We start from the raw sequence: 72,089 nt of genomic DNA on the forward strand, positions 1-72,089 counted from the left end.
TACAAATTTTACGGTTACCAGTGCCTGCTTGCAGTTGTATTAATAATTAGGTTTTCTTTAAAAGTCTGTACCTCCGGAACCCTCTGGGAGATTTTGCTCATCTTGGACTCTAAAACTTAATTATAATATCTTCTATTTCTTTTTATAAATTAGTGTCATATTTCTTTTGTGATGTGTGGCTTTCTTATGACATTGTTTGGAACTGTTAAATGCTTTAATCTAGTTCCTTTATCAAGCCTCGCTGCTCGAAACCATAACTACCCAGGGTTGAGCCTATGATGCAGATGAGAATGACTGGACCCAAGACAGTTTTTGCGAGTGTAATTCCATGGAAAGGCCGCACAGTCATACCATATAATACACCAAAATCCTCACAACCTGGACCACACCTGTAAGAAAAAACATCAAAACAGGTGATTTAAATAAGGACTGCTGGTCCAGTAAATGCAAAAAGGGTGAAAGGACGGACAAATAACCTTTAAAATAGTTCTTGCTAGACTAAAGACAGCACAAAAACTAAAACATCCAACAAATTTGTCTTTAGTTGGTCTGTATGGCAAGAATTACAGCAGGCAACAAACTTATCCCAGCGTCCAGCATAACAGTTTTCATAGAAGAGCGCATGGCTACTAGAATGACATCCACTACTTCAGGAGGGAGATGGAAAGTAATCAACTGTCACTACTCAATCTCCACACGTAGAGGAGTAGATTGCTCAGGTCCAGTTGCAGTACCCACACAGCTGCTGCAACAGAAGATCCTCCTAATGAGGCAGCCTGATCGCTCTGGTTCAATCCAGATCCACTAGAATGGCTTGGACCTGGTCGTTCCGGAGTGTCTTCAAAACTCACAACAGGAGAACCAGCGGTGGGAAGGCATTCAAGAGTCCTGTGCTCCACTCTAGTTGGAATGCAGATCAGCGAGACAACCTTCTTGGGAACTCCAGTGTGCGAAAGCGCTTATATTACTCTTTCTTGGCGGTGGCAAACAGATCAAGCCAGGGTTCTCCCCACTGCTAGAAGACACTGTGCCCCACCTCTGGGTGCAGATGCTATTTGTGATCTGCTAGGTGTCACAGGCTAAGTTTGTCTGCCCAGTCGTTCAAAGATGGTTCTCGAGTAGAGAGATGCCCTGTTGACTCAGTCAGTTCCACAGAAACCGAGCCTCCTGGCACAAGCTCCAGAACCTCACTCCGTTGAAGAGAGTCTCCTCTGGAGATTAGAATCCTCTGATCTCCTCTTATTCTCCAGCTCTCCCAGATGGCCTCCCCAACTCAACAGTGACACATTTGCCACAACCATACGTTCTGGGTGGTGTAGAGAGATGGGTCTGCCGTTGGTCCAATTGCGGCCAATTGGCCACCTCTGCAGGTTTTTTCCAGTCTCCTCTGAAACCTGGATGAAATCTGACTGGCTCCCTTGGTGCTGAGCCCAATGACTTTAGATCCCACCGCAGAGCCTGCATGAGCCAGCAAGTAGGACGTAGGAGGCCAAGAAGTCTCAGAGCAACTTTCACTGAGACCCAGGACAGAGGTTGAAATATCAGGGTCATAACCCAAATGTCTCGAAGTCGTTGAACCAGAGGGATGGCTCAAAACTGCACCATGTTCAGGTTGTCTCCAATAAACTGAAGCTTCTGTGAAGAAGTGGAATGGGACTTCACAAGGTGATCGAGAGCCCCAAAGATGTTGAGAGGTCCTCCATAATCAGGAGGTTGTCAACGACTGACTTTGGCAAGCCCCTATTCTACATCCAGTCATTGACGTAGGGGAAAGACTGATATCCCCAAAGGAGTGCTGCAATCACAACCATCACTTTTGTGAACATCCAAGGGGCACTGGTGAAGTCAAAAAGGAGCACAGAGAACTGGAAATGCTCTTAGCCTACCTTGAACCAGAGGGTATCGGCTATGGAATGGCAGGACGGGAATTTGAAAATGCAGGTCCAGAGCTAAAATCCAGTCTGCAGGATTCACAGCAAATAGGAACTGGGCCAATGTGCCCATTTTTAATTTGTCCTTTTTCAGGAAGAAATTGATCGGATGGTGATCCAAAATAAGAAAGGCCTTCATTCTTCTTGAACACCAGGAAATAAGTAAATTCAGTCCCTATTTCTAATGCTGGGACCCTCTCTATTGCTCCTCTGTCCAAAAGAGCCCTGACCTCCTGCCGCAATATGGACAAATGATCCTCCAACAGCTCCACCTATGTAGAGGGATTATGCAGAGGTTTCGAAATGAATGGTAGGACATATCCTTGCAGGCCTATTTAAAGGACCCATCTGTTGGATGTGATGTCTTGCCTCCCATGAAGGAAACACTATATCCTGCCTCCAGTTGTGTGGCCATATGCTGCTGAGGGCAATTTTAAACAGTCTGGTACCAGTAGCAGAAGGGATGGGGGAGCTGGCAGTTGGCTGCCCCTGGGAGCCTAGTCATTGTCTGCCAGTCTCAAAAGGACTGGAGGCCTGTTGCTGTGAAGGTGGGTCTTGGTATCTTTGCGCTGGTCCCCTTACAAAGCCTCAAAAGGGGCAGAACTGTTGGGGTCACAGCTGCTCTGGTGCAGAAAGGCTGAAGGATTGCGCTATGGCTGGGAGTTACAGGGTCTACATTTTCGGCAGCCTCTTTGATCACAGTAGCCAAAGAAGCCAATTTCTCTGTGGAGGGCAGGGTAAACCCAATATCCAGGGAGGTTTTCTAGCCCAGTGGGATTCTGAAAGTGCATAAAAAGATTGTACCGATTAGCAATAATGGGATGAATCACCCCAGCGATCTCCAGGATCAGAGTGTTGACTGTGTTCGGAGTCTGAGACAAAAGGAATGTGAAGGGTCCTAGATAGTGGCAATGTTCTGTCTGAGTCAGAACGAGTCTTGCCCAGCTGTGCCAAAGGTTGTGGAGGGCACAACATAGGTCAAGGTTGTGTCAGGTTTGTTTCAGAGTCCGATAAGACAATGGGTTGTTCCTCCAGTGTCAACGGTGTCAGTGTTGATGCAGCAGGGACAGGCATGGATTTTGGCGCCAGATTTGAAGTCGGGTGGATGTCAGCCCCAGAGTTGGGATGAACCCCACAGAAGAATCAAGATGCACAGAAGGCGCTGAGAACTGATCTGCTGATGGTAGCCAAAATGAGGCCTCCTCGGATCCTTCGGTCCCAAGAGCAAGTCAGAGTGAGCCGGAATGGTGCAGAAAAATGTGCAACACTGCTTCATTAAAAGCCTCAGTGGGAATTCGGATTACACCAGTATGAGCTGTGAAATCAGTTCCTCAGTAGAAGACTAGGACCAAGACCAGGAGGCACCTTCACATCCTTGAGACTTCTCTGGACAAGAGTGGTGGGACGAGGGACAGTCAGCTTTGACTTCTTGAGTTTCTTTTTTGAGGTGGAGTTAACCTGACGACATGAAGTGTGAAGAGGACCCTTAGCCTTTAGCCGTAACGACCATGAGAACGGAAGCGGGTCCGAGTCCTCACATGGGAACAGCCCTTACGGGCCGTTCAACGGTGCTTGTGACGTAGAGCTTGGTTTCTCGGTCCCAGATCACTTTTGGATTCATTCGGGCACAGTACCAGCAGGACTTGAGTCACGAGAAGACCCTAGACACCAGAGAAATACCTGTTGGGATCTGTCACAGACATCTGCTTATGACAGTTCTTACAAGGTTTAACTTCTGTAGCCTTTGGAGGGGACATGTTGCCTTGCACATTGTAGGAAAAGTTTTAAGAAAATTTGTAAAAGGATGAGAAAAAGGTAAAAGGAGTGACCGCCAGATCTCCATTCAAAGGTGAAGAAAAAAAAAACTGACAGCGTGCAGGAGAGGTGCATATATTTGGCTCTGGTGTCACTTCCAGGGAGTGACGAGGCTGATGCAGAGTCACACAAAGCCACCTGCTGGTACGCAAGAGCAATGCTGAGAAATATCTCCAGATCAAGTCTGGTGTCCAGGGGTATTCACAAAATGAGGAATCTGTGGTTAGAAGTAGCCATCAGCAATTACCACTGTCAACACCCCCAAAGACACATTTTTGCATTAACATATTGCAAGTTTGTGACCAACCACCAGATGTCAGAAATATGCAAAGCATGTGAACCAACAACGATTCTAGCTACATTACATGGATCCTGATAACCGGAACCAGTGGCTGTAAAAGAAAGGATTGCACCAGCTGGTCTGGTACAGCCCACATCTTATACTTTCAAGTAACTGAAAAATAATGGACAGGCTCCTCAAGCTCATAGCAGACAAAAATGAGGATTTGGAGGCCCGCTCCAGAAGGAACGTCCGCATCCTAGGCCTGGCCGAGACGACCAACACGGGCCGCATGGAGGACTTTATAGAGCGGCTCCTTACAGACCTGTTTGGGAGAGATTCCTTCTCTGCTCACCCGACAGTAGAAAGAGCGCATAGAACCCGGACCACGCGCCCACCTCCTGGTGCACAACCACGCCGGGTGATAGTCCGATTCCTCAACTATCGGGACCGGGACACTGTCCTACGCCTCGACCGGGAGAAGAAGCAGGCCCAATATGAAAACACCACTCTTGCCTTCTACCTGGACTTTACACGCACCGAGGAAAACAACACTTCTTCCAATATCCACAGCAAGCAGAAGATTACCTCAAACATTGCCTCCGGATGTCCCCCACGGAGTCAGCTGCTCGCTCACGCTCCAGGTCCCAATCACCGACGACGGCTCCGGACTGATAACGTGCTTATCACCTGCATCATAATTACTTGCTTTAACTGGCCCTCTACCGCCAATTGATAAGAACCAGTGATTTATTGCATCTGAAATGACTGATTAATGGTCCGTCTGGCCACTCATCTCCCTCCCACGCATGCTGCTAGTCTGACAAAGGCTTGGTGGCAAGTGGGTGGGATAAAGGAGGGGAGAGGACAGGTTGTGGGCCCCTAGGGTTTATCCCTGTGAGGGCGATCCCCCATATTTCTTATACTAAGCCTTGTTAGTTTTGTCTTTCGTTTAGGTCTGTTCAGGGTGGGTAATGATGCCCAACGAGTTGGGCATGTCGGTGTGGGAGGGGGGAGGCTGTCCCAGCCCTGAAATGTTATATTCAGCTCAGCACACCAGCCTTTGCAACACAGGAATCACACTAACCTTTTTGAGAGGGGGAAATACCGGACGCTGTAAATAACAATAACAAAATGCTTATATTATCATGGAACGTCCGAGGTTTGAATAACCCACGGAAGAAGAGGAAGGTTATAGGGTATTTAGAGAGACACCACATTAACATAGCCCTATTACAGGAAATTCACCTGGACCCTGTGACCAAGCCCCAGTTTGCTACACGATGGGCTTCACATCGTTGCTTCTCGTCATACTCTACATATTCCAGAGGGGTCCCTATCCTCATTAGACGTGGTGTGCCTTTTGTGATGGGTGGGTCTGAGACTGATTTGCAGGGGAGATACTGTTTGGTCTGGGGGCGTTTAGCCTCGCACAACGTTACAATTGCTAATTATTACGGCCCAAACGTCGACGATCCACAAGCCCTAATTATGTTGTGGAGCAAGATCCAGACTCTTACTTAATCTGGGGAGGGGACTTTAATACGACTGTGTGTCCACAGATGGACAGATCCCAGGCCACTCCATTACACTACAAGGCTACACAGAGGCTATTAACAGACCTGGTGAACAACAATTATCTCCTTGACACATGGCGATACAAACACCCTACACAGAGAGAGGGCACACATTACTCTGCAGTCCACTCACCATGGTCCAGGTTGGACAACCTCTTCATCTCCATGGGTATGGCACATTGGATAGAAGCAGTGAGACACCTGGCCCGCACATACTCAGACCACTCTCCCGTTCAATTAGTACTGCAGCCCCCGGCGGACAAATCCCCCTACGCTAGATGGCGTCTAAACTCCATGCACCTCCTTGACATGGTCTTTAGGACTGAGCTCGAGCAAGAAATTCAAGATTTCTTTGCGCGTAACGCAGAGTCTGTGCCTAGCCTCACAACGGTATGGGAGGCTTTTAAGTTCATGGTTAGGGGATGGTGTATTTCTAAAGGAGAGGGAATACTCAAGGACATTCAGAGAACTTCACCGGCTGGAAAAGGATATTAAAACACTTGAGAGGGACCTTGCCTCTGCGGGGGGGGGAGGAGGGGGGGGGGAAGAGAGGAGACCCGTGCCAAATTACGAGGCAAGTTGACAGAGTACACAGATACTGCGGAACAAGAATGTAAATTTCGGGGGGGGAAGTATCATATAGCCAGAGTATATATATATGGGGAGGGAGACCGCTCGGGGAAGGTCCTGGCAAATTTGGTGTGCCTACCCAAGTTCTCCAATTATATAGCTGAGATTCAACACTCAAATGGCGAGACTCATAGAAACCTTGCAGAGCAATCGCAGACATTTGTGGAATACTATAAAACACTATACACCTCCCAGAGGGGCCAACCACTCGATCTCCCAAATTACTTTGAGGACACGGCCCTGGCCTGGCTTGGGAACACTCAGCGAGAATTCTTGAGTGTTGAGTTGGGGGTAGATGAAATCACTGAGGCTATAATGCAGATGAAATACGGGCGCACGCCAGGGTCGTACGGACTCCCTATAGAATTTTACAAGACCTATGTGCAGCAATTGGCCCCCATATTGAAAGAGATTTTTTACGAAGCAAGAGAAGGTCACCTCCTGAAAACCATGAGAGAGGCACAGATAGTCTGCCTACTAAAACCTGACAAGTCCCTACTCCACTGCGAGTGTTACCGGCCCCTCTCACTGTTAAACTGCGACACAAAGATACCAGCCAAGGTACTATCTAACCGTCCCAACCTCCCGATGGAGAGACTGGTCCTGCCGGAGCAGGCTGGGTTCATTCCGAACCGTTCAACATCACACAATCTTAGGACACTATTAGCAGTCTTGCAGGACATAGACCCTAATTGTTCGGCAGTGGCTGTGTTTCTTGATGCCACCAAGGAATTTGACTCGGTTGAGTGGGACTATCTGACTGGCACTTTAGGGTATATGGAGATGCCCCCAGCTTTTCTAGGCTGGGTGGAGCGGTTATACAGGCAGCCGCTCACCACTGTATTGTTAAATGGAGCCCGATCCGATAATTTTGTCATCTCCAGAGGCACGTGAAAAGGCTGCCCCCTGTCTCCTATTTTGTTTGCCTTAGCGATAGAGCCTTTAGCTGCAAAGATCCAGCAACATCACAAAGAAAGGGCATTAGTATACCCCTCTCGACAGCTGATAATCTTGCTCTATGCAGACAATATTACATTAAACATTAAAAAGCCCTAAGAAAATCTTAACCCTGTTTTACAAGAAATAACCAAATTCTGCACCATTTCTGGGATACAGATCAACTGAGCCAAGTCTGCGATCTTTCCCTTAACAGATTTGACTATACCACATCACCTAGACTACCCCCTGATCTGGAAGAGCGATGAAGTTAAATACCTGGGAATACGCATAACCAGGGATAAAGAAGCTCTCATGCGCAATAATTATGGGACTACGATAGACAAAGTGACGGATACCATTACTCTATGGCTAAATCTGCCCCTCTCGATGGCAGGGAGGATCTCGCTGGTTAAGATGGTCCTCTTACCAAAATTCTTATACCTATTTATTATTATTCCATATAATCCTGGGAGGTTCTTCTTTAAAACATTAAAAACACAAATCACCAGACTTATTTGGGGAGGGAGACAGGCACATCTATAGCTTACAACGTTGATGCTACCCTACAGCCGGGGGGGTTTGATGTCCCCAATTTTGAATACTATTACTATCGTTCCCAAGAGCACTTTGCAGCCTACTGGTTTCATCCGCCTCCATTTATGCCGCACTTGGCTGTGGAAGATGGTTATACGTCCCCTGTCCCACCCTCGGGATACCTGTTCAAGGCAGGAAAGTATCATGAGCGTGACCCGTCCACGGTCGACTGCAGTAATACAGCTTGGCAAAAGATCGCTGCTCGACTAGAAGCCCCAATGATGTATTCCCCTAGAATGCTCTTGATACGTCATCCCTTATTACAGCTCACTTATGAAGGGATATGCTGGCGACTGCTAGACAGTCTCCAATACACTACTCGGGGGGACCTTTATATAGGAGGCAACTTCCGTTCCAGGGAGCAATTATTTGGCACGCATAACCCCACCACTATGGACCTATGCATGTATACAAGACTCCGGCAGAGCGTGAAAGCTGCCACTCCATCATTCCCTTCGGTGCCACCTACCTTACCACCGCTGCACGCGCTCTTGCAACCTAGACCTCCCAAACATGTCACCTCACTGCTGTACAAACACACGCAAAACGCAACATCTCCCCACACTCCACTTGCCTGGGCAGAATGGGATAGGGATCTAGTGACACCACTCACGGATGAGCAGTGGGAATTTAGAAGCAAACAGACAAAAACACTTACGGCTAGCAGTCGGTTGCGACTCATGCATTATAAATTCCTACAAAGGCTATACTATACACCCGCTAAACTCCACAAATTCAAATTACGGGAGGACGATAGATGTACAAGATGTGAAAGTGAAGGGGCAGACTTTCTTCATTTAGCATGGCAGTGCCCACAAATATTGGTTTATTGGTCGCAGGTGTTCGAAGGTATGTCACACATGATAGGAATACAACTGCAGCCGACCCCATTGGTGGCACTGCTGGGCTGCACCCAGAATATAGTCACTGTACATAAAAAGTACCTTGCACTAGGCTTCCTCATAGCAAAACGTGGAATAGCCTGTAAATGACGAGGCCGCGCTCCTAAGTTCAAGGACTGGATACAAGATTTGACCACTTGGCAGGAGCAATTGTTATGTCACGCTGAGCTCCTTCCTCTGTCGTCGAGAACAAAGGACATATGGGGCCCTCTGACCGCATATCTCCTATCACAGAAGGCTGACGCAGATGCGGAACAAGAGGAGGAAGTGGACAGGGCGGAAGCTATGGAGCTAACCATCACGCCCTCTCTCCCCTCTCCGCCTTGTAATGAAGGCCCTGAGCCCTGAAAGTTGATAGAGGTGGAGTGGTGAGAGATCCAGATTGGGTGGGGAGGAGAAGTATTTGTACATATGGGGGCAATGCTCACCCGGTTACTTCCTGAATGGGTTTACTGCTTCATTAGCACTCGAGGACATATTCCTCGGACCTCAGATCCGAGTTATGAGGCCGTCCACGTTTCAACATTCTCCTGGTTTTGCATTTGCTGAAACTGTGCAAGTGTATAGGGCTGGGCAAGGGGGGGGGTATTCTTTTATGTGTTTTCGTATTGTATTTGTTATTACTTCTGAAATAACTGTATGAAACAACTTGAGAATTTAATGACTGCAACACAATAATTCTATGATGTACAATGTGAAATTACAATAAAGGTTTTTGAAACTTAAAAAAAAAAAAAAAAAAGTAACTGAAAAATAACGTTATCCAATGCAAAGTCAATTATCCTATTGCAGGATGGCACACAGGACTTCTCTGGCTACAGGGTCAGCATGGCAGTAGACTCAAAATATATCCTTGTATTGAGCTAACCTGATGTTAGTCTATGCCAAATACAACAGGGAGATGTGAAATTTGTGCGCATTCTAACAATTTCATCACTAAAAAAATGTCTACCATAAGGACAAATTGCAGTTTTGTTAGTCTTTTCTTTCGTCTGTGTTCAGTGGGGAGACAGCTGAGTTGCCTAGATATTTTCTCTTTCCAAATGCAACTACACTTAGGAGAGCCGGGGCAGTAAGTTTCTGCAGAAGGCTGTGACATATACTAACATGTAATTCCCTATTCCTTACCTGTGTTTCCAAGACACAGGTATGCCACACATCTAGGGCAAGGCATACCTTTGAGATGGGTTCTACTGCTTCCAAACCAACAATCCTATTTCTTGGCCATTGACACTGTTATGCTGCAGGTCCAGTGGAACATAAGAGTGAGCTTAAAACCCTACAGTGATTCATCGAGTTTAGTGAAAAGGTGGAGGAAGTGGGGAGGAGCAGACCTTTTAACCCACAAGTTAGGTGGTATAAAACATAATTAATTTTTGCCTACATGCACACTTTTCAAAGGGAGTGCAATTTAAGCTAAAGAACCATGAAGGAACCCTTCTGCAGAGAAAAGGCACAGAGAACTGAAAATTATGGGCCATGAGCAGAGAAGGGGGGTAGTTGGATGGACAGGGTGATAGGCTATGGGCAAAGAAAGGGGAACAGTGAAAAGCTCACATGAAGAGGCACGATTCACACCAGTTGGCAAGGAAGCGGATTAGAAAATGATAACCTGCAGCAAGGTCCAAGCTGATAGGTGATAAACAAGAAATGGGGTGGAGGCTGTGTAAGAGGACTGTTGCAAGGACCCATGAGACAAAACCTCCACAACCACTATTAACAGGAAAAGATGGGCAGTGCTGGAGTGCAGGTACGAAGGTGTGGAGCAGAGACAAGAACTGTGTCTTGAGGATAATGAAAGCTGCAATGGGGACTAAGACTGTAAAAACAAAAGGTATACACAGGTATCTACAAACTCTGTGGGGAGGAAGCAACTGTCACAATTACATAGTGTGTGAAACGGAGGAGAGGCAAGCACAAGCTAAGACAATGGGAGTACTAAAAACACGAGTAAGCAGTGAATATAATGCCCAACTAATCGTTGCGTGGTAACAGCAGTCTTAACAGTCAGACATAAGGAAAACTAGGGAGGCTGAGTGAGTAGTAAATATACTATGAGAGGCAGGATAAGGAGAAAATATACCATGGGTAAAATACAGGAAGCGGTAATCTACCTTTTAATTTTCGAAAAACATGGTAGCCCATCTAAGGCAGGAATTCCTCTTCAATGGTCACCATTGTAAAGATGACAGCAAATAACAAGTAAACCCTGAAATAAATCAAACAAGCAACTACACCATTTAATTTATTAACTTTTATTTATCTAGCTCATAAATAACACTTCCAAAAAAAGAGGATTCTCTGGGTGTCCGATCTCATACCCGGGGCTTGCATAAGGAAATTATCAGCCTGTAGCAAGTTAGGCACTTTGAAGTAGTACTTCGGCTAACCACTGGACTTGTACACTTCACTCAGAAATTCAAAGCAAAATTATTTGTAAATTACAATTACATAAAGAAGTCAACCGAACTGTCTTCAAACACTTAAAGATTTGCTGTCAAATGACCACTATGAACCACAGAGTTCACTGTAATTAACAGCTTGAAGACCCACGGTTTACTGAGGATTCAAATTTTGGCATATAGTTTTCATTTTGTACTCCTTCCTTAAGGTTTTTTTCTATTTGGCTCTCATCTTTGCTCCTTTTATGAAACCAGCCACACTAACGGGGCATGTGAATTAAAAGGCAAAATGTCTGAAGATGTGACAAGTTCGTGTTCTAATCACAAGGCCGTACTGAGACATTTTGCAACAATAAAGCCATGGGAGTGAACTGCACACAGGAAAAAGGTCATAATAAATGGGCAGATATACTATCTTTTTTTTTTTACAATATCTCCTAGCAGATAACGAATTTTAGAATGGCGTACATATAGAGTCTATTTGATCAATTCATACTTTCTCCCTTATTTCATCGATTGCAAAGCTGCGTAATCAATACAAGAGTCTCTCACTAGAGGGGCGTTTATTTAATTCTGTTTGTAAAATGTATAATAAATCAAGAGATTTAAGTTACAAGAAAGAAAAAGAGAGCAACAGCCTGGTTACCAGAAGATGAAGAAGCACACTTAGTTACTTCTGGAACCACATCTTAAGGCTTTGTGGGCTCAATTTAATTTCTTTAAAGGAAAAATAAAACCATTTCAGGAATAAGACTGAAAACCCATTGGCAATTCACATACTCTCAAACGCCACTGATATTAAATTGAATACGTTTGCTTCAGATGGTTAATGACTTAAGATGGCATTTTAGGTTAACATTTCAAAACCACTTTTACAAGTCACACCCAGGTTCCAGTGAAGTGGATTTAAATGCAAAATATAGAACATATATAACATAAATGTTCTTTCAGCCATTCCATTTGTCTTCAGAGGCAACGCCTGATAAAAAAAAGCAGAAACCAGGATGAAAATTATCTTCTACTGTAGAAGGATCCAATCAGCCAAGTATGTTTTTCAAAACCACACCACTGACAGAAAGCAGAGCGTCCACTTCACTGATGCAATGGCCATTCATTGGCGACACGTGGCCTTCAAAAGAATCCTGCTCCAAGAAATTGAGACGGAAAATATCCAGTTCTCTCATTTGCCTATCCTCTGGACTACCCAGTCCTGCTGACATAGAGGGCAACGATTGTTCTGTTTCACCCAAAGGGACATGCAGCAGTTGTGGAACGAATGATTACATTCTCCCCAGACCACTAGAAGAGAAAAGAAAAAAACTCATTACGAACATTGCTTTGCAAAATATCCGCTACAAAATGCATCACTGAGTATTCTAGACAATGCAATAATATTGGCTTTTTTCCACAACTGTTACTATGCATTTTGCACTTCCGTTCCCCTTCCTCCAAAACGTTCTGCAATCAAATTAGAATGAGGGTACAAGCAAAATGTTAAATCTGCTGGGTTTCCTATCTGTGATCCAAATCAGAGTCTCTTCTATAATCATATTGCTCAAAGGCCACTCTTATTATTTACGTTTTACGAGTTTTGAGAAAAAGCTCAAAATTTGCAGGCTGGCATTTTTTTAAATGAATGTTATCCTATGATAATTACTGCGGCAAATACCACTGCACCATTTATTTGCTTTCTGTGCAATGCGAAAGTCTAACCAGTGTTGGCCACCCTAAGTGTACCTTTCCATCGATAACTTGGCCCCCAGCCACTGAAATTAGGCCACGGCATACATTCCTTTAGCTCTGCTGGTTACTAATAACTGTAAGTAATGTGATTGCCAAAGGTTTATCTCCAGGTTAAAACCCCAAAGACCAGACCATGGGTGTAGATTTAAAATGTAGAAAGCCCTAAAACGTTCCTGTCAGAGGCTAAAGCCACGCCACCACACTGTATGACAAGGCTAACTTTACTGCTTAGCAACAATCATTTTATCCCAAGATACAGTGTCACTTCAAGAAACAGTAAACATGTTAGTTACTGATCTGTAAGAATGTTCTTTCATGTTGGCATCTGTTATAGATTCAGTGCAAATAGAGGTTGAACTCTATATATTTTTTCTTTTTAGAAATAAAATAGTTGGTGCCAATTCAGACGTGTCAGTAGCCAAACTCTCCCATGAAGTCGATTGAAAATAAATAATAAACCATATAATACTGTAGGCTAAGAGCTACGTTTTAATCGCTCCAGTTTGCGTGCCTCGCCTTGGATAGCTTAAGTTATAATACACAATCTGCCCTTAATTGACAAGTTCTCCATTTATTTTTTTTGTCTCTTGGGACGGGCTGTTGAAAAGGATCCACTTCCTCCCCATACTGCTGTAGTAAGGAAAATGTTACCTGCCCTGTAAGCATTTGTTCATAGCTAGTAATGCTATTGATTAGCATGCTCTGCATACTCCTGCCATATAGTGTTGGGTTTGGATGTTTGCAAGATGCAATTGGTATCGAAAAGAAGACCAGGAACAGACGAAAGCATCAAAAGTTGCTTCATTCCTTAAGCTCCGGTCAGGAACGCCCAAACCGGACGGTGAAAAAAAAAAACAATCTAACATGGAGTCGGTGCCCATGCGTAATGCCAGCCTTAGAGGAGTCACTGTATACCTTATGACTCCAAAGACTTCTTCAAACAAAAACTTGCAAATGTCGTAGCCCAACACTAAATAAAAAGTATTACGAAGAGCATGTGTATCTACAGCAACACATTCTGAAAACATTTCTTTAATAAAAAAAATTTAAGGGAAGAAAGGTGGCGCCAATCTCAACCAGAGATTCAGTGGCCCTCTCCATGCTGATCTATAAATGACAACATTGGGCCCAGGATATGGCCTAAAACCTCGGAGGTGGAGGACGATACTTCATTTTAATGCTACTCACCTGAGAGTAGATCGGTTTAAAAAGCGGTCAACAGCTAGCTAGAAAATCTGGCTTCATTAGTAACAATGATAGGAGCCTTCCTTGCTTCAAAAACTTCCACCAGAAAGATTGAATCGGTTGGGATCTGTCATAGCCACATGCTCTTTCGCTCACGCTAGAGTATTGCTAAAATTCTGTACAAAATCACTTTCAGTGGTAATTTACATTGTACTGCAGCATAGAGGGGGCTTGAGGAGTGATAGAAGGTAGCCTTGCTTACAGCTCTCCTTTGTTCTTAGCGGCATGACCTCTAATCGGCCCTGAAAGCATCAGCGACACACGCCAGCATGCGAAGAATAAGCATGTTTGCAGACTATCAGGCCAGGTATTATACATCTTTTTATAAGATTTGGTGCATTTTTCCTCTGAGTTAGCGCATAGGATTTTAAAACGGATGGGAGGTTTCTTACAGTGTGCAAGCTAAAAAATACAAAACAAATTTTCAGCTAAGTGTTACTGAGGTTATAGCTTCTACTTTTGGGCCTAGGAAAAATTTCAGGGAGCAGATATTGAGTTGTTGCTAGTCCCGCCTCTATATTATCTTTTAACCTACATTTCAGGAAAAAATATTTTAAACAAATCCATGTTAAAGAAAGAATGGCCAATAACGGAGAAAGGACATCCCTCCCAAGTGAAACATGTATCCCCTGTAAATTGGTGCTCTTGGAATGAATATGCTACTTACCAGTATGCATCTGTTCTTGGCATGTAGGGCTGCTGACATTCATATCTGTGCATAGATCGCCGCCTAGTGTTGGGTCCGGATGTTTGCACGTTGTTGTCCTGGAAGAGTCTTCGAAGTATCCTGAGATAGGTGACTCCTCCCCTGGACCACAGTGCGCATGGGCATCCTCTCCATCCTCAGATTGTTTTTCGCCATTGTGGCAGTGACGGAGTAGATACAGAAAGTGATGACCATGCTTACAGTAATTCTGAGAGCTGCAGCTGCTATAGGCGCCGGGGAGGAGGGTGGGCGATATGAATGTCAGCAGCCCTACATGCCAAGAACAGATGCAGACTGGTAAGTAGCATACTCAGTTCGAGGCATGTGGGCTGCTGAATTCATATCTGTGCATAGAATATATAGCAGTACCCTCTATTAGCGGCGGCCACCAGTGCCAGCTGCAGCGGTCTGAAAAAGTGTTTTGAGAACAGCCTGTCCTACAGCTGCCTGCTGTTTTGATTGCACATCTACACAATAGTGTTTGGTAAATGTATGTGTAGTGGACCAGGTGGCTGCTTTACATATATCATGCAAAGGAATGTTTCCCAGGAAAGCCATGGAGGCCCCTAACTTACGTGTTGAGTGGGCTCGTGGGGGAATCGTTAATGTGCGTTTAGCTTTTTGATAGCAAATTTGAATACATTTAACGATCCATCTGGCTATACCTGCTTTGGAGATGGCGTTACCTTTGTGGTGTGGGGCAAAGGCAACGAAAAGTTGTTTTGTTTTCCTGAAGACTTTAGTCCTGTCTATATAGTACATGAGGGTTCTCTTTACATCCAGTGTATGGAGTGCTCTTTCTGCGACAGTTTCTGGGTTTTGAAAGAAAACAGGCAGTTCAATAGTTTGATTAATGTGGAACTGCGATATCACCTTGGGCATGAATTTGGGGTTGGTACGTAGTACGACCCTGTTGGCGTGAACCTGTATGAATGGCTCTTGAACGGTTAGTGCCTGGAGTTCACTAACTCTTCTTAACGAAGTGATTGCTACTAGGAAAGCTACTTTCCAGGTGAGGAATTGAATCTCGCATGAGTGTAGAGGTTCGAAGGGTGGACCCATCAGGCGTGTGAGGACCAAGTTGAGGTTCCACATTGGAGCTGGTGGGTGGCTTGGAGGAATTACTCGTTTGAGTCCTTCCAAGAATGCTTTGATGGCAGGCACTCTGAATAAAGAGAGGTGCTGCCTGTTCTGGAGATAGGCTGATATTGCGGTCAAATGGACACGTATTGAGGTGTATGCCAGATTGCATCGGTATAGGTGTAAGACGTAACAAATTATGTTTTGGATGGATGCGTCTAGCGGGTTAATGTCATTGTTATTGCAATAAATTACGAACCTTTTCCATTTGGCTGGATAGCAAGCTCTGGTAGTGGGTCTTCTAGCTTCCTTAATGATGTCCATACAGTCAGGTGGCAGGTTCAGGTAGCCAAACTCTAGGACTTCAGGAGCTAGATTGCCAGGTTCAGCTGTTGCGGATCTGGGTGCTGAATCTCTCCATGGTTCTGCGTCAAATGCGCGGGTTTGATCCGCAGCCTTTGATGCGGCACCACGGAAAGTTCGAGAAAGGTGGTGTACCATGGTTGGCGTGCCCATGTTGGAGCAACGAGGACGAGTGTTAGTGAGTGTTGTCTGAGTTTGCGTGCCACCAGCGGTATCAATGGTGCTGGGGGAAAAGCGTACGCAAATCTGCCGGACCAGTTCATCCATATCGCATTGCCCTGCGACTGTGGATGTGGGAACCTGGCGGCAAAGCTTTGGCATTTTGCGTTTTCGCTTGTGGCGAATAGGTCTATCTCTGGATGACCCCACTGCTGGAAGTACGGTTGGAGTACTGATGGGTGTAACTCCCACTCGTGCATCTGGTGGCTGTGTCTGCTGAGCAGATCCGCCATCTGGTTGTCCTTGCCGGGGAGGTGTTCCGCCATGAGGAACATGTTCCTCTGAATGGCCCACTTCCACTTCCACATGCTCTGAGCCAGATGAGACAACTGTGGAGAGTGTGTTCCTCCCTGCTTTTGTATGTAGTACATGGCGGCCATGTTGTCTGTCCGGATTAACACGACCTTGTTGCACAAGTGTACTTTGAATGCTTTCATTGCTAGGAAGATTGCCATCAGTTCTAGAAGGTTGATGTGCATCTTCTTTTGTTGTGTTGTCCATAGTCCCTGCACTGTGTAATTGAGTACATGAGCTCCCCATCCCTGGAGAGACGCGTCCGCTGTCAGTATTATTTGTGGAACAGGCTCTTGGAACGGTCGGCCCTTGCAAAGGTTTTGTGGATTCCACCAATGCAGAGAGTTGTATGCCCGACCGCTCACCAACACTAGGTCTTTTAGTTGCCCGTGAGCCTGATTCCATTGACGTGCTAAGCACTCCTGAAGCGGGCGCATATGTAGTCTCGCGTGTGGGACTATGAAGATGCAGGAGGCCATCATGCCTATCAACTGCATGAACACTCGCGCAGGAAGGGAGTGTTGGGGTTTGAACTTGGAAATCAGCATTTGCATGCTGTTGATCCTCACTAAATTTGGCTGAGCTGTGGCTGCCAGAGTGTCTATGGTCGCACCTAGGTACTGTTGTACGTGTGCGGGTTGGAGATGTGATTTTGGGTAATTTAGTGAGAACCCCAGACTGTGAAGAAGGTGAATGGTGCGGGACATGTGGCTGGCACATTGCTGGGCTGACTTTGCCTGAACAAGCCAGTCGTCCAGGTAAGGGTAGACGTGAATGTGTTGCCTCCGTAGATGTGCAGCCACAGTAGCTAGGCACTTTGTGAAAACTCTGGGTGCTGTAGGGAAGAACCTTGAATTGGTAGTGCTGCCCTTGAACAGTGAACCTGAGATATTTTCTGTGTGAAGGGTGAATGGGTATGTGGTAATATGCATCTTTGAGGTCTAGCGTGGCCAGGAAGTCTCCCTGTTTGAGCAGCGGGAGGACTTGTTGTAGGGTGAGCATGTGGAAATGCTCTGAGAGAATGTAGCGGTTGAGGGGTCTCAGGTCTAGGATAGGTCTGAGTGACCCGTCCTTTTTTGGTATCAAGAAGTACAGGGAGTACACCCCCGTGCCTTGCTCGTGGATGGGTACGACCTCTATTGCGCCTTTTTCCAGCATACTTAGCACTTCCTGCTGTAATAGCGCTAAGTGCTCTGAGGACATAGGACGGTGTTTTGGCGGTATTGTGGGTGGAGTGGAGGTTAATTCTAGGCAGTAACCGTGTTTGATAATATCTTGGACCCACCTGTCCGTGGTGATGGTGTTCCACGTGGACAGGAACCTTTGTAGCCTTCCCCCGACAGGTGTTATGTGGTCGGGAGGAAGGGAGAGGGCGTCACTGTTTGTTCTTGGGGGAGGACCTGGTATTGCCGTATCCGCGTCCTCTGCCCTTTGTGCTGGAGCCACGATACCCACCCCGGGTGTTTTTATCATAGGTACTTTGTGTGTTGCCCTTGTTGTAGGTTTGCTGTGACCCCTGTCCTCTGCCTGCTCCTCTATTTCCGGGGCGACGAAAGGAGCCACTCCGAAAGGTCTGCGTTTGGAGAGCCCCCATGGACTTTGCAGGGTCTGTGTCCATTTTTTTTTTTTCTAGGGTGGTGTTAACTTCTGGCCTGAATAAGTAGTCGGGGTTGACCGGCTGATTGAGGATGTTATTTTGAACCTCAGGTTTGAATCCGGAGATTCGTAACCAGGCGTGTCGTCGTACCATGACGCTGGTGTTTATTGCTCTGGCAGCTGTATCTGCGGCATCCAGTGCACACTTAATGGATGCGTTCGTGAGGAGTTGTCCCTCCCTGATGAGGATCTCTGCTCCCTCTTTGTATTGGTCAGGGAGATGTTGGAGTAGGGTTTCTAATGTGTCATAGTGTGCGCGATCGTAGCGAGCTAGGAGCGCCTGGGTATTGGCAATACGCCATATGTTAGCTGCCTGGGCTGCAACCCGTTTGCCGGAGGTCTTTAGCACCTTGGACTCTTTGTCCGGGGGAGGAGCATCCCCAGTTGTCTGCGAGTGCGCCCGTTTGCGAGCATTTGCGACTACGATGGAATCCAGAGGCAACTGGCCTCTAATGTACATAGGGTCCCCAGGCGCCGACCTATATTTTTGTCGATCCTGGGGTTTATTACTCTTGCCCTGGTGGGTTCTTTGAAAATGTCCTTTGCTGGTTTGAGGACACCTTTCAACATGGGTAGAATTTTGATATTCCTTTCGGAGGATGCGAAAGTATCCATTAGAAAATCGTCCTCGATTGTGTCAGAGTGGAGTTGCACACCATGATTTGCCGCAGCACGTTCAATTAGGGCGTTGAATGCGGCAGTGTCCTCTGTGGGAGACGTTTTTGCGCCATATAGCTGCGTGTCCTGTGTATCCATAGGTGCACCTGTGTCTACAGGGTCATCCCAAGCCTGGTCAGGGTCCTGTTGGCCTTCAGGGTCCATCTCTCTGGGGTAGGGGACGTCGTCACCCATATAGTCCTCCAAAACGTCGGTTTCGGAGTGTGTAGGAGAGAAGGACTGTGGATCTGGGTAGGAGGTATGGAGACGTTCGTAAAGAACTGGTTCCGAATCCGCTGGCAGCTTTTTCTTTAGCGGGATCCGGTAGGAGTCCAAAGCGTGTTCGGAAGATATTCTCCGCTTGTGGAGCATAATTCTGCCGGTGTCGGCATCGATGATGTGGAACGGTGACGTCTCCGTAGGAGAGCGTTCGGCAGGTGTGATCCTAGTTTGGGTGACACGTGTTCTTATTTCAAACATTTTGGGCGCCGTGGATGGCGGCAGGCCAAAAGTGATATGGGGTGGTGCTGGAGAAGCTTTTTGAGCTTTTTTCGGCTCGGGGCCCGACGTGTCCTGGAGGGCTGCCTTTTCTTTGATGCGTTGCAAGGACGCTGCAACTTGTCGCACCGACGGTTCTTTGGCGCCGAGCGGTTCTGTAGAGGCAGGCGTGGGCTTCTTCGGCGCCACGGGGTCATCGAGTCGAGGAGAGGTAGTAGCCGTCGACGGCGTCGATGATTGGGCCTTAGGTGCTGCTTTCGAAGTGGTGTGCGGCGCAGCTGCCATTTTGACCTTTGTGGCCGGAGCCGATTGTTTCGGTGCCGGGTGCCGAGGCGGTTTGGCGGTACCGATGGCCTTTTTCCGTGTGTCGGCGCCGACGTCGGCTGCTGCGAGTTCGGCACCGAAGTCCCGTTTGGTGCGGTCGGTGCCGACGGGTTTTGCTGGCGTCGAAGGTGTAGTGGGCTTCGATCCGACCAGTGTCACTTTCAGTTTCGGTTTCTGTGGAACCGACACGACTTTTGGTTTCGGTTTCGAGGAAGGGAAAACAGTCGTTTTGGGTACTAATGGCTGTCGCTGAATGTCCGAGGCCGGGCCCGAGGGCAGGGCCGAAGAACTGCGGGATAGGTCTTGGGTAAGGCCTGAAGGCGATCCCTCGACCGGAGCCATAGACTGACGCACTGGGATATCCTCCGTCTGTACGGGTAGGCCTTGCTCTTCACCGGAGCTACTTTCTTCGTCCCCTAAGGCCTCATCGTAGTCTCCTACCTCGGTGTCGTCTTCATCCCTGTGAAAGAGTTGTTCTTCGATGTCTTCCGATCCGAAATCGTGTTCGGAAGCGGGGCTGGAGGGTAGGTTCTCCACGCCTTCCACATCTTCGTCCTCGGCGCTGAAGATGTTGGTCAGGGCCGGTGCCGCTTGCTGCGCTTCAAGTCTCGCTGCTCGTCGATTCCGGAGAGTCTTTTTGGATCGGAATCGGGCACAGGCCATACATGTGGATTCGTCGTGATCCGGTGAAAGGCATTTGTTGCACACCGGGTGGACGTCGACATGGGGATATTTCGCATTGCAAACAGGACACCGCTTGAATGGTGTCCTCGATTCCATCGTCAATGGTGTCAATGGTCGATGCGAAAAGTTGTTTTTGAAGTTAGTAAACTAACAAGTAACTGTCGATACCGATCGGGAACAGTACCGACGCGAACTAAAGGCCTTTTGGCCTGAAAAAAGTTTTCCCTAACTTGAGTCAAGATAAGCACATCCGAACCCAATGGCGGAAAAAAACAATCTGAGGATGGAGAGGATGCCCATGCGCACTGTGGTCCAGGGGAGGAGTCACCTATCTCAGGATACTTTGAAGACTCTTCCAGGACAACAACGTGCAAACATCCGGACCCAACACTAGGCGGCGATCTATGCACAGATATTAATTCAGCAGCCCACATGCCTCGAACACAATTTTACATGTCCTTGCTAGCAGACAGTCTTACTCCTTCCCCAATCATGATGACTTACCCATCGGACTCACCGTGATATATCCTCAATTACTATATCAGCTGGACTATCCTCTCCCCGATAAAGATTTAGAAATGTTCACCTACAAGTAAATATTTCCAATGCGATTTAGGAAGGGGTACAGGCCCCAAATACTAAAATTGTTTGGATAATCTTCACAACATAACTGCAATAGCTTCGGTAATGAGTAGCATGATATTGCTTCAATGTAACCTACAGGGTATTCTGGAAACACTGTAATCTGTGAATAACCAACAACAGTCTTCACACTTACAGGGAGAAAGAAATGAACTGCATACAATTAACAACACATTCCTAATGGTTAGGAATGACGAGGGAGATAAGACAGTTTTGAAAACAAAAGAAGTAGCTGTTATTTATATATAAGATGTAATTTAACATGTAATGAGTGAAATAATATGTGAGGTCACAAGCAGTGCATGACCGAGTGCAAGTTATAGTTCGTTCACTAATCTTTAAACGTCAGTTCTTATCTCATTTCAACACCTAATTATAACATCACTTTAACTTTGGATTTAAGTGAATTTCTGTGATTTTTAGGTCTCGCCTGACCCAGCGCATGCGCTGGTCTGGCGAGACTTATTGAGAGGGCTCCAAAAAGTGCTACCAGGCCAGCCTAGAGCTACAGTGCACGTGCGCAGGCGCGCGCGCCGCTTTTACCGCAATTACTTTCACTTTCGCGTCCGCTTTGATGTTTGATAGCTATCGCGATCACTTTCGCAGCCGCAGGGCCGCTTGGCATAGCCAATAGGTCTCGCTTTTGGGACCTTATAAGAGTTTAGTTATGCAACTGTTGCATGGCTAAACACTTATAAGGTCCCAAAGGCGAGACCTATTGGCTATGCCAATGCTTGTTGTTAATCCTATTCTAACTTAAACCCCCACCCCACCCCACCCGTCCAACCTGCACCCAACCCCCATTGGGAACGGCCTGCATTCAGGCCCTGCACCTAACCCACAAGAGAACATCCAACCTCGCTGTGAATGGCCCTGTGCCCAACCCACTGCAGGGGTAGGTTACAGAGCCTGGCGTATGAACAGACTCGGCATCAACTACACGGAGGACACCCGACGGCCCCTCAACTCCCAACCATCTGCTGTGCACAGCCTTCAGCAGGGTGCAGTGGTGCGTTGGCTCTGCACCCAATACACTGCAGACAGCCAAACCCCATGCCTTGCACAAAGGTGCTTGGCCGCAGGGTCTGGTCTATGACCAGTAGAACCCCGCAATTTTAATGTTTTTTTGGTACCGAGGTATACAAGCAACCCCCCTCCTGCGCCCTCATCCCCTGCCCCGTTAATTGTCCTTGTGGGTCAAGATGTTCCCAACCCGGCTATTTATTTGGCCTTATGTTTTCTTTTTCAGAACTAAAAACAAAACATAATACACCAAAGGCAAGAATACAAGAAGGACACTACTTAGCGTTGTAATGCAATTAATATATTCGTTACATATTATTGAAGCATTTTTCTGTGTATATTGTGATCTAGTGCTCACAGAAAAGTGAAAGAAATGTGCAGTGGTAAGTGAAATCTTAAAATAAGTGAATTGGTTACAACTAATTTCCTAAAAGGAGTAAATCGGGATGCCAATCCGGAGCTCCGGGGTCTGTGGTAGAACGCGCTGGATCCAGCCCCTTGTTCTCAAATTTCCTGAAGTTCCTTCAAAATACTAGGTGCTCACACACCTTGTCCTGATGATGATCTCAATTCTACGAGATCGAAATGCCGTCGACCACAGATCAACTTGACTCCTTTATTATATAAAAAATGCTGAAAGGAGTCTAGCATCTTGTTGTTTTGAATGCATTTTTCTACGATTTCCCTTACCACTGAAGCATTTCTTTCACTTATCTGAAAGCACTAGATCATGATATACACAGAAATATGTTTCAAAATATGCAATGAATAAATTAATTGCATTACAACGCTAAGTAGTATCCTGCTTGTAAACTAGCCTTTGGTGTATTATGTTTTGGCTGGTCTTCAAAATTGCTTAAGACCTTCGGTGTTTTTTTAACACTTTTGAGACTATTTGGCCTCGGTGCGCCACTATTGTTTTCCTAACAGTTTATTACCCCAGGTTCTTGAAAATTGTGAGGTTCCCTTGCTTCATAATATATATTAAATTCGACATGGGCATCAAGTTGGGTTTAATGCCACGACCATCTTGATACCTTACAGCACCCAACTAGGAAGTCCCATTCAGAAGTTAACCGGGCAGAGGGGTCAGCCAGTAACTCTGTGTTAGCCAATTGGGCTACTAGCCCTTCACAGCAAATCAACAATTTAGAAGTTTTGCTGTTAAGACATATATAAAAATACATGTGCTACTTAATATACAGCTCTCTGCCTTAGGGTTCGCTAGGCCTTCCTTTGGGGAGACTTGCATATATTGTTAGGAAGTGTGGGTTTTCCCATTAGTTTGAATGGAAAAGCCGAACTAGCAGTGTTAGCACTCCCCTTCCAGTCTGCAGTGGCAGGCTGGGAGCCATTTTGTATATTGCCACACACAGGGTGGCACAAGCACTGCTGTAGCCCTGGGTGGACAAAGTCTGGGTGCCATACACTAGGGACTTATAAGTAAGTTAGTCCTAGACAATTGGGGACATCCAATTCAACATACACTTTGCAATGGTTTAAGAACACTGGCACTGAGTTCTGATTAGCAGGCCTCAGTGTACTCTCAGAATCGATAAAACAGCAGCATCAGACCAAAATGTGGGGGTGGACATGCAAAAAGAGGCATTTCCCTACACCTTACTAAGAAAGTGGGCACCCAAGTTGATGGTGGTTGAGGGGGACTTGAAAAAAACAAAGAACTCAAAGCCAGTCGAAAGGTTATAGAAAAGCCTGCTCCTAAGGATATAAGAATCAAACTTAAAATAAGAACTAAAACAAAAAAATGGCAGTGAAATTAACCAATAACAGGCAAACTGTTAGCTTGAAGGTGCCAGCTGATAAATCAGCCAATAATGCCAAATAAGGAAAGATTTACCAGAAAGCTCTTGCTTCAGCTATACAGTCAGGGCAGACAAATAGCTTGCCAAATTGAAATCTATAAATCAGCAGCAAATATTAATGCAATTTATCATACTCTGTATCTTAAAGGGATATCAAACATGTAGTACAAGAGAAATATGATTGTCACTATGTGGACTATCCGAGTGGACTATCCGCACTGCGCAGCAAATGTTCAAAGTCCTTTATTGAAAAGATTAAATTACTTCAGAATGAGGTTTCTAGTTTACCATTATTCACTGCAGATAATCTATTATTGTGGTATGAAATTTTAACTGGTTCCTTGCACAGCTAATTCCAGCTTATAAGCTCCAGGTTTACCACTGAGGCTAATCAAGTGGATTCTTTTGAAAATCAATTTGATTAGTTTTAGTGCCATCAACCCAAACTGCAATGGCAAAGGTATCAAAGAATGTATCGAAAGAATAGATCATCTGAAAAATGTATTACATTTTAATTGCCAACGAAGAGGCCTGAAGAGCAACAACCACAGCCATTTGCTTCCTGTAAGGTAAGGAGCTTAGTAACTATCATGGATTCAGCTCTCTCCATGATACCACAGATCAACCAACTAAGTAACTCTACATTTCGCTCCCTGAGGACGCATCATGACTCACCTTGGTCTACCACAGAAGGTGCAGAAACCTACCTTGCTCATTCAGTGACGCCTAAGCTATGTCTATGGATTATACCATGAAGGATCAATATCAACTATGAGATGACTCCAAGGAACTCAATGTTTCAACAACGCAACATTTGCATCCACATTTCACCAGCTCTAAAGGCTCTGCATGGTTTACATTTTCAGATCTACCTTCAAACTACTGTCGATAATGCACAAGCCAATAAACAGGGAGAACTAAATAGCCTGTTACAGGCCTGGGGAGGATCTGTCCCGCCAGGCATTAAGACCATTGTACCCCATAAGGCATGCTAAAATGGTAAAGAACCAGTGACGGCTTGACACTCAGGATTATTCTCCCACTTCTTGTTTGGCATTCCCCTAGAAGAAGCCAAATCACTTGTGACGGTTTGGAGCACAGAGAAATTGTGACCTTATTTCAACAACCTAATCAAAAGAACTAGAAGTGTCTTTAGAAATTGTTGGTAAATCCAGATCAAACTGATAGCCAGCAGTTACCTCGATCACAGTTACAAGGTGGGCTCTTCATTTCTTTGGGTGGTGGGTTTGGGATATGCTCCAAGAAAGGTGCTAGATCCGATGGGACCGAACAAAGGGCAGCCTACGTACACACAACCATGCGCCGGTATGCCTTTGCTGCCAAATACCTTTGCAGAAGATGCGGAGACCAGAACTAGAGTATCTCTGGCTGAGCTGGGGCAGGGACAGCGCAGTCTCTTTAGACACACAGTGGGGATTGCACACTACCAGGAGTCATGCAGCCCCACACAACTGAAGCAGGTCCTGCCTGTCACAGACTAAAAGAAAGGTACAGTGCAAGAGTGTGGCACTGTAGGTAAAACAGTGAGCTACCAAAAACCTAATCACAATTTGATTTGGACAGGGGGAATCCAGAGTGGTGTTGGGATATATATACGCCACCACCACCCCCTACCCATGGGCTTCATCTTATTTTTGTGCAAGATCTTGAAATTGGACAAATACCGGTTGGCTCTCTTATTCAGTTATTGTTACCTTGATAACGGTGTTCCATATTTATAACCTCTACATTTGTAGGTACAGTACTGCATTGTGTGTAAAAAGTTAAGCACTTTTGCTTCCTCCGTAAATGGAGTGGCTGGACAATTATTTATTGCCTGCCAGTATGTGTCTCATTAAGTTCAGAGTTTCTACCCATACCACCCAAGTATTTTTTTTTCCCCAATTTTTTTTTCTGTTTGATTATTTAAAATCATACAATATATAAAAGCAACAACAATCCATATTAAATAAAATTGCATTTAAGGATAAAAACGTGTTATTCATTTTTTGGGTTGGAGAGTCCACATTTTAAAAAGGTAACAAATCATCATATCGCTGATATAAAATTCCACTTATAAATTGTAATTTCTCTTTTCCCAATACCTGGATAGTGCAAATCTTATTGTGCAATTTCACTATCATACATGTCCCATTTGTACTCTTCAATTATTGTTCACTGCAGTTTTGCTGACGTCAAATCTCCAGAATCCAATTTCTTTTTTATCACTAATCTAAATTTTGCAAAAGCAGAGTTCAAAACTATGTCAGTTGATTTAAGACATCTTAAAAGTGCTCGTCTACAAGACCAAATTTCGCGAGTCTGAAAATGCCTCTTAAGTGTTGATCTTCCTTCCTTCAACTCAAGGCATTTACAAAGCAAATGGATAATATTTTCTAGTCCTTATTGGCATAATCGCCAAAGCATTGGTTCTGCTGTGGCAGCCATGGCATTGCGTGAGATGATCCTGGGAGAAGGCCAAATCGTGCTTTAAAAAAATATTTTTTTGTTTTGAGAACCAAGGGGTTCCTAAATGGGTTTGTGGCTTGGCCGTTTTGTAATCGTTCATAAGTATCCATGCATGCAATCTTTTTGCAAGGGATTCTTTGTCTTTCTGCATCGATAGTTGTTTTGTTATTTTTTTTATAGTCTTTTTAAAAGATTCTGTTGTTATAGGCATATCCCAAATAGCTGAGTACTCATCTAAAGCAGCTCGTAAATTCTTCCAAAATTGAGATTTCAGATTTGTTTGTATTTCTTGCCATAACAGTTTGCACATTTGGTTAATGGCATCGATTTTTATTATTTTACGCACTTTACGAATTGGCCTTTCCTAGTAATGAGTTGGTTAGAAGGTTTTAGTCAGAGCATTGTTTATGGTTTTAGAGTCCTTTCCACACAGTGCTTCACTACTGTATGTTATACTTGGCAGTAATTTTGCTTTTATCACTTTTAAAAGTTGGAGATAGCTAGGTCCCCCAAAAGACTTCTGCAAGGTTCGAAATGCAGTCAATAAGATATTACTTCCCCTTTTCAGATCAATCTTGCGTGGTTGGTATGATCCTTTATCATCGAAAAATACACTCCGGTACTTGTATGTTTTTATTTGCACTAATTGACAATTTTGGAGGAATAATTTATGCTTGTACTTTGTCAATGTCTTATTAGTAACTTCCATTACATTGGTCTTGGTGTCATTTATTAACATGCCATTTGCCAAGGAATAATTTGGTATACTATGTATAAGACGTTGCAACCCAATCTTTGTTTGGCTTAATAGGATAACATCATCCGCATATAATACATTTTATATGTGTCTTCGGCTAATTTAGAAGAATAAGCATTCACCTCATCAATGGCTTGTGTTAGGTCTGATAAAAACAGGTTAAAAAGCAATGGGGCAAGAACGCACCCTTGTTTTACATCCAAGGAGATTTTCTTGATGAGCATAAGCCATTGCCTAATCGTACTCTAACCCAGGTGTTAGAATATAATAGTTGAATTGGTTTTAGAAGGAAAGATGGGATTCCTAGCTTCTTCAACTTTTCCCAATGTATTTGCCTGTGCACACAGTCAAAGGCGGATTTAAACCGGAGTAAACCTTAGATTTGTTGACTTAGCTATCCTGAGGGATAGCTGTTAAAGTAGTGTATTTCGTGCTCAGGGTTGGGCTTATTGGTACGGTTAATCCTCAGGACACCAGTGGTAAAAGGCTCTCATTGTTACAGTTTGAGCTCAGTACCTTCTGATTGCCATCGTGTCACAACGTACCTGGAGCCGCCGTAACGGAGGACGAGGGTGAAGACTTATTCCCCCCTTACGTCTCTCCTCTCGTGTATCTCTCCTCCACACAGGATCCCAGCAGAAGTAACCACGCCATCTCGGTTGCCTACACTGACTTCCGGGGTTACAACGGCCAAAGCATAACACTGTCACGTGGGCCTATCAGTAGCGAGGAATATGGCCTGGCTGTCTTGATAGGCCGCCCGGCTGCCAACGAAAAGAGAGAGTAATTGGATTCCAGAGACGGACTGGGCGCTCAACTCGCCGAGACAGGAAGACGACGTCGAAAGAAGGGAGAAACCGGACACATCCCTGAGCGAATATCGGCGTGTGGAAGCCAATTCCCCAAAAGCATCAGCAGACAGGGAACCGTGCCCGATCTCGTCCTGCGACAAAGACCACCACATTCTAGGAGGAACATGACTGTCCGAGGTATGTGCACAGCTACGGGGCATTTTGTTAAGGAATCCCTGAGGGGTGGAAAGGTCCTCTGAGAGTAAGGGAGGGGGCGGTCATTAGCTCCTGATAGGCGAAGGGAAGCCCAAAGGTTGGGACTACCCTCGAGTGGGGCGCCCACGTAAAGCAGGGAAGGGACACTGAGGACTAGGTTAGCCCCTCACTCCCTTCTCCCTGAATAAACCGAGACGTGGAGACCGTCCTCACTTCTTTTCGTCTTTTTTTTTTTCCCATTTACCCCCCCCCCTTCTTCTAGGACCAAGAGGTGTCACAAGAAGAAGAAAGAGCCCATACAGAAGGTCCCTTGTCTGAAGCAAGTCAAGTGAACCAACTGAAACCCCAGAAACATGACGTGAAGTGACTTAATATCCAGAAATAAAAACACTCAAAGCACACCCAAGCATCCTGTTGTTTCTCACACTGCCACATGTGGTGTCAGAAGTGGGATCATTCTCCATAGAACAAAGAAATGGAGAACCTCATCCAACACGTAATACGTGGACAGGAAAAGCTAGAGTGGGCAGTGGAGAGACCACTGACTTCCGCCCAGGCGGACAGAGAACTTCTCAAAGATTCCCTGACCCAACAGTTAGACTGTATACAGAAAGTAGCTGTGAACCAGCTCATCTAACCTCCCAAGTACGACCGGGGTCACAAACAGGAAATCCTAATGTTGTTTTGCAGAAGTAAGTTCCGGGTGAGTATCCCCATGCGTTCTTGTTGAACTTCGAAAGGGCAGCGAGGGATTCTGGTTGGCCAGAGCAGAAATGGAATTTCTTTTTCGCACCTTACTTGTAGGCGAGGCTCAGGCCGCATATCAGGTCGCCAACGCCACAGGCAACACCCCCTGTTACGAGATTAAGGACATCATTCTGGTATGGATCAGGAGGGAACGAGGTTCTCCCGGAGATAATCCAAAAACCCTATACTTCAAACTCAAGGCTGCGGCGGATAAATGGTTAAAACCACAAGAGAACAACAAGGAAGAGATCATGTCCCTTATATACCTTGAGCAGTTCCTGGAGGCTCTTCCCTTTTCCACAAATGGAAAAGGGGCTTATGTGGTTTAGCCAAAACTGAAAGAAAATTACTATTACTTTCACAAGACATTATTGTGGTATGCAAAAGAATGACTGTATTCAATAATATTTGATGAATTCCCTTAACATATCTAGCACCAAGCTGCATTTAAAATTCCATTTGAAAGTGTTTAACACCCATTCCATATGGGGATCTGACATGGTTGACCAACCAATGAAAGGTTTTATTGCTCTGATGTGGCTACTATTGGAATCTTGGAGCATTTAACCTTGCAATTCACATTAGTATTGAAAAGCGTTTGCGCCAAGTAGCGGCAATCTCGCACAGTGAGAAACTTATACTTTTACGAGCATACAAAGATTTAAGGAGTTATTGTTCTTTCGACTCACAATGTGATTTTCTTAAATCACAACTAAGTAAAAAGAATAAGTGTTGTGACTGAAATCTTAGATGCTATGTATATTTGTTAATTTTAATTGCGCTCACTGTGCTTATTGGAAATATGTTTAATTTGTATCTTTTAACAATTTCTCATTAAACAAATAAATAACAGACCTCCCTGTACATCGAAAAGAGCAATTTGTCGGGCCTTTTGTAGCAACTTGGCACCCTGAAGCTGCTGACTTACCACACCTTGCGAAAGCACTGGCACTGCACAAGGCACGGATGAAGAGGACCCCATACAAACTCGGAGTCTGTGCTGACAGCAATCTACAACTTTCTAAGCGGAAGTGGTCATCCTACCAGAAGGCCCATCATCTCAGACAATAGGAGAGAAAAACAAGTATTGGCAAATCCAATAGCTTTCGCCTATGCGAGAGCTATTGGCTTTGCCAATGTCTATTAGCCATGTTGTACAGCAGCGTGGAGTACAGTGGCGTGGCATGGCACTAAGGCACGGTGCGGAGAAACGTAGATTGGAGTGGCGTAGAGTAGAGTTGCATAGAGTTCAGTGAAGTAGTGTTGAGTGGCTTAGAGTGGGGTAGATTAGAGTGGCACAGAGTGGAGTGTCATGGTGTGGTGCTGAGTGGCATAGTGTAAGGGTAGGGTGGGGTAGAGTAGAGTGGCATTGAGCGGAGCGGGGTAGAGTGGCACTGTGGGAAGTGGTGTAGAACTGAGTGGAGCGGCATGGCACAGAGCACAGTGGAGTAGATTGGACTGATGAAGAGTGCAGTAGCATGGAGTAGAGTAAAGTGTAGTGGTGTAGAATAGAGTGGCATGGCATATAGTGCGCTAGTGTAGAGTCCGGTGGTACAGAGTAGAGTGTCGAAGTAGAATGGTGTTAAGTAGAGCGCAGTGGTGAAGAGTGACAAAGTAGAATGGTGCTAAGTATAGGAGAATAGTGCTAAGCAGAGGGCAGTGGCGTAGAGCAGAGGGCAGTGGCGTAGAGGGCAGTGGCGCAGAGCAGAGGACAGTGGCGCAGAGCAGAGGACAGTGGCGCAGAGCAGAGGACAGTGGCACAGAGCAGAGGACAGTGGCAGAGGGCAGTGGCACAGAGCAGAGGGCAGTGGCACAGAGCAGAGGGCAGTGGCACAGAGCAGAGGGCAGTAGAGTAGTGTAAAGTGCAGTGGCATAGAGTGCAGTGGAGTAGAAGAGAGGGGTGCACTGTGAAGTAGAGTGGCGTAGAGTGGCATAGAGTAGAGTGGTGTAGAGTACAGTGGCGTATAGTGGTGCAGAGTAGAGTGGCGTAGAATTCAGTGGCATAGAGTGCAGGGTAGGGAGTTGGAGATAAAGAAGCAACATAGAAGGGTGATGGGTGGGAGGGAATAGAAGCAACAAGGATGGGAGATGGACCGAACAATAAAGCACTTATATTGAGTGCTTGAACACAAAGAAAAAAGTAGCTCCAAAAACTAGAGAAGGGGAAGGACGCAAGTACTTGGCCATGCTCCAGGGGAGAGCCAAAAACAAGAAATAACAGGGCGACCACAAAAGGGAGCAAAGCAAATGAGTGGGACGCTGAAGTTAATCATTGGTAAGCTAAGGCTGGCTGTAAGCCCACTGTATGCAAACAACATGTCTCATGCTGTCGAGGCGAAACCTAAAAAAGAAAAGACTGGCTTGCAGGGGCTGGTTCAAGGTTGCTCAGCATCCTCTTGGGAGCTCGAGACAGTTGGAGGAAGGACGTATTGATCTGGGTGTCCTTTTCGCTATCCCCAGCGGCTTGAAACACAAAGGGTAAGAAACTTTTGGGGGAGGGGGGATACTATAGAATTTCTTGTATTTGTTCCTAGCTGCCTTTTTGTCTATTTCAACATAAATAATCATCATAGGGTCTTGATGAATGATGAAGATGTCTGTAGCTGAATAGCTGCTACAACTAGCTGACTTGAGACAGGGATGACATTGCCAGTAACTTTATATACTCTAAGTTTTTAATACTGTGTTAGAAATGGGATTTTTGGTTGGCTAGGGCATGTGCAAAAGTCGGGCAGAAACCACCACTTCAGTTAGGATAAGGGAGTTACATTCCTAAAATAACCCCTGCTCACCCCCTTGGTAGCTTGGCACGAGTAGTCAGGCATTTATCTTAGAGGCAGTGTGTTAACCAACAGTAATACAGTGCAAGCACTACAAAAAGACACCACACCAGTTTAGAAAAATATCCAATTTTTTTTATATTTAAAGACAAGACCAAAACCGATAAAAATCCACAATACAGTACTTAAAAATCTTCGGTTATCAAAATATGCTTGAAAAATAGTTCCTTGATGTCGATAGCTCCGTCCAGAGCTATCGCGGCGTCGTGAGCAAACAAAAATAGTTCTGGCTGACCGCGGCGTCGCGGGCCATCTACGGTGTTGGGAAGACCCGCAAATAGTACCTTTAGAAATGCAGGGGGTCGGCGACCTCTCGTTGGGCTTCCGAAAGCACGGCATCCACAGGTGTCGGTTCCGGAGGTCGGTGCAGGAGTCGTCAGGGCCCTCGAAGTCACACGCGTTTCAGATCAATCTCCTCTCTGTTGAAGTCAGGAGCGCTGGTGTCGACAGGCATCGGGTGCTGCGGTGCGAAGTGCAGCGGTGCGGTGCCCTCAGGTCGTGGTGCGAGTAGCGGCTCGATGGCGGCGTCAGACGGCGGCGTCAGCAAGACCAGGGTCGCAGTGCAAAGTGAATGCGGTGCTCGTCGCGGTGCAAGCAGCGTCGTTGCTGAAGCGCTGTCATCGGCTGACGAACTGGAGTCGATGTCGCCGGCATCGATAGGCCAAGGCTGCGGTGCAGGATGAGGGCGGTGCATCGTCTTAACTTTACGAGCGGTGCCCTCGAACCACAGTGCAAGCAGCGGCATAGATTTCGGCATGGAGCAGTGTCGTCAGGGATACCAAGGCGTCGTCGTGAAGCGAGGCGGTGCAGAGTGCGGTGCCCACAGGTCGCGATGTGAGCAGTGGCTCGGTGGCGGTGTCAGCAGGTGCCATTGGTGCGACCAGGGTCACAGTGCGGCGTTGCCCTCTGCGGTGCCTTCAGGATACGGCGTCGGGTTGCTTTTTCTCCTGTTGCAACACAAAACACACAGTCCCCAGTGCGGAGGGCAGAAGAGCTTGAAGCCTTTACTGTTTCTGAGACTTCTTGAACAGGGGCAAGCTCTACCTCAAGCCCTTGGAGAAACTCACAAAAGTAGATTGCAGAAAGTTCAGTCCAGTCCATTCACTGCCTAAGACAGAAGCAGCTACTGCAGGCCAACACAGCAAAGCACAGAGCAATGTGATAGTTCCTCCTCACAGCTTCTTCAGCTTTTCTTCTTGGCAGTCTTCTTGGTCCAAAAGAGTTCTGACGTTCAGGGTCTGGGCCTCAGTATTTATATCCCAAAATCCTTTGATCTCTTAGGCAGAGAGTGTCCGTGCCCAGCCAGAACCAGATCTGCCTTCTCTGTTGTGACTTCCTGGCAGGAGGTGGAGACAGCATGGTCAGTGGCAGACCAGGCCCTTTGAGGTGCAAGGAAATCTCCTCCCCATTCCCCAATTGCAGCCCAGGTCTATTCAGCCCTTTCCTGACCCACCTAGACTATCTGGAGCCACTCCTGCTCCCCAGCCTTCTGTCATCCAAACCCCAGACAGGCAATCCACATTCCAGCAGAGGCACACGGGATGACTGAGCAAGAAAATACCTACTTTCTAAAAGTGGTATTTTCAAACACAGAATGGAAAAATCACCTTCCCAAAAAGATGCATCTTTAGATTCTGAGTTCAGGCATACTAAACTTTATTTTCCTACCTAATTCCCCGGGCCAGTTATGCATATAAGATGTTATAAACAAACTTCAAACTCCCCATTCTGTCCTACGGGGAACAGGTAACCCTTCAATGGCGAAAAACGAAATTGGCCGTAATTTGCTATCAGGACATGCCACACACACCAGGGCATGCCCTACCTTTCACATACACTGCACCCAGCCCACAGGGCTACCTTGGGCCTACCTTAGGGGTGGATGACATGTAAGAAAAGGGAAGATGAGGGACTGGCAAGTGGGTGCACTGGCTAAGTCGACATGGCAGTTACTAACTGCGCGCAGACTCCGCAATGGCGGGTCTGAGTTACCTTTTCAGGGCTACTCACGTGGGTGGCACAATCAGTGCTGCAGGTCCACTAGTAGCATTTGATTCACAGGCCCTGGCGCACTCAGTGCACTTTACTAGGGACTAACAAGTAAATCAAATATCCAATCATGGAAACACCAATCCATAACACAATTTACCACAGGAGCACTTGCACTTTACCACTGATCAGCAGTGAGAAAAGTGCGCACTACGCCAGCAAATACAGAGTAAAAACCGGGAGGTCAGAAAGAAAAAACTCAGGGGAAACACGCCAAAAGATGCCAAGTCTAAATATTTTAGATTTGCGAGTCCGGAACAAGGATTTTAGACGCCTTATTGGCATATTCGTAATTTATTTATTTTTAGGATCCACATGAGATAAGGGGACGCCAAAATTGACAGAGTGGCACTGCAGAACCTGGCCCATGCGCACATTTCTCACCAATGCTGGATAGAAGGTAGATAACCCACTCCACTATGCATAACCCACACTGGGTCCTGGCAATATGAGGACAAAAAGACCTCTGCCACTAGGAGGAAAAACTGTTGGTGAAGCTATATTGTGGATTCAAATCAGTGCCCACACAATGTGTTTTGAGGGGCCCATTATTAGATGCCTTTGTGTTTTATATTAATATACTCGGCGAGGCAAAGAATAGGGGATTTTTTCACACATAGACTAGTACAAATGTAAAGAATTGCGAAAAGGGTAGGTAGAACGTGTCCCACTGCTCTGCAGAAAGAAAGCGGAAACATGATGTTAAGATTTGTATGGGAAACAAACCCAGTGCATAACACGTATGATATGATCTCAGAAGGATTTGATACAACTAGGCTGTTATGCTGGTTCTGACCAGGAACAAATGCATAGTCTGGGGGCCAATAAACTCTGCAGGTGAAGGAAGCGAGTTTGTGGTACAATATTAGTAGTACCTTAGTAGGTAGAATTTTAGTAGCTATATGATGTCAGTTAAAATCTTCATTTTACCCAGAGTTCTACCTTCTAAGTACCAACATAAACCAGTTAACCTTTCTTGTTCCTGGCGGCCAGCTGGTTGCTACAGGGTTTATGATTGCAACAAAGCTGCAAGTTTACTCATTTATGGTATTGTATATAATTTCATGACCCCATTTTGATGAAAAATTGTTCGACTCGCTTTAGGAGCCCATCAATAGACGCACCTCGTACTGGTTTACTCTAAGATTCCAGCCTTAATGCTTTAGCCCATTCACCAGTCTAGCGATGAAGCACTGCCTGGAGCCACTTCTGCAGATTGGAAAATTCCAGCTGTTTGCGATATGGGTTAAACAGATGGGTCATTGATCCTTCAGTAAAGGGCTTCAGGACACAGCCAAGCAAGTTCTCAGCACATCACTTTTGGAGCGTACTCATGTGATGTGAGCCAGCTATTGTAATCAGTTGCGTTGCTGCCATCTTGCCACTGTCACAAAGAAGTGACAAGTTTTGGTTTCAGGCTCGCACATTAGCTTTTACATGTACACAATTATAAAAACAAAATTAGAACAAGAAACTCATGACAGTGTTAGTTTCATCCTTCATCCACAGTTCGATGTGTGCCTCTGAAGATGATTAGATACATTCAGCTTATGCCAAGTTATTTTACTATGTATTCTATTGAGGCATCAGATTAGGAATGAAGAAGCAGAAATAGGCAGCAAGAGTCTTCTTTTAAATTTCCACACTAATGAACATTTAGGATGTATTTTGTATTCACTATCATTTTAAGATGGATGTTATAGTCTTATGGAAGCTCTGGGCTCTCCTACCACAAAGTTTATTCTTTCAAAAGAGGTACGTTTTTCGGATGTTCAACCAATTTTCGGGTGGTTCTATCATTCCTATAATTTCCAGTTCACTTCCCATGCACTTTATGCTTTACTTAAACCTAATTCAGCAAGCATTGGCATAGCCAATAGGTCTCGCCTTTGGGACTTTATAAGTGTTTAGCCATGCAACAGTTGCATAACTAAATACTTATAAGGTCCCAAAAGCGAGACCTATTGGCTATGCCAAGCGGCTGTGCGGCAGCGAAAGTGATCGCGATCAAATATCAAAGAGGCCGCGAAAGTGAAACTAATCGTGGAAAAGCGCGGCACGCGTGCCCGCGCACATGCACTGTAGCTCTAGGCTGGCCTGGTAGCACTTTTTGGATCCCTCTCAAAAAGTCTCGCCAAACCAGCGCATGCGCTGGGTCAGGCGAGACCTAAAAAAACAAGTTCAGCAAAAATCAAGGAATGAAGACAAACAGTCTGGCAATATACCACGCTAAGGATGTCAGATCTGACATGCACTATAGATTTTATCAGTAAAACTGTATCTGCAAATTTAGTTGCAATTTCAATGGAAGATGTGTTTTCTGTAAATGACAGTGTGCTATCTTGCCATGCTTCAGTAATATATTTGCGAGAATATGCTCCATAATGCACCACCAGCTTCATATTATACCTTTACTGCTCACTTTCTGTAAGGTTGTAGCTCATTTGCAACACTTTTCCTTTGCTACTGGTTGGATTTTTCAGAAACCTGATTGTAACATTGATGGTAGCACCACCACACAGAAAATTGTTTAAGCACCATTGGGACACGGGGTGCCTGGGCATGGCAGACATCTGCTAGTTGGTATTTTGCAGTAGTCATTCCCCTTGAACACAATCATTCATTAAGGTGCCCGGCCAGTGAGCTGGGTCTGGTTTGATCCAGGGAAGGTGAACACAATGAAATCTTTTATGCTCCATTCACTTGAATGTGAATTCAGCAACAGGCACACAACATCTGGTTTACAATGGCTAATGAAAGTAATGGGAGATTTGGAGAGAGCATCCTAAGGGGCATAAAGGATAAGTGGCACAACTTATCTTGTGTCTGCCACTACTGCTATGAAGAACCCTACAATCTTGAGTCTACATTAATACAAGGGGACGATCATACCTGAGCACCCTACCCCTCCTGTACCCAAACACTCTTTATGGATTAGGAGTACCTTGACCCTGTATAGGTTCACCAAGCAGAGAGAAATTAGGTATGCTTCTTAACTAGGGGTGTGGATTAAAAGGTCTTTTCACCATCTCTATTAATCGGCTGCGCCAATCGTTAAGTCATGTCACGACCTGGCCATTGGTTCAAGTTGAAAGGAGTTCATTGTTGGGCAGACCCATGCTGCTCAGAAGAGTGTAGATGTCTAGTGGGGAGCAACACACAATCATTTGCAACGCATGCAAGGCAAGGGCCACCTGTGCAGGAAAATACACAGGGGCTATTAGATTCATAAAATGAGGAGCGGGGCAGCACGGGATACAGCACTTTGCACTTATGACCTTATAGTTATTTAGTGGCTCCTTTATTATATTCAAAGTAGTATTAGTCAATTTAGCATGAGCAAGTAAGGGATTCCTGAGGGCTTGTTATTTATGTGGTAGTGACGTGCTGGTGGAACCTAAGAGGGAAACACGTTTGAAAGTGTCTTTGAAATGTGGCTTTCTCTGTGGCTGCTTTTGTTCTTTCGTTATTTACCTTCAGTCAATCACTGCATTCAGGAAAGGTGAAAATCTCTGCTCTTCAAGAGCAGAGGGACTCAGTGGAGCTCAAGATCTCTGGGGTGGATTAAGGGACACAAATGGTGCTATATTGGAAGAGGATAGGGACCTGGGGCCACGAAATGTCCTCTTTGATCTTTGCTGCCTCGGTTAGATCTGCTTTCAAGAGGTGACCGCCGGGGAGATGCACTTTCGCCTCGTGTGAGCGCGGGAATGTGCTCTCCTAATCTGCGGTCACACGGCTTTGGAAATGAAAACATTTTGTCAATGCGCAGGTAGTACATATAGTGCAGCATCACGTTTCAGCGTATTATCTCATTGTTCATATTTATTTACGTCAACACGCTTGGGTGCAGCCATTTCATCACCACAAGCTGTATTACGGAAAATGTGCTGAGGTTGCAAGCAAAGGGCAAATTCTCTATTCGCCACCCTAATGTTTCTGTGGTAGAAAGTGAAGCAATTGGATGTTGCTCCACTGCCGGCGTGTTAATTAATACTCTTTTGTGAGAACAATTATGAAAATGCATTTTGAAATTATAATGACTCCACTAACGCTTATAAATTGTTAAACATGAAAGCCAGAGGGACAGGTTTTTTTTTTTAGCAACGGAAACTGCCTTTGTAACTAACTACGCTTTTTAAATTCCCGCAAGCTGATTTTGTACTTTATGCTAATAATACATTTTAAATGGATCAAGCTTTTTTGTACTATTTTGCTATTTCTGTATTTAAAACGGAACAAACTGACTTTAGCTCGAACGTTGTCCCGTTTTTTCTATTCTATCACATTTGCAAGGTGGAGAAAAACATGCGTAAACACACTACAATTTTTGCTATGACGGAAAACTTGAGTTACGAGCAAACCCTGTTTGGTACATTTCATATCACACAAGCAGTATACATGTTGCAAATTGGACTAATTCTGCTATTTTCAGAGCAAATTTCTGAAAAGCAGGAAGTTCAGTATTTGCGATCGACATTAACTTACAAACAAGCATTGGTCGCGGGGAATGCAAAGATGCGGGCTGCAGCGCAAGAGAGAGGCGGAGGCGGGCACGCGCCGGCAAACACGCGAGTGGTGCGCGCGCAGCAGCGCCCAAAGTGAAAGTTATTGCACGCGAGCGTGAACGCAAGCTTAGGCCAGCAAATGCCGGTGGGAAGCACTTTTAAATCCCACTTACCAAAGTCGAGCAACAGCGCATGCGCTGCTGTAGGCTCGACCTAAAAATGGTAACGTTGCAGAGAGTAGAAGTTATTTTAAGAGGGTGCAAAAAAAGTGTAAATTAACAAGGGAGCAGGAAGAAAGTGTGGAGAAGCTCCAGTGCTGAACGCCTGAGGTGAGCAGGGTTGACTGAGCACAAAGACGAGGGCAAACGACAAGATGGAGCTGAGAGGCATTAGAAAGGAAGACTATGACCAGGTATACAATTGAAAATAACAAAAGGAAAGTAAACAAGCATTGGCCGTGCGCGCGGCGGGAGAAGCGGGAGTTGTGTGCGCGCACGAAAGTCATCGCAATCACGATCGCTGTGAAAGCGAAAGTCATCGCGATGACGCGCTAAAGGCGTTCCTGAGTGCTGCTGGCTGGCCTAGCGCATGGCGGCTGCGCGCGTGCACGCTCAAGTGCACGCAAGCGCTAGGCCAGTCAGCAGCACTTAAAAAACTCAGATACAAAATGTCTCTCCGAGCCAGCGCATGCGCTGGGCTCAGCGAGACCTATAAAGGGGTTCATACCAATGTAAAATTGTAAACTACCATGCCCATTCCTGAATGAGCTCAGGGAACCCTGCATGTGATGTTAGACCCTTCAACAATAGATGCTGGCCAATGATGGTAATGCTTTTGACTCAAATTGAAAGAAAGCTCTTCTCAGCAATATACATGGTATTCTACATAAGTACGTATTTCAACATCTACCACCTTTACTGCATTCTGCTAGAGCTGATGTTCCTAACGATGATTCCATCACAGAGGCTCGGGATACACTAAAACTGCATTTCACAAAGGATCCAAATGCTGTTGAATAAAGATTTAATTGTTATACTCGTTGTCAAATGGTTAAGGAATCAGTTGACTCAATTGGCTGCTCTAAGGGTTCCGGCTGCTCAGTGTGACTTTGGCAACACTGTGGCTTTCTAAATTCATAACCAAGTTATTATTTGTTGGTCCAAAAAAGTCAACACAATTGCTCAGAAATTGCAATTGCAAGTCAATGTTAGCAAAAACTGATTGTATTTCTTAGGGTTTGGAACGGTCTATTTTGATTTTTAACAGTACAAGTACTAAATGCTAGCTAAGCAGGTCTTCAACCTTCAACACCCTCTCTGCCTCATAACAGAAGCTATCAAATGCCAATCACTGACAGGAAAAGGGGGGGCCAGAGCCCATACCTCAACTGGTTCTGCCAAGTACTTGTCTGCTTTGCCAAATAGTCCTAAAGTCTACGTTCCCTGCAAAAATGGCTGATATGAATGGCCAGAAAAATAAAGTAACACATGCCAATCGGAAGAGATCAAAATCGAATCCTACTCCCAGTCAGGGACATACCAGATAGTTCATCTACCCTGAAGGCAAATTTAAGGAAGTTAACCACTATGTATGACATTGCCCAAGGCACCAAAACCTACACAGATCTTCTCCCAGTGAAAGTGGCTGGGAACAGGAAAGATCTGAAAGTTCTTCATATCAGAATCACAAAGTTGAAAATAGCATCAGCACACTAGAAGATTTCAGTGACCTCCACTCCAAACACCTATGAAAAACTGTCAACTTAAAACACACTTTAAAGAGACTTCATGGACTTAGAAGACCACAACAGGCAGTGTAACCTGAGAACATCTAGTATATCGGAAGACACAAAACTCAGCACCCCCGCCTATCGAAATTTCAACTATACTGATATTCTACTTTACCAAGGACTTTGAAATTGAACGTGTGCAAGTTTCTACTGTCACACCCAAAAATGCCACCTCACCTAGACTTCTAATCTTTAAACCGCTAAGACACCAATTTGCAGAACTCATCTTCGCTCACATGCACACTTTAACAGTTCCCTCGAAATGTTAGCTAAGAGTAATATTCAGTGTTATGACTTGGTCTTTTCTAATCCACCTACCACACTAACTACATACAACTTCTCAGAGGCCTTAGAACACACTTTTTTACTACACATCTACATATCAAAATTAGTAATCTATGACCTGAGACCGCTCACTTATAGCCAAACAATGATGACACTTATGCTAAACTAAGTCCAGACCAGGTAGGTCATACAAGTTTGGATCAACACTATAAGCCACTTTCTACAATCAACATTAGAGTGATGCAGAAGACACTAAGTTCTAAGACATGTGGAAAGACATGTAATTCTAGTCAACTTGGTATTCTCCCCTCAGTGAACTGTACATCATGCAGCCTCCATGCTCATACAATAACAGGGAAGCATATCTGTGAACCCAATTTGTCTTTTGCTGTGTTACAGATTCTACTGTTATGGCATGTTTAATAGCGTGGTTCAAAAACAATTTCTATGGTTCCCTCTGACTTTCCGTAGATTAACGTTTTTAGCCAATTCCTTCCTGCTACCCATGTACGTTCATACAGACAGATCTGGTTTCCTTGAGACTTACCCAGGTTGGGATGAGGTTTTTTAGTTGTGTACTTTAATGTTTCTCATTTGGGTCTCTCTGGCCCTGTATTACTCCTACACCCTCTATGTACTTATATCCTTGAACTTAACCAACCCTCCCACCTCATCTGACCCTACATCAAGTGGCCAGAGGATCCAGTTGCTTTATCTCTACCTTGTGAATTGTGTTTCCTGAAAATCCCTGTCACCTACTCCCTCCCAACACCACTCAACCCATTTCCTATGGCCAACTTGAAACACCAAAGGACTTAATCACCCACTCAAAAGGAGGAAAACTGCTACTTACTGCACCAACCTGAAAGGGGACCTTTTCTTCCTGCAAGAAATCAAAGTCTTCTACAGAGGAACCCTCTCCTTACCCTCGGATTGAGACAATGACTTAGCCTGTTCAAACATGGATGCCAAAAAGAATAGAGCTATTATTAACTTCATTTAGAAGATATATGGCCTGATCAGAATAATTTCTTAACAAGAAAATGAGGGTAGATGGCTCATCACTAGACACAAACATGGGGACAGTGAACTTTATACGATAAATATCTATGCACCTAATAGAGACTGTCCACAATTCTGGCAATCACAAAACAAATTATTGCTCCTATCGCCAAAGAAATGTATCCTCTTCGAGAAAAATTCAATTAACCCATGGGCACAATCCCAAAAAGGCAGTCCACATCCAAATTTAGACCCTACCCCCAAACAGATAAATCTATGTGTAATCTATGTACTGCCCATGGTCTTCATGACAAATGGCATTTCCACAAATATACAGGCAAAGGTTTCACATTATTTCCATCCTTTCATCAGAGCTATTCACGCACAGATTACATACTCATTGAAGTCACTCACCTACAATCTACAGTTTTCTCTTCAACCACCAACCAAGAAGTAGTGATTTTGGATCATGCCGTCACCACTCTTTCCCCACAAAAACGGCACCCTCAGCCCAAACAGAGCTCCTGGCGTATGAACAACGAAATCCTTGAAAGGGAGTTAGACATCTAGCTTTAGATAAACTGATAAGGCTTTCTATCTTCTATTTGTGTGTGCAGCAGTAATTAAGAGGAGGTTTATGGGGGAAACGTTGAAGGGGTGGAGCTGCTGTACATGAGATTAGTAAATTCATGTTCTGTAGTGATCGACAAATTACAACAAAACACTTGTGTCAGATATCACCTATAAATATTAAAGTATTACAATTTGGCAGCAAATGTCCATTGGTTGTAAAACATGGAGTGTTGTAATGGGCCTACAATCATCCTTTTCACTAGAGGCCAGTGCCCCTTAACCTGTATTTCAATGGGCCCAGGGAGTCTGCGAGCACTACCAAAGATTAATTTACAAAATGAATAAAGTATGCACAAATAAAGAAGCAAAATTAAAAATATGGAAACTTTTTCTATCTTTGGTTCTGAACTAAACAAAATATTTCACTATTTGCATTTTTGTGTGGTGTATATTTGTTTTTGTGTGTATTGTTTTGAGATTCAAATCATAGAAATTGCGTAGGCTGGGGGTCCCTGGGGTCTGATGACGACTCAATGCTGGTCCCAAGATTAAAGTTAGGATTCAGCGGGTGTCCACTGGCATCAAAAGGTTAAGAACTGCTGCTATAGACCGATACAGTTGACAAAAACGTTCTCTAGATAGCAAACGAAAAAAGTGTACATACCAACACAATCTTCTTGTTTATTTTCTGCCTGGCAACGAAGACATGCATCTGAAAGAAAAACAGCACAAAAAAAATAATCAACAATTGCTACCTTGGGGTGTGTTCAATTAGTGCAATTGAGACTAGGCTCATCAATTGCAGTGATCAAAATGCCCAATCAACACAGAATAATAATAAGAATGACTATTGATGCACCAAACAACAAAATTAGTCATATTGTGGCTCAATGACAAAAGATACTATTATCCAAATGAATGCTGATAAGGTAGGAAGATAAGTGGATGAATCAAACTACCAGAAAGCTGAAGTTAAAGCTGCCAAAAAAAATCACTGCTACATCGTGGATTATCTCAATGAGCTAAATGAGCACCATGTAAAACATCAGAAAAACAGAAGTTACAACACTTGATAAACTGTATCCACAATCCCCTTTACAATGTGACCTTCTACGAAGGCAGACAGGTGATTAGGGTTAATATATGTACAGGGGACCCTACGGATGTTTTATTTCACTAGGCATAGCCAGAGTGCCGGGCGTACAGGACGACTATAAGTGTACTATGAACAGGTGGTATTTGAAGAAGGGCTGAAGCTACCGTGACAATGCACAAGAACTTGTTCTTCAACATTGATCTGCACGGTCGGATGACTCGGGAGTCCCTAGCAAAATGTGATACAAAGTTGTGAAAACTATTAGGAATAGATTGACGGGAGAAACTTGAATGAATGGCTGAGTGCGTATTTTCAATATAAGGGCAACTAGGAAAGTATGTTCCCGGCATAGCTGGGATCCCTGTAACAATGGTTTAGGCCAGGAGTCTTCTCCCCATGCCACTTATCCAAAAGATAACTGAAATGTGTCTACTGTCAGAATCAGGTTTCGGTGTTGTTGAAAATGTTAATTTGTCCTACTGGGTTATTGAAGAAACGCATCTTTTAAAATAATGCAATGTTAGATTAATAATGGCAGCAGCGTGAATGTGAAAAGTCACTCAAAAATTCAGCTGTTCAGCATGCAGGGGCCATATTCATAGATGTAGCAAAACATGGCAAGCTGGCTGAGCTATTTAAATTCTGCACTATACTGCAGGCACACGATCAGAAAGTGAACCATACAGCTAACAGAGGTATAATTTGAGCACGTGAATAGCAAACATGTCAAAACTATTTTATCAATTTAATTATGTTAGAAACATTGTACAACACAGTTTCTGCCACTAGGATGGCCTCATAACAATAGTGGTCGTTTGGGTCACTGTCCAACAAAGTTCTACATGCTATGAATATATTCCTGGTTAGGTTTTGTCACTATAGGTAGATCTGAAGTAACGACTGTGTAAATAAATGTGTGCCTTTCACTTTTGGTAAATCTTTTTCAAAGCTAACCGGAGTCCATTGACAAGATTTGATTTCACTAGCAGTCACTTAGGTGGACTCACAGATTACTAGAATACGATTTATGGAACATTCTTTCAGTGCGTCTGAAAAGATGTACTTTTTGTGACGGTTCTAGTAATAATGTTTCTAATTTTTATCATACATACTTTTATTAATTTTTTATTACAAGATTTACAGCAACGACTTTCACATGCGCTTCAGATAAACATCATATGAACTGACAAGCACTAAGTTTGTGAAAATACTGTATCAATGTGTATCTGACAATGACACACTGAGGAAAGGAATTTGTATTTACTTCACAAGAATCACCTTTACGACCATGATAAAAAAGACGATTCCACAGCATAAATATCTTGATGGGACATGGTAATCTTATTGTTTAGCTTTATTTTATTTTCTATGTAAAATAATTGTGTGGATTAGACTTACTGTGTGATGCTTAATGAACTTCTATTACCTGAATAAACACAGAAATGGGAATGGCTGATGCCATGCCATCATACAAAGTGTAGGCATGGAATTAATTGGCAGAGGCGAGACACACTGTAAAAGTGCACCCGACACATTTAATATGGAATGAGGATTCTCAGCCTCCGTGGCTAAGGCGAATGGATGTAAAACAGTCCATCTATGTCTTCCACATTGAAGGAGAGCATTTTATGTTTTCCCAATGGCTAGCTATACAAGTTAAGTAGCTATGCACACAATATATATTTTGCCACGAGCTCCCATTAGGAATCTTTACCTGCTCATGGTAACCATCAGAGACAACTGTCCATTGCTGTACTAGAGATAATTCTCAATTTGGTCACTGGAACTGATCAAGATATAGAGGCGTACATCACCCAGAAAGGCCCATAGCCTCTTAGTCATCCAGCTTAGGTTAAGCCTTACAATTAAAGCTCCCACAGCCATTACACAGAGTCTACAGTAGCACTCTTTGAACACATACTCAAACAAGCCAGACACCAGTTACTTAACTTGGGCGGGTTTGAATGTAGTGGCAATGTTAGAAATAGAGATAAACCACTTTGAATGTTGATTAAATACTTTCAATGTGTAACCTCTGATAAACGACCCAGTATACACAGCTTGAGAACAAAATTTAAGATAGAATTTGTTATTCACAGACCTATTAAAGAGCCTTTTGGAAGTTTAGATGTCCACTCATCAACCATTAGACCAGAACTGGTCCAAATTCACACTTTTACAGTGAAGGAACGCTCCAGTAATCTGGCATGGCAGATGTCGCTGTCTGTTACTCTTTAGCTCCCAAGGGTAACCATGCCATGCTTCCATAGGTTTGTAATGGTTTCCTGTAAACACTACATTGATGTATGATGAAAGGGTCGACTTTCATTAAGCCAGCTAAGTCAGGCACCTTCAGTTTTGAATCTTCTATGATTGACACACCCTAATGTTAGGAGATTTAACTGATGGTAAGAAACACTTGAAGAATCCAGGAAAGTACTTCAGGTCGCAATAATACATGACGCACAGACTTAATTTCCCACACGCACACCTGAAAACATGGAAACTAAAGTGCACATTTAAGTGTCTCGAATCTAGGTCATTACTTCGCAAGGCTTTGAATCGGGAGTCATTAATTACATTGTGGTAAGTACACTGGGAGTAACTCTCCATCGGAAGTGTTTGCATGAGTAGTGCCTTTGCATCATTACTCTATCTAAATGTAGACACACCAATATGTGTATTTGTAGATACACATTTTCCGATGTTTGGGTAGATACATGTGTGTATATGCACATGTTTATGCACTTTATGTTTTACCAAGTGTCTTATAGGCAATCATTTAGTAAGCTGACAAATATTTTCAAACTTTATATTGGGAAACATGTCTCAATAGCATACCAGACAGTCTAGCAGGGGCTTCTGTCGAAAAAAAAGTTACTGATTAACTCAGCACTGACCAACAAGCAAACAGTCTAAATACATGTATTAACTGTTTATTATTGCAATATTTGTTTGCAAAGTAACAGTGTGTCAATGTGAGAGAAACTATCGGACACAAACAGAAGACTTGCAAAAGCTTGTCAGAGATCAAGCACTTAACAAGTGGCTTGATGATAAAGGACTTATTTTGGTTAATGATTTTTTTACGGATATAAACCAACAAGATGTAAAAAAAAATTTAAAAAAATAAAGAGAACCTGGAATTTTGTGAAAAGACTCAGCGTTGGCTAAACATCTTGTGGTTTTGGACTTTCAGCCATGCTCAACAGCAGATGTGTTGCTAGACAACATAGCTAAAAAACATTCAAATTGACACGGCCAATAGCTCGGGCAGTGCTGCGATCTTTTAGCTTTGCCAATGCTTGTTCAGTGTTGACGGGGTCTTGCTGAACAATTGTGGAAGTGATAGTGAGAAACAGTTGAGGAGCTTTGGAGTGAAGCAAGGCTGTGTCATAACGGCCAGAGCTGCCAACTGGGAAACCTGAGCACCAGTGTTAAAACTGACACAAGTAGGATTTGCGTCCTTGAAAGCATTTTTAGGTCGAGGACCGTCCGGTCTGCCGAAGGCAGAACCGGAAGTTGGAGATTTAATGTTTTGGAGAAGAGGGGCTTGAACCCGCCCCTCTTCTCCCCTGTTCTCCATTGGCTGGCCTCTTGAATGCTGGCCAGCCATTGGAGAAGAGGCTTTGTCACTCCGATCAGGCCCCGTCCTTTTCATATTCGGGGGCGTGTTTTTTTCTACTTTTCTGATTATCTCCTCCAGCCAATGGCAAGAGGAGAGAAAAGAAAAACACGCCCCCAAATCCGAAAACGCCACTGCGTTTCTCCGAGGCATTTCTGCTTGACCTCGGAGAAAGGCGGTGGTGTTCATGGCGTCCTCTCCCCTGCTCTCGGCTCCCTCGGTGCTCCCGTGTCCGGCTGCTGCTCTGGTCTCCTCCCCCTGTCCTAAAAAGTTTGAATGTGAAAATGTGTTTTTGCGTCACACTTGTGCTCGTCCCATTGGTGTCTCCGTTCCCCCAGCTGCTGCCATGAATCAGTGTTAATGGCCCATCAGCGGGAGGCGCCGCTTCGCACAATGTGTACAGACGGAAAGCCTCCCTTTGTGTAGGCGAGTGCCAGGGAGCCAGCTTCGCACATACCTGCCAGATGTCATGTTCAGAGCCTGCTGGGCGTCGGGGTGGGTATTCGGGTGCCATCAGGTGTGCATACCTTCATTCTGTTTGTTGTGCAGCTGTTAGCATCACAGGTGGACCCCGATTGCATCCACGGACATGGAAGTCCAGAGAGCCCTTGGAGGCGGCAGTGAGGAGCGACGCGTGCTTCCGGATAATGACGTCCTCGTGACTATTTTGACTACGCTTAGCTTGCAGCCACCAGTTATCTAGGCTAAATTACCTCCTACCCGGATTGTGTTCATCATAAAAAGATTCAGCTCGGTTTTCTCATAAACCATTGGTCACATGGTTAAGGGTGCCAGGTGGTTCATGTCATCAGGGGAACCTTTCACCAGATTTTTTTTCTAAACAAATTATTGTCATGTGGCAACTGAGTTCTGGTGTGTGGCGAGCAGTGGGTTGGAAAATGGTGTCCGTGATGAGAAAAAGCCCTGTAGTGACCTTACACAAGGGTTTTAGAAATGTTGCAAACCCTGGACAACTTTCAATTCCTTTATTTACAGCCTATTTTGTGCTTGCATTACATTCCGTAGACAAAAAAAACGAAAAACAACCCATCCCTACCCGAATTTTGATTGATACCATTTCCAGTCCCTCTGCGCTTGATGTCCTAATTGTCTTTTATGGGCGTCACTCACAAAGGTCTGCATATAAATTAGTAATTTACAACTACTAAAAGGGCTGTCAGTGCCAGTAATATTTAGAGATGTGGGTGGGCAATGGCTTGTGATGCATTCGCAGGGGGTGGAGCTCGCAGTGTGGGTGTAATAGTAGAGGAGGCGGGCTATGCTGTGGCTTGGGGCCAGGCGTTGTTAGCAATATGTGAAGCGCTGTGGTTAGAGGAGGGACGGTTTGTTGATGTGTGAGCGCTAAGGAGATGGGTGTCTTGTGTAAGGAGGTGAAAAGGGAAGATGGCTTGCAGTTTCCGTGTGAGAATGCCTGTCACGCCATGGAAAGGGAGAGAGGGCGGGAAGAGACAAGGAGTGATGCACTACTAGTAAGACGCCCCTAGAGGAGTCCTCTGGGAAGTCGTGAGAGTTTTGAGAAGGTAAACAGCCACTCCCCCCCTACAGTCCCCATCGAAGCGTGCAGCCAGTGCCTGCTGGTGGTGTACATTTCCACTGTCCATCCTACGCAGCACCCTCAGCAGCTCCTGCACGCTTTATCTTTAGTGGCGAAGTTCTCTTTTTATTTCCTTCTGATGTTGGCATTTAACTCCTTCGTTTCTCGTGCCTTAAACACTGTTAAATGCTGATTTATTGCTAATCTCGTCACAGGTGCTGGAAGTTTTGTGGAAGCCACTGTGTGTGTGTGTGGCTCTGTGTATGTGGCTCTGTGTGTGTGGCTCTGTGTGTGTGGCTCTGTGTGTGTGGCTCTGTGTGTGTGGCTCTATGCGTGGTGGCTCTGTCTGTGTGTGGGTAACTGTGTGTGTAGGTGGCTCTGTGGGTGGCTCTATTTGTGTGTGGGTTGCTTTATGTGAGTGGCTGTGTGTGTGTGGGTGGCTCTGTGTAAGGGTGGCTGTGTGTGTGTGGCTCTGTGTGCGAGTGCAAATGCAAAAGGTCTCACATTTGAGAGTGATTAAGCTATTGACATTGTAAATAACAATGCCGTTTCTTTAACCCCTTCGCTGCGGCGGGAATTCCGCCGCAGCGCTAGGGGGTGCGGGGGGGCAGCGCGGTGGCGCTGTGCTCATGACGGAGCCACTCCGTCATGAGCCACGGTTGAGCTGTGCTCATGACGGAGCGGTTCCGTCGTGACTCCGCCCAGTTGCGTTGTCCCCCCGCACAGGCGGGGAAACAGCGCCGCGTGGGCGGAGCGGCCGCCAACGGTCGTGGCATGACGGAACCGCTCCGTCATGAGCACACGGCAACCGTGGCTCATGACGGAGCGGTTCCGTCATGGAAGGGGTTAAATGTTTTAAAAACAAAAACATAAACAAAAATAATGTCATGAGCAATGCCAATAGCTCTAACTTTACCAATGCCGAGACCATTGCATTGTAAATGCTTGTTGTACATTGGCTGAAAGCAAATCGTGCTTGCTCTTATTTTGCATTCTCTATTACCAACAACCTTCAGATGGTGTTAACTGTGAGCACAAACCTATGAACAATGGGTAAGAAAGTACCCAAGCAAGAACAAATCATTTGCATACTTTACTCCCCACGTTTACACACCAAGTGTTAACTGAGTGCAAAAATGAACTCTGGGCCCAGCACAAACGTTATTTGCAAATGGGGAGGTTTTATACATGTTTTTACACCAAGGTGTAAATTATCCCAATAGTGTTTGTGTGGTAAAGGTAAACGCATCTGCTATCTTTTTTTACTCGTAATTTATTTACCGTTCTAACAGCCAAAACGATAAAGAACGGGAAGATTCGGATGCAAACAGCAAGTCAACAATGGTTTTAGGTGCCTCTATGCTCTTAATTCAGTTAATGTCGCAAGATCTAAATTCACACAAAACAACAAGCGCCTAGACACTGCTCGACTTGTAGTGTGACCTTAAAAAAAAAAAAATCACTCCACAGATATTACAAAGATTGGAAAAGAAAAGCGGAGCAGGGACTGCAGTTAAAAGCTATGCTGTGCCTCTTCCTCGATATTTTTTATTAGTAGATATGATTATTGTATAGTAATAAAGAGATCTAAAGAATAGTTTATTCCTTAACGTGCTCTTGTCAATCCCAAACGCAAAGTAAGAAGATTATCACGGATATCACCATGTATGAAAAAAACATTCCTCCTATCAGTGCACAATGTGTGTAAGAGACGCGTGAAGTAAATAAATGTAGTATTGCGGACTATACAATACATTCAGCATGCATGAAACGGGACTACTGAATTCATCGGATGCATGGGTTAACTAATAAAGCTGATTAAAAAAAAAGAATTACGACTTACTACGATCACAATAATGTATTGCAATATTTTCTGTCTCACTGAAAGCTTCTTGAGCACATAAAAAAACGGTGACATGAGTTAACGGAATGTGCACGATTACATTTGAATTAGAAATTAGAATTTTTTTTAAATGCGGCTCTAGCAAACCTACTCACACCAATAAGGGTTATTTGCTGTAAAGTATATTTTACGGGTAGTCAAAAAGAAAACAAAGATGGCGATACACGCTTAGGTCCCTTTTACAGAAAGGTCTCACAATGATTCCACTGTAAGCGCAGACCACACCTAAATCGTCTATTACCACAAAAAAAAGCTATATATCCACCTATGTTACAAAATCTCCGCTAAACATACTGCAGGATAACTTGCGTCTGTAGAGCGAATAGTGTGCTGCCAGACGGCCTCCATAATAAATTAAGGGAAATGTGAGCGCTGGGCGCTTCACATATATTCCACGCTGCCCTTACGGTTGTTTATATTTCTATGGACAGGCATCTATAAGAATATTAAGGTATCTGAGGCAGACACATCCTATTGTCAATTTTACGCCAGCCCATCAACCCCTGTCCCACTGAATGGGGCGGCTTATGTGGTACAGAGTCTGACACCTGAAAAATCGGCAGTGACTGCAATATGTGTAATGTAAGGTGTGGGTCGAACTGATGGCCGGGGAAGGGAGGGGGGCAATATTATTATAAGAATCCCAGTAACTTCTCCATTATTGTGGTTTGTGTTGGGGAGGGACAAACGACATGCCCCACCCCTGTTGCCATTCAGGGGGAGGGACCTTACGGGAAGTATCTAACTCTCTTCCATCTATTCCCCCTGGATGTGTACAGGTTGTAGTAGGGTCGTCTATCCAAGCATGCATTTGTAAAAGGGTAGGGGGGGGGGGGTGAACTGCAGAGTATCCAGTGAGAAGGGGGCTATGCGCATCTATTCCTAAAAAGCTAGAATATGGGGAAGGGCGGTCAGTATGTTCAAGAGACATTTTCAACTCAAGATATATATGTGTTTCGGGAGAGGTCACAATCGCCTCTCTGAACAATAATGACCCTCCGTTTAGAGGGGATGGGTGAATCTCTGCGGCGAAGGGAGCGTCTCGTCTTTACTTCCTCTACAAAGGCTACTAATGGAGATGACGAGGCTTTCTCACAAACAACCAGCCGTACTCAATCCCACACAAGGGAAGATCGGTGGTAGTGTCGTAAAAAAATTCGACTTCGCAAGCCGGCAGGCCTCAGCGAAGCACCGGCCTCGAGTAGCGCCTCTTACCCATGACCTGCACCCGGCAAATGGCGCAGGTGTCGCACTCCACGTCCCAGCTCCACATAGCCACCGCGTTCCATTTCTTGAGCGAGAACATCTTGTCGGTGGTGCCGGCTCTGGAGCTGAAGGACGCGGCGTGGGAGGGAGGAGGGCCCGGCTCGTCTCCGTCATCCATGTCTGCCATGGCGTCGGGAGGAAAGCGGAGGGGGAGGGCCTTAGGGTGGAAGGCCGCAACTGCAGGCGGTTGCCGCAAGTTGGCGCTACGGCTCACGTTGACTGAGGCCGATTAGCTGCACAGCAACAACAAGCACTGGCAAAGCCAATAGGTTTCGCCTTTTCAAGTGTTTCTATTTTTGTTTTCGCTCTTCTACAGTAGTTGTGTGTATAGAAAGTGTCGATTGTTTGTGTCTGTGTTAATAATTGTTTTTTTAAAATGTTTTGCTGATTCAGTGAGGTATGTTGAATGTTGTGACTTTGTAAATAAAATAGCACGAACGCTAGACGCTGGGTGCTTGCCGGAGAAGTTTGTGAATTGCTTTTATTTATTGTTTTTTAAACGTTGGTGAAAACTTGTTAGGTCTCGCCTGAGCCAGCGCTTTAGCGCTGTTCTGGCGAGACTTATAGTAAGCGAGTTTTGGAAGTGCAAACAGTGGCTTTTCAGGCCTCCAAATACAGTGCATGTGCGCCGTCCGGGCGCGCGCACCATTTGGAGGCCTGAAAGCACTCGTTTGCTTTCACTTTCGCGGGCCACACGGCCGCTTTGAAGTGTGATCGCGATCACTTACATTTCGCGGGCGCTTTGATGTTCTCAGTTAGCCGCGCGGGCCACTGCGAATATCAAAGTGCCCGCGAAATGTACACGCCATTTGCCATTCACAGATAACTCTGAAAATACTTCATGTAAATCAGTTTGGAATGTTCTCACTTCAGCCTCAGAACAACCTAATTTCCCCCCCTGTTTTTCATCTATCACTTTAATACTTCGGTCTCAATCCACTTTTTTTCTCATCACATTGCCTTTGTTTACCCTTTTCTCGTTTCTTTCTCAAATCCTGGTGCTTGCTCGCTCCTTTTACTGTTTCGCGCATTCTACTTTCTGACTGCACCTCCCCCGTCTCAAAATTCTCGTGTTTTTTAATCCCATCACCTCCCGCACGTGCTCTCTGTCTTCCCTTCAGTATGGTATGTGTGTTTTTCTCTATCCACTGTTGCAGGTTCCGTTTATTTCTCTTTTACTTTCCGTTCCTCATAATGTCGCGCCTCATTTCCCCCCCTGTTTTTCATCTATCACTTTAATACTTCGGTCTCAATTTCCTTTGTTTACCCTTTTCTCGTTTCTTTCTCAAATCCTGGTGCTTGCTCGCTCCTTTTACTGTTTCGTTCTTGCCTCACATATCTTTCTTGTGTCCTATTTTATGCTTAATCATTTTACATCGCTCTCATTTTCCTTTTCTTATCTTTTGTCTCGTGTCTGCTCCATTCTCTCTCCTCTTCCTAGTACTGCTTCTTCACCTTCAGCTCCCTCGTCCAGTATTGTAAACTTATGCAGGAGCCGCTCCCAGCACTTACCATCTTTCACTCGCGTTCACACATGGAGTTTGTAGTACTTTTTCTGTGCCGAAATGCGGTAGTAGTGCTGAAGAGAAGTAGCCACTGTGTAGTGCTCGGATCTGTGTTTCTTCGGTGCGTTTTTTTATTTTTATGAATACATGTTGTGGGCTAATCAACATGCATGTGCAAAGCGCGGTTGAAAAATACTAAGCAAGCATAAGCTGTCGGGCGTTCACTAAATAGCAGGTATTAGGTATAGCATGCCAAGAAACGTCATGTCTGGCATTCTCTGCAAACTATCACGTGATATTCAGTGTAATGCTGACGGAATGCTCCAAGCACGCCCTTAACCGCTGCAACAAGCTGTCCTGGCAACAGAGCGCCCTAGGAAAGCACGTCTACGTATTGCCAATGCATTTGTGCTACACACTACATTTTGCAACATAGACGAAACAACACCTAACATAGCGCACAGAGGAACTATGAACAGACCCCGCATACCGACAGGTTATGATACCTGGGCATCTGCACGGGAAAGAAAAGCAGAGATGATAGGCAATACATGTTGATATACATCAGGACAGAACCAAATTGGAACCGCACCAGGGGCGAAAAAAAGAAGCATAAAAAGTTGTGCCCGAGAAAAATGGTATAAGTGAGCTTGACTGTCGCCTGACAAAGGTCTGGAAACAGGCATATAACATTGCTTTCACCAAACAACAATGGCCTCAATGATACACGCTTTCTGCGCCAGGAGAAACAAGCATTAGAGCTCCAATAGTTCTTGCTTTTTACTAATTTAAAGATATTGCCATTGCTATAAATATAGGTTATAAAACAAACACATAAAGTCAGGCCATTATCATTTAGAATGCCAATAGATACTATTACATTATTAACCCCTTCGATGCTCATGACGGAACGGTTCCGTCATGAGCATCGGTTGCGCTGTGCGGATGACGGAACCGTTCCGTCATGGCCCCGCCCGCGCTCGAACCCTTCAGCACAGCGCGGGAATCCGCGCCGCGCTGAAGGGGTTAATAGCAATGCAAACTGCTCACACTTCCCTAATGCGAGACCTATTGCATTGCAAATGCTTGTTTTTAACGTTGGTGAAACCTTGTTTTAAACGGTGGTGAAATGTTTTTAGGTCTCGCCTGAGACAGGGCTTTAGCGCTGCTCTGGCGAGACTTATAGTAAGCGAGTTTTGGAAGTGCAAACAGTGGCTTTTCAGGCCTCCAAATACAGTGCATGTGCGTCGGCCGGGCGCGCGCACCATTTGGAGGCCTGAAAGCACTCGTTTGCTTTCACTTTCGCGGGCCGCACGGCCGCTTTGATGTGATCGCGATTGCGATCACTTTCACACAGTGCATGCGGCGCGCGCACCATTTGGCAGCCTGCGTGTACATTTCGCGGGCGCTTTGATGTTCTCAGTGAGCTGCGCGGCCACTGCGAACATTAAAGCGCCCGCGAAATGTACACGCCATTTGCCACCCCCTCCCTTGGGTGCTCATGGGTGTCATGTGCCTCCCATCTAGGTCAGAAGTGCCGCAACTTACAGCATTAATTTCTCTCCGTTTTTTCATCCTACTTAAAGCCCTGGTGTTACCATTACTCAATTTGATGCGAGCGAAGGCTTCCTCGGCCTTCGTACGTGGGATGATGTAGGGAAGCCCTCGAGCAACTAGGATTTCGCTTTTTTCAGCTGCAGAAACTCCCTATGACATCTTTCCAGTGTTGTCATGTGTGCGATTAGCGCCAAAACCGCGAATGCGGCGCTTCTCTCTCCTACATAGCAGGGCTGAGCAGAGCAGCCTAACACAGGGAGCAACGTCTCACCCTGGAGTGACCATGAGAACTTCGCCCACCCACTGTGGGCATGGACATCTCACCTTCACACAGCGGCCGTGAGCACGCCACCCTCATAAACGTCTCGCCCAGAGGGCCCCTCCCCCTAAGAATAGTTGACCGGGGGCTTGTCTGATGTGGCAAGGTGTCTGCTGACTCCCGGACAGGAGGCTCCTCGGAGACTCCCCCTCCCAGCCCGCTAGCACCCAGGGAGTCTGGCCTGGATCCACCTCTCAGTGGGTGATTGTGAAAGCCAACAGGGCGGTCTCCCGGTTTCACAACAGACTGACTCACGTCAGACCTTCCTCACAGGCACCATATTCCCAGTCGCGGTCCTGGACTCACACCTACAGCCTCGAGCACAACTCCCATCATTATTCGCCGCCTAGACTCATTCACTCACTTCCCGCCTCCAAGCGCACCCGTAGCCTCCAGTCAGTCACAGCCTCCGAGCCTTCGGACTGACTCCAGCCCGGGTCCATCTCCACATTTTCATCCTTTGACCTCAGTCACGGCCTGTAGCGTGACCCGCAGACTCCGAACCCGCTCTCGGCCCCGGTTGATTCGGAGGATTGGTTTACCCAAGCCTTCCATCACCGTCCCCTACTTGATCTACAATGTCGTTTCTCACTCACCGTCTCAACCCGTGTGGGAACAAAAACAAGCATTTGCAATGCAATAGGTCTCGCAGTTACACGAGTTAAAGCTATTGTCATTGTAAATGACAATGCCAATAGGCATTGTTATTTGCAATGTCAATAGCTCAAACTCGCATACATGCGAGACCTAATGCATTGCAAATGCTTGTTTACTTTTAGCCTAAGTACTGTGGCAGCAACTACTTGTTGTTAACTCTTGCTAATTTGCACTTACCTGACCCTTTAGAGCCCGTCCCCGTTCCGCCACGGCTGTTGTGCCGATTGTTGCGGAGGGACGTGGCTCCTCCCCCCTCGCGCATTTCCGGGGGTTGGACACTGTATATTTGCAGCAAACTGAGGACTCATGCGCCGCAGCCGATAGCACGAACGCTGGGTGCTTGTAGCGCCGTAAAAGTTTGTGAATTGCTTTTATTTATTGTTTTTTAAACGTTGGTGAAACCTTGTTTTTAACGTTGGTGAAACCTTGTTTTAAACGGTGGTGAAAGCTTTTTTACTTTTAGCCTAAGTACTGTGGCAGCAACTACTTGTTGGTAACTCTTGCTACTTTGCACTTACCTGACCCTTTAGAGCCCGTCCCCGTTCCGCCACGGCTGTTGTGCCGATTGTTGCGGAGAGACGTGACTCCTCCCCCCTCCTCCCTCGCGCATTTCCGGGGGTTGGACATCGCATATTAGTACCATGTCTAAGCGAGCGCGCAGCGGGCGCGCCGACGGCGCACCAAAGGCAAGCCCGTCTGCGCCCGTCTGCGCTCGTTTAGCGACTAGCGCTCGACACACGCTACCAGAGAAGAATACCAGGCTCCGGGAATCTTCTGGTCACGTAATGAACTCCTCAGCTTTGCCCAAGGAGGTTGCCTGACTCCCTCCTGTATAGATGTCTCAGGAGGGGGGGGGGAATAAGGAACAATCAATGGATTGTTGTGATACCTGTCCCTTCCGCATGGAGAAGCAACCTGATAACGGGGTCAAAAGTTGTGGTAGGCTGGGGGCATTATCATCTACAGCTATCGTACAATCACTGGTGAATACTACAGGCTTGTATGATCAACTGCAGATCTCTACCTAAACACACAGAAGACATATGGCTCAACTTAGAAACGAATTCTTGGGACATTATATTTCTGACGGAAACTTGGCTAAAAGATAGCTCCAATCCTGATCTCTGCCTGGCTATCCCGGAGGGTTATAGGATGGCAATAGCAAATCGGCCAAACATTAAACGGGGGGGGGGGGACTGGCGGTGATTCTTAGGAAGGAATGGGAAATTTCATCACAACTAATCAAGTTGGCAGGCCCCATTGAGGCTATGTCCTTTTGTATTAAGAGTCACCTCTACTCTTTCATATGCAGGTTTACTTCTCTACCGACCCCCTGACTCTACTCCCTCGCACTGGCAGGAGCTGTTTGAAATTATTGCTGATCTCTCCTTAAAATATACTAACTTTTTTGTCCTTGGGGACTTTAATGTTCATATGGACAAGTTAAATTGCCCTTCAGCCGTAATACTTACGGATACTCTCCTCGGTCTTAACTTGACTCAGAGGGTATCCACCCCTACGCATGTTGCAGGCCACACACTTGACTTGATTTTCTCAAACGATCTCTCCCTTAGTGTAAAGGACCCTCTTCCTCTGACCTGGAACGACCGTTTCTTGGTCCCTTTTACGCTAACAAGTCAGATGACGCCCAGTAGGCCCAGTTTGGAGCCTGAGGCAAGAAGAAACTGGAGGAAGGTTCTTCCCGAGCCCACGGGTCTTGAACTTCAAAATACACTTCCACCTCTAACAGGACATCCCGATCAAGACATCTCGGTCTTTGATGCATGGATTATGGCGGCTCTAGACAAAGTAGCCCCCATCAATAGCATAAAATCTGCTAGGAAAAAACCTACAGCCCCCTGGTTCTCTTTAGAACTCCGGCAGGAGAAAAGCCTATGCAAGAGGCTTGAACGGCTCTGGCGGAAAAAGTATGAGGCCGGGGCAAAAGAGACCTACAGAATGGCATAAAAAAGGTTCCATAAATTAAAACGAAAAGCCCTGAAGGACTATTTCGCAGATCAAATTATGGCATCTGATAATTCCTCTAAAGAAGTTTTTAAAATTGTGAAAGATTTGGTAAAACCGCAAGCCTTGAAAAGTTCGATCGCCCCCTCTTTGCACCTATGTGAGGATCTGGCTACCTTCTTTCAAACAAAAATTCAGACCATTTACGCAACTTTTCCTAAAACAACCACCTCAAGGTTACCGGCTGAGCTCTTGCCGACAACTCCCCCCACGGAGGGCTGGAGTGAATTCCACCCTTTCAGCCCAGACATCTCTCTGTCTGAACTTTGTAAAGCTAAATCAGGTTCTCCAGCCGACCCCTGTCCTCCTAAGTTTTATAATATCCTAGCCCCATGGCTGAACCCTGTACTTAACTCTATTTGGAACTCCTCCTTGAAAGTAGATACTTATCATTTGTCCAGCCAATCTTGAAGAAAGAGGATGCTGATCAGGCCTATCTCACTCCTTCCAGTCCCGGCTAAAATACTAGAGAAGGAAGTTCAAATACAGTTGGCTACATTCCTGGAGTCACATAAACTCCTTCACGACTCACAGTCGGGCTTTAGGACAGGCTTCAGCACCGAGACAACCTTACTTGAAGTGGCGGAAACAATTAGGGAGACGATGAACAAAGGGAACTGTGCGATGTTAGTGCTGCTGGATTTATCCGCAGCATTCGACACGGTGTCGAACCAGATCCTCCTAGAAAGACTTGCCGCGCTAGGAGTGATGGGTACCACCCTGAGCTGGTTCCGCTCCTTCTTGGAGGGACGTTCCCAAAAAGTGCTTTTGCACCCATATGTATCTTCTTCCACCCCTTTGACATCTGGAGTTCCACAAGGCTCAGCCTTGAGTCCCTCCCTCTTTAATATCTATCTTGCCCCACTGGCCCCTATAATCGAACAACTAGGGGTGAAAGTCATCTCTTATGCGGACGACACGCAGCTTGTGTTCTCCTTCAGGGAACACTCTGAGGCTGCATTTACTAACTTCAGGAGGTGCCTACGGAAAGTTGCCTCCTGGATGAATGACAATTGTATGAAGCTTAATGCAGAAAAAAACGGAGATACTCTTTTTCAACCAACCTTCCCCCCCCAGCCCAGAACTCTGGTGGCCGGCGGAACTAAACCCCCCCCCCCCCCCCCCCCCCCCCCGGTGCCAGCAACCTCAGTAAGGAATCTGGGATTTAAATTTGATGCGTCTCTGTCAGGCAAATCCCAGATCAGCCAGGTCTCTGCCGTTTGTTTTTGGAAACTAAAAGCCCTGAGAAGATTCCTAAAGCTAATACCGATCAGCTGTAGAAAGTCAGTAGTCCATGCTCTGGTCATTTCCCAGCTAGACTACGCGAACAGTCTGTATCTTGGCATGCCAGAGTACCTTGTCATAAAGCTGCAGATTATACAAAACGCGGCAGCAAGACTGATTAGGAATGTTCCTTTCCGCCATCACATCTCGCCTCATCTCCGGAGCCTTCATTGGCTACCGGTAAAAAGACGCATTGAATTTAAGGCTCTAACCTTGGCCTTCAGAGCTTCTCGAGACTCAGGCCCAATATATCTTAAGAAAAGACTCCAGAAATACCATCAATCTAGGACTCTTCGCTCGAATCATCAGGAGTTACTGGTAATCCCTAATTTCAAGAAATCTAGGATGGGCGGCAGGTCGTTCTCGGTAAGAACAACCATGTTATGGAACTCTATGCCGGAACATCTGCGTAAATCCCCTTCAGAACGGGTCTTCAGGAAAAACCTGAAAACATGGCTGTTCGACCGGACTTAGCCCCTCTTAGTGCCTTTGGGTTTTTCGTGCTCTGCTGCTAGCGCCGGGACACCTCCGTTGGAGGTAGCTGTGCACTCTACAAATGACAATAATAATAATAATAATGTGTCTTCAAAGGGCTGTTGTAATCAGATTAACTTTAGTATGTCAATCAATCAATCAATCAATAAAGCTTTATTATCGGTTAAAAACCAAAAAAGCAGTAACACATGGAGAAAAAAAAAATACAGCATTTCCAGCCTACCACCAAATAAATTCATATGTAGATAAAATACAAATAAAAAATTAAAAATATGATTAAAAGAGCCGAATAGCCCTATGCACTACAAGCATGGGTTGTAGAAAAGAAATCAGTCCGTAAAGAAAATAGTAGGCCTAAAAAGACAGAGATACAGCGGGTACATGCAATTTGATTTTAGCACTGCGAGCATTCCAGATGGCCCATAGGAATCTCGAAGTCGCAAAAACAATTACAAAAGTAGTGTCATATTTAAGTAATCTATACACCTCCCTGTAGTCTCTAAGGCCCAGCAATTTGCAAAGAGGAATAATCCACTTGACTCTGCTCCTAGCGTAGAGCGGACAGAAGAGCAGAACATGCAGATCTGTTTCTACGCACCGTTCACAACCAACACAAAGACTAGAGGCCACAGGGGAGGCTGACCAATTGGATGTCGCTGCCCGGAGAGGGAGTGTCCCATGTCTCAATTGGATGTAAAGCTTCTTAGCCAAGGGAGGTTGGATGTCATCTAGACATTTCTCAAAATGATAATAGTCCTTGGCCTCCAGGAACCTATTGGTCAGCGTGCCCAGGGAGGATTTGGTGATCACAAGTTCCAAACGATGATTGTTAAGTGTGACAGCCCACTCTCTTCTAGAAAGGGAGTGGCATGACCGCTCTGGGGCGTCCCAAATATCTACCCTTCCCAAAGACTGGCATGTGTTTTTAATATGCTGGAGCCAGGGAATTTTCCCAGCCCCCCTTAAAGAGAGTAGGTCCCTTAGATCGTGTCTGTAGCTTAGCAGCTCTGGTGTAGACCAGAGCCGTCTCCAGTATAACAAAGGGCGTTTCGAAATGACCCCCTGAATGGGGGGTAAACCCAAGTCAAGGCGTAGGGGAAGCTGGGGTGTACTCTGTGGTAAGCTTAATAAGCGTCTGATAAAGGTATTCTCGGTGCTTGTCAGGGAAGTGGCAGACAGGTGACCCCATAGCCCCACCCCATAAAGCGCCCCTCCTCTTGCCTGGCTCTTATATATTTCTAGGGGCGGGCCAACTGATTTGAATGGGGACCCAGTGTGCACTTTAAGAATGCCACCACTAGATTGTGCCAACTTCATGTTTGCTTTGGCTACCTGGGGCCCCCACCCCATCCGATCACTCAGAGTAACACCCAAATAATCAAAAGTAGAGACCCTTTCCAACGCCACTCCGTCCAAATGTGGATGCGAGCAGCTGGAGATTTTGGCATTGAAGGCCATAAATTTAGTTTTAGCCAAATTGATCTCCAGATTCCTCGACTTGCAAAAGAGGCAAAAAGCCTCCAATGTTCGCTGTAAACCCATGGACGTTTTTGATAGAAGTAGGGTGTCATCAGCGAACATCAGGGCTGGGATCCTCCGGTCAGCCAGACTAGGGGAGTCCAGGTCCCTAGCTCCCAAAAGATGGTCAATTAATCCGTTAATGAACAGGGAGAAAAGAGTAGGGGCCAGCACACACCCCTGCCTCACACCCCGTTCAACCGGGAAAGGGGCCGAGAGCTCCCCGCTGCGTCCATACCTTACCCTCGCAAAGGTACCTTGGTGTAATCGTTTAAAAAGATTACATAGATATGTAGGAGCCCCCAACTCCCTCAAAATAGCCCAGAGCTTATCCCTTTGCACCAAGTCGAAAGCAGATTTGAGATCCACAAAAATTAGATACAAACTGCCGCCCCCCAATGTTACCATTTTCCAAAAGACCAACTGAAGTCTGAACAGTTGGTCAATGGTGGAGACCTTACTACGAAACCCTGCTTGAAGGGGGGTCAGGATTTGATGATCATCAATCCAACTTTGTAGCCTTGTTAATAGAATGCGAGAGAACAATTTCTGCAAAACATCAATAAGGCTAATAGGGCGGCAATTAGCCGGATCAAGAGGAGAGGCTTTTTTATGAATAGGAATGATCTCAGCCCCCAACCAAGTTCCAGGGATTCTCATGCCGTTTAAAATTGCATTGAAAAATAGCCAAATATAAGGGACCCAGACTTTCTGCTCGCACAAAAATAGGTCACCAGGAATTCTGTCCAACCCTGGTGCTTTCCCAGGGGCCAGATTTTTAAGTGCCATTTTGATTCCATAGATAGAGAAAGAGAGGAGCTCGTCCCCGCCCAGGGATGTTAAAGGGAGCGAACTCCCATATTGGGAGCCTGGATGCACCACCAAGTCTTTCGTGAAAGAATACAGGGGCTTGAAATGAGCTAGCCAGACCTCTTCGCTCAGGTTCGGTGAGAAAGCTGGTGGCCCCTCCAGCGGGCCTGTTCTCACCAAATTCCAAAACCCAGTGAAATCACGCCTGTCCAAGGCATCTTTTATGTTTGCCCATCTTTGTTCTTCCCACTTAAGCTTAGCTGACACTATTAAAGCTTTGTAGACGGTTCTAGCCTCTCTCACATTCGAGACGGGGCCGGTTTTGACCAGTCCAACCAATTCTCTTTTCGCCTGTCTACAGGCTTTGTTAAACCAATGGCCCTCTTTATTTAGTCGTGGTCTATTAGTTGCTGGAACATAAAAGTATTCTGCGAGTTTGCTTATTAGACTGGAATGAATACGATCCAAATCATGAAAGAAGGATGGATCGTAGTTCCCAGTAGGGAGATCAAAAGCCTCCCCAAGTTTGGAAACTACACAGGAATAGAGCTCGGCCACCATACCAGGATTGGACACAAACTTAGCCCATCTAATACGTCTGCCGCCTGCCACTGAGACCAGGTTCGGTGCAACAGAGATCTCCGACTCCTCCCTACCATGGGAATGGCCCAGCTTGTGTTTTAATTCCAGAGAGAGGAGATTATGGTCACTATCAACCCTCTGGATGACACGGAAGGCCCTTATTTGGGCCCAGAGTTCTACGTTGACTAATATATAGTCAATAATAGAGCTCTTCCCAACTCAATTAAATGTAAAATTTCCTGGGACATCGGGAGGGATTCTGCCATTGCAGGCCCTAAGAGCGTGGGCTGCCAGGAGCTTATTTAACTGCAATGCTATTGGCGTTAGGCCCCTGGCTGGATACGCCTGGCACTCCTGGATCTGCCAGATAGTATCCTCGTCTTGAGTGACTGAGGGAAGCCCTGCCAGGGGTTCAAAGTGGCAATTAAAGTCACCCCCTATAATTCTGTGGGAAGTTGGTAAAGACCCTGATAGAAGCTCATCAAGGGCTTCTAACATGGATAGCCCCAGCTCTATGGGAGGGCGGCGTAAATATAGATTGGCAACCAGCATTGAAGAGCCATCCATAAAATTAAGAATGACAGTAAGGAGGTCTGGGGAGTGGGAATCAACGACTTTCACCAAGCATCCAAGAGACAAGGATACCCAAATGCACAAGCCCCCCGACGGTCTGCCTCTGGGACCCTGGACTGCTGGTAAATAAAAAGTTGCAAAGCCCACCCTATTGGGGGGTACAGCATCCAGGTTTCTTGGAACAGGCATAGGTCATATTGATCCACCAGTTCCCCCCAGTCAGGGTCAGCTAGTTTTCGAGTCAAACCCGCAAGATTCCAGGAGCCCACTGAAGGGCCTGAAGAATCCATAGCTTGGGGGCTGGGGGGAAGAGAGATAGGCGAGGGCTCTATAGAATGGACTGAGAAAGCCAGAGCTTGGGGGCTAGGGGGAAGAGAGATAGGCGAGGGCTCTACAGAATGGACAGAAGAAGGTCCCCCCAGAGTCCAGCTAGAAGTTAGTGTTACATTAATAGTTGGAAGAGATGCTGATACTGAATCCCCACCTGCCTCAAGATCTGCTACTACCAAAGCCTCTGAAACATCCATGATAACCCCCAAAACTAAAGGGGCAGGTGAATTGAGCCTGGAAGGTTGAAGAAGTCAATCTACACAACCTAAACAGGAATAGCGATTAGCTAGAGAAACACGGAAGTCACCCACCCGAGAGTCACCCACCCGAGAGTCCCTAGAGCGGAAATTTGATCTTGGCCTCCCAGATGTGGATGTGATATAGAAGTAACCCAGGGGTAATGGTATAATCTCGCCCTTATCACCTGAGTCCCCCAGTCGAGGATGTGCTTGACCACTCCAGGGTCCCTGAAGTTGACAATCACACATTCCCCTCCTATGTCTTTCACTCTGGTACCCACCCAGGTCACTCTTCTAACTGTGAGAATTTCGCCCTGGCGTGTTTTTGTTAGTGGCCTATAGCGATTTAACCAATGGATTGTTTTATTCTTTAATTCAGTGTGTGATTCGCTGCGGTCAACCAGCAGCTGAGGGATACCAGTTAGTACCACCACATATGGAGATGCCTCAGGGGGAAACTGAGGAAAAAGAGCTGATCGACAAACACCAACATTTAGAGGATTGGTGTGCGACCCTAAGGGCTCCCGGCCCCCTCCCCTCTGCGAGTTGCTGTTAAGTTTGCAGGAAGGGGGGGGGGGCGGGATAAGGGGAGCGACATTGTCCGAAGTTGCCCCAGAACCAGTGTCAAATCCAAGATTTAGAGTATTGGAGGTACCGGCCGGGATATGCACTGGTAACAAGCTCGACTGATTAATAGTGCTTGGCCCTTGTTTGGAACTAGAATCAGGTGCCTAGTGAACAAGGTTGTCAGCCACCGAAGGATGATAATCGTTCCTGAATGGCGGTGGCAAACAATCTCCCCCCTTGCACTTGGTATTAATCAAGGAAACAATTTTGTTAAGTCTGCTTAGTAAAGTTTTAAACTGCGAATTGACAATCTGTTCAATTTGAGCTTGTAGGTCAATCAAAAGGTGGGAGACCCAAATTGGGGGGACCAGAGTTGTGGGGGGGGGGGGGGGGCACCTTAGTTGCTCTGAACAGTGGCCAGGGGAAGAGGAATAGCCTTAGTTGGATTTCCTTTTACTTTAGATTTCTTTTTTCTAGGGCAGGGCTTAGGGGCCTTTATAACCACTTTATTTGCTTTAGAGCTAGATTCACTAGTCGGGAAGGCGCAATCAGCCACAATTTGTGCAGGAGGAAACTTGACCTATCTGGGCACACGGAAGCGCTGCATACGAGGGGGCTACCATCGAGTCGGATGAAATACATGTAACTAGAGAGTCATTGCCAGGTAACACATCTAATGGAATAACAGGAGTGATGGAAAGACGTCTTTCGGTATTCTCGATGGCTGTGGCCACTACCCCTATGGTTTTTTGCAGCATTTTATCTATGGCTGTTAAACTTGGTAGGTGCGTAACTGGGGCTGGGTTCTGTCTAGTGCGTGGTCGAGAAGTAGAGGGATATGATTTACCCATGGCTTGGCAGCTAAAATTACAAAAAAAAATTAAAAAAGTTAAAAATACAAAAGGCGAGTAGGGAAAAGTCTAGTAGTCCCGGAGATTGCAGATAGAAAAAGCTATTAACCCAAGCTCAAAGTTCAATCAACTCGATGCATTTCTCCGTGCCCTAACATGCCATAAAGTGTCTTAAAATAATAATGTAATGGACAAAACAATACCAATACAGGGTCCCAGTACAGGAGCAGGAACGTCAGGGGGGTGTGCCCAGCCCAGCCTCCTTCGGCCTGTGACGGCCTAGGACGGTCCCGCCCTTGTCCCGGGCTTCGCCCAGGCGCGGTCCGGGGCCGCCCGCGCGTCCCGCGCTGCGGGAGTGCTAGCGGCTCTTTAAAGCCCCCCGGCGCTTGGATGACGCTTTCAGCATGCGCCGCCCAGAGCCTGCTGGGAGATGAAGTCTGCGGGAGGCTGTTGCCCTCACGGCGTTGCCCGATGGCCGAGATTCGCGCTGGCCGTTCCCTTCACGGCGTGAGTTGAGAGAACAGGAGTGGACCGGCCCGTTCCCCTCACGGCTGGTAAGTAATGAAGTGAGCGTCCCGCGCTGCGGGAGTGCTAGCGGCTCTTTAAAGTCCCCCGGCGCTTGGATGACGCTTTCAGCATGCGCCGCCCAGAGCCTGCTGGGAGATGAAGTCTGCGGGAGGCCGTTGCCCGATGGCCGAGATTCGCGCTGGCCGTTCCCTTCACGGCGTGAGTTGAGAGAGCAGGAGTGGACCGGGCCGTTCCCCTCACGGCTGGTAAGTAATGAAGTGAGCGTCCCGCGCTGCGGGAGTGCTAGCGGCTCTTTAAAGCCCCCCGGCACTTGGATGACGCTTTCAGCATGCGCCGCCCAGAGCCTGCTGGGAGATGAAGTCTGCGGGCGGCCGTTGCCCGATGGCCGAGATTCGCGCTGTCCGTTCCCTTCACGGCGTGAATTGAGAGAGCAGGAGTGGACCGGGCCGTTCCCCGCACGGCTGGTAAGTAATGAAGTGAGCGTCCCGCGCTGCGGGAGTGCTAGCGGCTCTTTAAAGCCCCCCAGCGCTTGGATGACGCTTTCAGCATGCGCCGCCCAGAGCCTGCTGGGAGATGAAGTCTGCGGGAGGCCGTTGCCCTCACGGCGTTGCCCGATGGCCGAGATTCGCGCTGGCCGTTCCCTTCACTGCGTGAGTTGAGAGAGCAGGAGTGGACCGGGCCGATCCCCTCACGGCTGGTAAGTAATGAAGTGATCGTTGCCTGAGCCCGATTAGCTGCACAGCAACAACAAGCACTGGCAAAGCCAGTAGGTTTCGCCTTTTCAAGTGTTTCTATTTTTGTTTTCGCTCTTCTACAGTAGTTGTGTGTATAGAAAGTGTCGATTGTTTGTGTCTGTGTTAATACATTTTTTTTAAAATGTTTTGCTGATTCAGTGATGTATGTTGAATGTTGTGACTTTGTAAATAAAATGTGTCTTCAAAGGGCTGTTGTAATCAGATTAACTTTAGTATGTAAAAGCAGCATGCGCTAGTGTTTTCTGTTTTGTTTGCATAGTGTTAAGTGGGGTTTGTGTCGTTTAATAGTGTTCCTTATTAAGTGTTGTATATGTGCAGCCATTCGTATGGTAGTGAAATATTCAATTAAAATGGAGCCTTTGCCCGGTTGAACGGGCCAGAAACCAAGCAGGCACTTATAAGGCAGTCAAATATAAGAAACCTCTGCTTTTGAACGACCAGTACGGCTGGGAATATGAGACATGCAGGGTCATACTCAGTCCATTGTGAGCGGAATGGGGCATTTGATGTGCAGATAATGCGAGGTAAACTCGTCAACAAAGAAAGAAACAAACCAGGACATAAACTGTTTAAAACACATGTGCATACGGTCCTGTGGTCCATCTACACTGAGCTTTTATCCCTGCCTGTATACAGAGAGCTCGGATGCATGCACATGTACACCTGGCAAAGAGGCGTGTATGTGCATACTGAGCCACACATGTGTACCCCGATCCTTGGTCCGTACACATGTACACTGACCTCTGATCTGCAAATTATATCCAAGCCCTGAAAGGCAATGACCGGTTTGGTGGTGGGCTCCCAGAAGGCTCAGCACCATGAAAGCTCTTTCAATCCTAGAGTCTTCAGTAAGAAGGGCGGTCCCTTGATGATACCGCATCACCACCCAGATCTCCTTGTAAAAGGATTTGCCAACCGGCCGAGCAAGATGAGAAGGTGCACGAAAGACGCCGATTAATGGCTGACGAGCACGAGCAGACTTTGTAATTACATGTCAACACATAAAATCCCTGAGCAAAAACAAGATCGTTTTTCTTATGTGGTGTTGCAAAAGCTTGTGGGAGATGCGTTTGAAGCGGGTTTTTTTCAATGTGCTTTCTTTATCAACACAGCAAAGCCTCACTAAACAAATAAAAATAACATATTTGGTAAAAAAGCACTAAAGTACAAAAACTCCATCAACACAGAAAAGCCTTGCTAAACCAATAAAGCACATTGTAAATAAAACTCTTCAAACGCATCTCCCACAAGCTTTAGCAAGATAACATAAGAAAAACGGAACCTTCCTAAAACACGGGCACTCTGCAACAAAAACAAGCGCGGTCACGCGGCCGCGAAAGTGAAGGTGACCCTTGGAAACATGATACAGAACAGATGGCACCCTTCGCGCCCCTCCTCGCTCCCGCAAGCTGCAGGCCGCCACACGCATGAGTTTTATGAAAAGTCTGGAGTGATTCCAAGAGGCCCTCTCCTAGAGCAACGCAAGCGCGCTGCGCTAGGCTCGACCTAAAGAGCCATGCCAGAGCAAGTCAGGACCTTTCTCCACCCTACAGGAGCATGCACGGGGAGAAGCTACCTGTGCAGTGGAGGGGGAACTGCAGGTCTCTGGGCATCTGGTAAACTGGACTGGATCTAGAGTTGCTACCTTTTAATGGCTTTGTTGTCATTTTTGCTGGTTGAAGTATGTACTGCTAAGTGGGAAAAATAGGGCTTTAGGTGATTTCCAAATTTGTGTACTGGTTGTGATATTCTATATTCTATATTTTATTCTTTTCTTTTCCTTTTTTATTATTCTTGTCTTCCTTTTCTTGCTTTTATTTTATCACAGCATATAATTATATTTATGGTACTTAAGATTGTTTAGCCGATATTAAAATGTTAAATAACTTTTATAGTTCACTAGTTAGCAAATTATAACATATGTGTACCTTTTCACAATGCTCTTTTCTTTGTATGGTCTTGTTTATATATGATCAAAATCAATAAAATATTTGAACGCAAAAGAATGTCGGTAGAAAACCAGCGAACTGGCAGTGCTAACTGAATGGGCTACCTGCTTGTGTCAAGGATGTGGGAAACATAAGATCTCTGTGTTCTGCTGTGCAGCACTGGAGGAGGCAATACTACACAGACGCACCAGTTGCTTGGTCACTCTATCTGGGACTCGTACTTCAAAGCCTTGATCCTTTTAGTATCTTCGTCTTCATTACATCGTTTGATCCATCTCCTTCATTTCATGGGGTAGCATGACCCACATAATCCAACACCCTCTTAGTGCATGCATTCCAAGATCTGCAGAGCGGAAGAGGGATATTACAAAAAATAATCAAGGAGGTATATTTTCCCTACTGAAGTGGTGACAATTTCAATCTGAAGAAAGCTAAAATGAGGCAATTTTTTGTTTTACAAATCAGGAGTCTTTTGTCTGAGTCTGGTCTTTTGGCATGTATGCTTAGCGGTATGCCTGAATGGGTGTCAAAGTCAAACATTGCATTCCCCCTTTCGCCAAAGTTTGACGTCCAACATGGAAGAATTGACGATAATCACCCAGCATCCCAACTGCTCGATGAGCAGGTTTGGGAGGAAAAAGCTATATTTGAAAAGTGGGGCATTGAGATAACATGCCGTGCGGTCATTACTTACTCTGAATTTTTAATTCCAAGTCGTGCTGAACAAAAGCATTCTCTCACATTGCTGACAATCAAGAGAAGTGGCCCCCTGAATTTTGAACAGCCCCAGGCAACGTCATTCTTCAGAGGTGCAATGAGTCCCTCAGTGACTAAACCAAGCCCCAAGGCCAGCATTAGCGGCCGTAATGGATAAACAAGGTGATCTCAAAGCCAAGTTCCATCAGACTGGGCATGACTCCCGAATGTGATGCAGCCAACAATAAGTACCTATGGAAAACATTGACAAGAAAAAAGAAAAGTAGGCAAAAGCACCTAAGGCAAAACCTAGCAATTTGCTCATGGAACGTTGAGGACCTGCAAAGCAGAATCGTGGATGAGTACTTCTTAGCCTACATAAACTCCTTTAACTTTGTAATACTACAGGAAACTTGGGCACTAGATCCATTGGACATTACAGCATTTCTTGAAATTAAGAAACTGGCTGTAAAAACCCACCTACTAGAATATCTGCAGGGTGCCTTGCCATCTATGTTGCGGTAGACATTAAGGGAAAATTGAAGAGATACAAGTGACTCATTCAAACCCGCAGGCGGTGAAGCTATCAGTCTGCTTTCATGACAACGTCTACCCCTGTTGATTATAAATGTCTATATTCATCCTTCATCTGCAAAGCAAAAGGCAACCTCCGACCACTTTCTGTCATTTATTATTGAACAAATATCACGCAACCCACCACCACTTATTTTCATCACAGGGGATTTCAATATGAACGTGTTAAAGGAAGTTGAGCAAGAACAAACATTGAAAATACAAAACCAAGTATGGCAAATCCCTCCGCTACACCCTTGGACACAAAGGAGGAACTCTAGAGGTCAGGCCCTAACTGTAGACCTAAAGCACCTGGGGATGAGAACTTTAAACAGGTGAATAAGTACTGATGTCCCTGCACAGCCCACATTCCACTCGGCAATGGCTCATTCAATTTAAGACTACAGGCTAGTCTCCCTTTCTATTTTTCAATTGGTCAGCTACTATAAGATAGGATCCAGGCTGTAAAGCGACCACCAACTCCAAAGGATCCCGCTAAGCCTTATTTGTAGGTTTCACGACCAAGGTCGCCACAACCATGGAACTGTCACCACTTCCAACTACAGGAGATTATTCTGGACCACACGATCTATTGTCTGTGTCGAACTCAATGCGAAGACCCAATGGAAACGCATTCTCAAGTCACCTTTTGATCTGGAACAATGGGGCCCAGTTTTCGACCTTTCTTTTGGCAAGCAAAGGACAAGACTCAAAAAGACAAAACTCTCGACCAGCCGCCCGTCCTAGGAGGTCCTCGGCTGCATTTGCGGTTGCAAAAACGAAATTATACCATGCCCTTAGGCTACTTCGACATAGGCCAAGCTCTTCAGTACAGAGGTCTACTTTAACTACGTGAGAAACATATATAAAAGGGCAATATGGGAGTCAGCCAAGGCGGAGACGGACCAGTACTGGCATAAATTATTAGCAGCTTCAAGAAGAAATTATGGTAGAGAATTCTGGAGGCTAGTCAATCATGCCACTGGCCCAAGGCCTCCCCCTGCTCCTTCCAATACACATATAAATTGGTTGACTATTTGCAGGGAATGTTTGGGGGCGGCACAACCGGGGAGAAGCCTAAAAAATGATCGCCAAACATGCTGGCTAAACAAGCAGTGGAAGTCGTCCCTCTTGACTGCGTAATAAAAGTAATCTCCACTGGTCACCGCGTCCGATCCCCTGGCCCTAAAAGGCTCTGGCAGGCCATTTTTAAAGAAAACGCACAATACTTGCACTACACTTGTGCCACCTCTTCAAGCATGCATTCCCCCACGAAGCCATACCTGACAGTTGGTAGGGATCGATAATAGTCCCGATCTAAAAAGCACCGAATAAGTCACTGCTGGCCAACTACCGATTGATTGCTTTGTTAAATGGGGAGGCAAAATACTTTGCTAAAATCTTGCTGGCTGAGGTAAACTAGTACACAGGGAAAACGCATTAGTCCCTGTGACTCAGACTGGGTTCATCAAAGATACAGGAACAATCACAAACATTATAAATATGCTTACTCTATTAATTGACACAGCAAAACAACATTCCCAAAACCTGCATCTTTGTTTCGTGGACTTTTGCTCTGCTTTTGATGCGGTGCAACGAAGCATCCTCTAGTGTAAACATCTTAATTGGGGAATCTCACCGTCGCTCCTCAGGGCCATCCAGCTATTACACAGCAACACTCGGACATGAACTACAGTCGCTAGGAAAATATATACCAACAACGGCCTAAAGCAATGCTGCTTCCCTGGCCTTTTTCTCTTTAATCTGTATCTAGTGGATCTGTCTGCTATTCTCAATTCTATTAATGCGCATTCCCATAAATTGTCCGTGGTGACCGTAGCTACGCGAGAGCAGCGTGGAGCAGCAGAGCTGAGTAGAGTTCTGAAAAAAAAAAAAAGACGAGGAGCACTGCATACTACACGGCTTGCCCCCACCACCCCGCGGCCCCCACGGTCTATACAGGAGGCTCATAAGCGGTAAGGTGGCAGAAAGGGGGTAAGAGTGTGGCCGGGTTGCTGAGGGGGCTTAGCAGCAGGGACTAGTGAGCGTGGCTGACATTAGGTGCGGCTGCTGAGTGGGAGCCCGTTGAGTGCGCGGAGGTGGCCCAACTAGGTTGGGTGCGGCTTGCGGCTCACTAGAGTGCACTGCACACTTGCCCCTTACCCTCAACGCTGCCTACACAGTTTTAATGCTTCATAAACTCCCAAAGCAACCAGGCAAAAAAATATAAAGTTATGCGCTCAGGGAGAACGAGAGGAACGCCGGTGGTAGTTCGGCGGAGACAGAAACAGCAAGTAGGGGCAACTTCAAACAAAGTAACCAACGTGGCCAATGGGGGCTTAATGGAGGAGCCAGGCATAGTGAAACAAGGGGAAGGGTTAGAACCCTAAATTGTAAACAAAATAAAGTGGCGAGGAAAACGGACTTCTTGAAGAACCCAGTGGATGTATTACTTACATATCGTAAGGATATGCACCTTAGGGTCCTACAAAGCCCAATACAACCACAGCCGTCAGAGAATTCCAAATTGGCCCCCATCGTAGCTATGAGTAAAAAAGAGGAGCAGAAACTTTTTTTCCCCCTTGGGGGTCTAAACTCAAAGAAGACCCTGTTTAACTGGGAAACCTGGGCCTTAAGCAGTGATCGGCTACGAGAGAGGGAAGGTAGCGAGTTTGTGGCCTTGCAAAAGGCGACGCCAGTAACACAGGAAGCAGGCGATAACAGTATTCTACAATCGAATACGGAATCTCCAAATAGGGGTAGGGTGCCAACAGAGCC

General features: G+C 45.7%; 1 protein-coding gene across 1 annotated transcript; it reads right to left on the reverse strand.

Moving 5' to 3' along the window:
- Positions 1 to 10,907: 10,907 nt before the first annotated feature.
- Positions 10,908 to 51,665, reverse strand: RNF7 (ring finger protein 7). The gene is made up of 3 exons (XM_085633646.1): positions 51,448 to 51,665; positions 42,718 to 42,765; positions 10,908 to 12,369 (listed from the first exon to the last, which is right to left on the reverse strand). Exons 1-3 carry the CDS (start codon positions 51,623 to 51,625, stop codon positions 12,251 to 12,253), a joined length of 345 nt encoding a protein of 114 aa, XP_085489772.1. The 5' UTR covers positions 51,626 to 51,665; the 3' UTR covers positions 10,908 to 12,250.
- Positions 51,666 to 72,089: the final 20,424 nt, after the last annotated feature.

This window comes from Triturus cristatus, chromosome 11 (genome assembly GCF_964204655.1).
Source record: "Triturus cristatus chromosome 11, aTriCri1.1, whole genome shotgun sequence".
In the NCBI taxonomy this organism is placed as follows: Eukaryota; Metazoa; Chordata; class Amphibia; order Caudata; family Salamandridae; genus Triturus; species Triturus cristatus.

Excerpts from the sequence above, each read along its gene's own strand:
- RNF7 (XM_085633646.1), bottom strand. The coding sequence starts at position 51,625 with ATGGCAGACATGGATGACGGAGACGAGCCGGGCCCTCCTCCCTCCCAC. Across the intron at positions 42,766-51,447 it reads TTGCCGGGTGCAGGTCATGG|ATGCATGTCTTCGTTGCCAG; the intron begins GTAAGAGGCGCT and ends TTTTTCTTTCAG. Across the intron at positions 12,370-42,717 it reads TAAACAAGAAGATTGTGTTG|TGGTCTGGGGAGAATGTAAT; the intron begins GTATGTACACTT and ends TTTCTCTTCTAG.